We start from the raw sequence: 64,662 nt of genomic DNA on the forward strand, positions 1-64,662 counted from the left end.
CCGGGGAACATATCCTAGCTGCCTCTCCTGCCGGGATATAACATAACAAAAAGCTTGGAACTAGAGGGCAACGGGTCCCACCATCACCCCAAATCAAAATCAAAAATTTCATAAAATATGCAAAGCCCTTCCACCTGTCAAACCTCTATTAAAATGAAATGAAACCAAATATAAAAGGTTGAGAAACTAATCCTAGGAAGCTGGAAGCGTAAATCCTTAATTAATCTATCAACAGTTGTTATCAAGTAATTAATTGGAAAAGGTCAGAAAAGATGGCAGTGGGAGGTGAACCAAATCGTTGGGCGGAGCGAAGCCTAAGCCGTCCACCTCCGCCCGCCCAAGCACCGAACAAAAGTTGGAACGCGCTGCTGCCTTGTTGCTTCTTTTCCCACACTTTCATTTCCAAGGAAGCATCCACTAACTAGATTACCTCCTCTCCTCTCCTCTCCTCTCCTCTCCTCGCTCTCATTTAACTGCCTGTTAATTACTAAAACCCTCTTCTTAAACGCATTTTAAAGTGCTAAACGCATTTTAAAGTGCTGAATGGTGGAGAGAGAGAGAGAGAGAGAGAGAGAGTGTGTGTGTGTTTTGCTGTTATGGGCAACGAAGTGGTCCTATATGATATGGATGGAAAATAGCTCGAAACAGTTCGTAGCGGTAGTAGCAGTGATGCTGGTGGTTTTAAGGGTCGCATGCCACAACACTGCTGCTGCAGCACCTACAGATGCAGGAGGCGAGCAACCAGCGATGCCCGAAACCCGAAAAACGCACACCCGCCTCTTATCTTTTTTGTTTCTTTCTACATTCTTAACGTAGAGCAGCGCGGCTGAGAGAGAGAGAGAGAGATAGAGAGAGAGAGGAGACCGGCAACGGACATACGGGAGAGTTATGATAGGGATGGATCGGAGAAGGGGTCTCATTAAAGACGATCGTATGCCGACCGCGCGCTCGGTTCTAAGAAGTAAGATTTCAACGGGAAGGTCAAACCCATATAGGTAGACTTACTACTCTGCTCCATCCCATCTCTCAACAAAACCCGGCTTCCTTCCTCTATGCCCTGCTCGTCTCAGGCCTCGTCCAGGCGAAGAAGCAGTTGCAGGCGCAGCGCACTCGTCACTCCTGAAAACGGGCAGAACTTCGTGAGAGACAGAGAGAGAGAGAGAGGAAGTTGGCCGCCTACGATTCTTTCGCCTCTCGCCATCTCTTCTTTTTCTCTCTCTTGTATATACATAAAATCTAATCAAGGCCATGAGGAAATAAAGCCTACACTTGGCTAGTTGGCTGTTGCAGCTACTATTCAATGCTATTTCTCTACTGTAGGTTTCGATGGCGAAAGAAGGGCTGTACACATAAACCAACAGTTTCTCTAACTTCATCACTCGTCGCACATACATGTGAACATAAACGAAGATTTCGCGTTTCAATAACTCGATAAATCAATTGATGAAGTTAGCTCTGAAGCAAGCAAGCAACTAAATTACAAAGAAGTAATTAAAACAGGAATGCACTATTATCTGTAGATGATTGCTTTAAAATGCTCAAAGCACATAAATCAGCTAAAAATGGAATAAAAAAATGACTTGAGCAAACCAGCGAAGGAAGCTAAAGCTAGTTTAACCTAGAAATCGGAAACTGCATGAATTAAAGGAGGAGGAAAATCGGGGATATATAAACCTGAAGAAGAAGCGAAGCAAGTCCGATCATAATTTCAAATGATTATTTCACCAAAGAAATCAAATATATATATCAACGAATCAATTTATAAGAAAATGAATATAGCAGTAGACTGTCAGTGAATACCTGGAAGAATGTAACGACCGCCGGGGCGGCGTCCAGCCTTCTGCCCACCAGAGCAGCGTCCTCTGCTATGCGGCCGGCGACCGCCTCTACGAAGTGCTCAGGCCAGATCAAATCGGCAGATCGCGGCCTCGATGACGAAGGTTCCCCGGCCCGACGCCTGCTAGACTCTCCACCAACTATCTGCTCTTGCCTTCGGCCGCCGCCGTTTTCTTCTCCTGCCGGCAATGGCGGCCTCCTACGGCTACCAGACATCAACCCCAAAAGCAATGAACAGTACGTCCGAGTGAGTTCGAGAGAGAAAGCAAACTGAGAAAGAAAAAAAAAATCAGTGATCGAAAGAAGGGTCAGGGATTTGCATAAAACACGGGATTATATAGGCCTTAATCACGTGTTTTTAATACATTCTTCTTTCCCTGTAAATGAAACCAAAATTATTATTAAAAAACTAGTTTTGTATAAATAAAGCTAACTTTTAAGGTGCGCCCAAAAGGCGGCGTCGCATATGGTCCGGCTCAGCTTACCAAACGGGAGAGCGGATCAGTGGATCGCTAGCTAGTGTTAACACTTACAACTTAAAAATTAAAAATAAATGCACCGATCAATTAAGTTATTATATTTAAATAAGCACGTAATATATTATTAATAAGAAGTAGGGTTGGAAACTTGGAATTATTTATTTTTTAGTTATTTTTGTCAGTCATCGCATTCATTTTGACTAAAATCAAATTCAAATTAATTATTTTTTAAATTAAATAATTTCTATATTTTTAGCCGTTTAAGTAATTCGAATGCAGGCCCCGCTTAAGTACTGAGCCTCAGATCGGTCAGTGCTCTTAGTAAATTCAGTCGTGAATTCAATCTAAGCATTTAAATTATATTTGAAGAATTCAAAGAGACTTTGAAATATTATATACCTAAAAATTTAATAAAGGAATTGATGGGTCAATCTTGATTTTGTAAGATATATCTCATGAAATATAATGTTCAATTTTTGAAAAATATGAAAAAAATTATAGAAATATATTTTCCTACAATTTAATCTCTTTTTCAAGAGAATAAAGTTCAAATTTTAATAGATAAAAATACTAATTTATCTATCTTTTTGCAAAAAAAACAAATTATTTAAAATCCCAGTACTAATGTGAGTCTTACAAAATTCTCTAGTATAAAGAAAAGATTAATTATCATATTTATATAATAAAGATAGTTAATAATCTTATTCATTAAGCTTTGATGCGTCGTCACAAAATTATCTTGATCATGCATGAATCTCGAGGCAAAAAGCTAGTCCGAAATTTCAAAAATTAAATTCAGGAGCACCTGAACTCCGATTTCAGCTAGCTTATAGTCAAACTGAGCGTCTCGAAAATACGAACCCAACGACACCAAATTCGACCCAATCCAAGCCCAAATGAGTCCGAATCAAGGACCCGAAGCACTGTTGGAAGGTTCAAACCGCAATTTGAGTTACCAAACGGTCTCTAATTTTAACGAGCTTATACTTGAATCGAGAGGATCGACGAGACAAATCCAACGAGACCAAGATCGTCGATTTCCGACATCATTAAGGCCTTCAAATATTCAACGAACGGTGCACGATCAAAGGGTTCAATATCGGTTGTCCATTCAAACCACTCCCTATTCGCCCATGATCTCACACTTATTTACAAAGTCATGCCACTCCAGAAAAACTATAAATAGAGCTCTCATTCTTCACAAAGGGGGATTCAAGTGAAGAGAGAGAAGAAGAAGGAAAGAAGAAGAACAAGGGGAAAGGGAGAATCCTCTCCTCCTCGACCACTGCCGGAGTTCGTCGTGCCGCCCGAACATGCCGGGATTTTGCGTGATATTCGGGAGAACGCAGGAATTCTGCCCAACTTCCACGTGATGCTGAAATTCTTCCCAATTTGCAACAGAGATCCCTCCCGACGCCAAAACTCCGCCCAAGTGAAGCCGGAGTTCTCCTCTGCCACCAACAGACGTCGGACTTCTACCCGACGTCAGACCTTCACTCTTCGCCAAGTTTCTACCCGACGCCGGACTTCTACCATTTATCAGACTTCGCTAGATGGATTTCTTTCCATTGTTGGACTTCTACCTGACGCTGTCCTTCTGATCTTCGTCGTCACTATAGTCTTTCCGACCTCCGTCACCCGCCAACTACTGTCCTCCTGACTTATGTCGCCCACCGACTACAGCCTTTCCGACCCCCGTCGCCCGTCAACTACGGTCCTCCTGACTTATGTCGTCCACCGACTACAATCTTTCCGACCTCTATCGCCCGTCGACTATGGTCCTCCTGACTTAAGTCGTCCGTCGACTACAGTCCTCCGACCTCCGTCGCTCGCCGACTATGGTCCTCCTGACTTACGACGCCCACCGACTACAAGCCCTCCGACCTCTGTCGCCCGCCGACTACGGTCCTCCCGACCAAACGAACATGTCAATAATGATTCTTTGTATTAATATCATGTAAAACTCTATAAAATGTACATCAAGCTAAGGTCTTCTCCCAAGGAAGGACCTCATTTGTAATCGACTGCAATACTAGTAGATTCATTCAAACTGGGCTAGGCCCCAAGGTTTTTCCCCCTTTTTAGGGGTTTTCCACGTAAAAATCTTGGTGTCTCATAAATTCTAGGCCCTCTCTCTTATCTGATTGCGTGCCGAATTTTTGTACAATGCTAAGACGATAAACTTTATATTTCTCTACCGCCGCGAATACTCCTGGATGCAACAAGCTTTAAACTTTTTTTTTTCTGAAAAAAAAAATTCTTAGAATTTCATACAAGTATAAATTAACAATATATATATACAACTCTATGAGGTGCAGTAACCCATTTATATTGTCCATCTAGGTTTAATCATAATCATTGATTATAAATTAGATGGCTGAGATGAATTGCTGTGCATGATGTAGTTACATGGGGATTTGATCCTCTTCAATTATACGGTGTAGTTAAAAAGTCTTGTTGTTTAAAAAATAAAAAATTAAAAAAAAAAACATTAAAATTAGAAAATATTTTTTTATTTAGAAAAAAATGATTATTTTATATATTATCATTTTTTAATTGAATGACTTAATATGATAATGATTTTTTATAATGAGAAAAGAGAATAAGAGTAATTATTTTTTTATCTAAAAAATAGGAAACAAATTGGATGAGATTTTTTTTTGTAATTTTAAATAAAAATGGATTTTAATAATATTAATTTTTATTGGGGATTAATATAATTTTATTATGAACGGATTTTAATTAAATTGATTTTAAGGAAATTTTAATAATTTGAAAAATTAATCTCATCAAATTATGATTGAAATATTTCGACTTAACTTTCTTTCAAAATTCAACATCAAATTATTCCATAAAACATAAATAAAAAAAATTTTATCATTTATTTATTTTAATTTAATTTTTTTCGGTTCATCATAATTAAAGAAATATTATATTACCCCACTTAAAGCACTAAATATTTTTTTATCATTTGATAATAGTAATAATAATAATAATAATAATAATAATAATAATAATAATAATAATAATAATAATAATAATAATAATAATAATAATAATAATAATAATAATAATAATAATAATAATAATAATAATAATAATAATAATAATAATAATAATAATAAAGATATTACTAATAATAATATCATTACATAAATTTATATTAAATTTTAAATTCTTTTATCTACATACCAACAAATAATAATTTTTTTATTATAGTTATGATGATATACCATTGTTATAGGTACTTAGCTTTAAAAAATAATTATTATATATTTGATTTATCACAAAATATTAAATTTAAAATTTTTAAAATGAAAATAAGCTTTTGATAATTAAGTTTATTAGAATATAGTTATTAGAAAATTTTATTATCACATTTTTTTTATAAATAAAATTTTAACTTCGTAATTATTTATGGAGAGAAATACCTAAATTTTAAAATACGTTTAATTAAAAAATTAATATGATTTTTTTAACTATCAAATTTATGCGTTTATAAATGATTTCCTCTCTATTTTACCTAAAATAAATATGCTATTTGATTTTAAAAATTTACAGCTAGATTGCTGGGATCAAAATGCTTCAGCGTTAGGCTGTAAGCTAAGCTAAGATGGATTGCGACTCGCAGACGTCACGGCGGGTCACATGGGGCGGTCAAACTGAATCAATGTGGGTCCCGCTGCCATAGGCATCAATGTGTCCACCGGTTTACTGTTGGTTACGTCGAAAGAATTCTTGTTTTGGACAAGAGATAATATATTTTAAACAATTAAGTTTATTAGTAAATTTTCTTGAAAAAAAATTTCGCAGCACTACTGCACTATAAATAAATAAATGATAGGAAAATGAATATAAATATTATTTATTTTGCATGTCAAATTTATAAATTTTACAAAAGATTAATTGATATTTTTTAAGATTTAATATTTAAGTTAAAAATATTTAAGTTTATTTTTAAAATAAAATATATTTAGATTCATAAAAAATGATTAAATCGTTATAAATATCAAAGAACCACAATAATATCAAGGTCTAGAAATTATCAAGTAGAAGAAAGCTTAAATAAATTCCGAGTGACTATTAGAGGCAATTAAAATAGTTCTTTGGCGAAAGATAAGGGAACTAAATGACTAGTAGTTTGTACTTCTTAGGAACTACGATATATTAGGAATATCCCTATCCTAAAAAGAAAGAAGTCATAACTTAAAATTCATGGATATATGAGGGAGGTTAGAATAGTCCCTCTTTTAGGAGGATGGGGGAGTAGATAGGGAATTTTCATAATTATTCTCGCTATTGCGTCCAGGAGTATTTGTGGCGGTAAAAAAATATAAAGTTTAGCATCTTAGCGTTGGTACAAAAATCTGGCATGCAATCAAATAGGAGAGAAGGTGTAGCATTCATATGAGACACTAAAATTTTTATATGGAAAACCCCTGAAAATGGGGAAAAACCACGGGGTCTAGCCCAGTTTGAATGAATCCACTAGAATTGTAGTTGATTACAAATGAGGCCCTTCCTTGGGGGAAGGTTTTGGCTTGATGTGCATCATATGGAGTACATTACATGGTAGGAATATAAATAATCAATATTGACGTGTTTGTTTGGTCAGAAGGACCAGAGTCTGGTGATGGAGGTCAGGAGAATCGTAGTCGGCGTGCGATGAAGGTTATAAAGATTATTGTCTCACGACGGAGGTCGGAAGAACTATAGTTGGTGAGCGAAGTAAGTCAAGAGGACCATAGTCGGCTGGCGATTGAGGTCAGAAGGACTGTAGTTGGTGGGCAACGTAAGTCGGGAGGACTATAGTCGGTGGGCGACGGAGGTCGTAAAGATCATTTTTTGCCGATAGAGATCAGAAGTACAATAGTCGGTGGGCGACGTAAGTCAGGAGGATCGTAGTCAACATGTGACGGAGGTTGAAAGAACTGTAATCGGTGGGCAACGTATGTTAGTAGGACCGTAGTCGACGGGCAACGCAGGTCAAAAGTATTATAGTCGATGGGCGATGTAAGTCACAAGGATCGACCGTAGTCGGCGAGCGACGGAGGTCGGAAGGACTGTAATCGGTGGGCGGCATAAGTCATGAGGATCATAGTCAGCGGGCGACGAAGGTTCCAAGGACTGTGGTCGGTGGGCGACGTAAGTCAGGAGGACCATAGTCGACGGGTGACTGAGGTCGGAAGGACCATTATCTAACAACAGAGGTTAGAAGGACGACGTCAGATAGAAGTTCAGCAATGAATAGAAATCTAGCATCGGATAGATGTCCGACAAAAGTCTGACAAATGGTAGAAGTTCGGTGTCGAGTAGAAATCTGGCGACGAGTTGAGGTCTGGCATCAAATAGAAGTCTGACATCAGTCGATGGCCAGGGAGAACTACGACGTTACTTGGAGATTGGGAGGAGTTTCGGCGTCACTTGGAAGTCAAGCAGAATTCCGGTGTCACTTGGGCATAATTTCGGTGTCACTTGGGTACAATTCCAACGTCATTTGGGCGTCGGGAAGAATTCTTGCGTCACTTGCGTCGGATAGAACTCCGTCATCACTTGGGTGTCCGGCAGAACTCCGGCGTCACTTGGGCGTTGGACAGAACTCCGACGGTGGTCGAGGAGGAGTTTTTTTCCTCCTATCTTTCTCTTTTCTTCTTTCTTGGGGCTCCCTCTCAAGAGAAATGAGGGGCTATTTATAATTTTTTTAGGATGGCATGACGCATAAATAGTAGGAGGATCAAGGGCAAAGGTGGAGTGGAATGGATGGACGGCCGATATTGGATCACTTGATCCTGTACCGTTCATAAGGCATTTGAAGGTCTTAATGATATCATAATTTGGCGATCTTGGGCTCGTTGGATTTGTCTCATCGAGCCGCTCGATTCGACAATAAGAACGCCATGTTTCAAAACCATTTGTTAACTCAAATTATGGTTCAAACGTTCCAACAACGCTTCGAATCTTTGATTTGGACTCATTTGGGCTCAGATTGAGACGAATTTGGTGTTGTTGGGTTTGTATTTCCGAGACGCGCAGTTTGACTATAAGTTTACTGAAATCGGAGTTCAGGTGATCCTAGATTTAATTTTTGAAGTTTTCAACTTGATTTTTGCCTCGAGATTCGTGCCCGGTCAAGATAATTTTTTGATGATATATCAATCATAAAAGGAGTGGAGAGTTAAAAATATAACGTCCATAAAAAAATTGATGGTGGTTATAACTGTCCCTCTCTTAAAAAGAGAGGAATTTTATGGCTAGAATTTAAAAGTGGTTAAGGTCAGGGTTGCAAATGAGTCGAGTTGAGCTTTGAGTAAGGCCTAACTCATGCTCAACTCATAAGTCAAAACCTTATGCGGTCCGCCAGTCCTCCTTCCATGGTTGTGTGTGTAGATGAGCAGCACCTTCTGCGGTTCACATGCGCAGACATCACCCGCTCTTCGCCCCGCTTCTGCTTTCGACATCGCCTTACGCCTTTCATTGTCGGTTCGCGCATAATTAATTCTTATCGTTAATCGAGCAACTTGAGAGAAATCAAGCTAAGCATCACCCATGCTCGAACTCGAGCTCGATAATCTAACAAGCTCGAAATTTTGTTCGAGCTCGAAGCTTGGCTCACTTACACACATAGCTAAGAGCGTTAAAAGAAATCCATTTTTTTTAAAGGGGAGGGTTTTAAATAAACTAAAATTAAAGAGTGATTGGCAATAGCCAAGTAGGGGCGTCAATATTTGACACAACCTAAAAATCCGACTCGAACCCGGCCAGAAAATTTTGGGTTGAACCCGACCCGATTACAAAATGGGTCGGGTTCGGGCCTATAAACCTGACCCGTTTCAAATCCCGGATCAGGTTCGGGTCAACCCGGAAACCAAGTTTTGACCCGGATGATTATATGTAGCTTGCCTCTCAATCGCTGCCAAGATGGGGGAGACTCAAGTGCACGTGCCTCTCGATCTCTAGATTTTGGATCCAAAGTATGTGTTTGAACCCATAACCATCCACCGCATGGAGCTGCTCATCCAGACGACGTTTACATGGCGGATGCGAGCCAATTAATATACCATTCGATTTCCTTCCTTCCTTACCAGATTCCACTCTTCCCATTGACTCCGCTGCAATCTTGTCCCAGGCCACCAATTTCATTATCAGTTCCTGCCATGGTAAAATTTAAATTTTTTTTTTTTACCTTTTTTTCAATGCATTGTTAGATTTTACTACATTTCGCTCCATTTGACAGTCTTTAGATTCCTTCGAAGCAGTTGTGGATTTCTTCAGATTCCAGTCGTCCACCATAGTCGCAACGGTGGTGCTGTGTGCTTCTATGAAAATCGTCGCTCCTTCGACCTCCTATAACGCCATCTGTTTCAGCTACTTCGAATTTGCTTGAAGACGAGTGTGTGTAATACGGTTGTCGGGCGACATTGAGGTCAGACAGGCATAGGCGGCGTGGTCTGGATTTCGAAAGAAATCAAGCACATGGCTTGTCGCGAAGCTCTCCCACCTGAAGCAGCTCGTCGCCACCGATGATAGCCTGTAGATTTGGCACGTTGCCGTAAAGCTCTCTCCCTCTGTTTGCTTATTTGATCTTATATGATCTACCCCAGTGATTGCTCTTATCACTTATTGGGAAGCTTCTTCACCTCACACAACTACGCTTTCGTCGAAATCTATTATTTCTTCTAACAATCATCCGATATTCCGATGTGAGCTCCCCCTAACATGCGCCTCCTTCAGACCTAGGTTGGCGGGTCGTGTCGGGTTGATCCGAGTCATAAGTGGGTTGGATTCAGGTCGGATCAACTTGTATTGGGTCAGTTTCAGGTTGGACCCATACTAGACCCATGACCTGATTTTGACTTCCCTATAGCCAAGATAATTCCATTCCTAAAAAGAGGAGATCGGCAAATAAAACCAAAGTTAATGGACAATCATAGCCTTATTACTAATCTGCAAACACTAGAAATGACCTAGTAGAACTTCTTGTGGTAGTGTGAACTATAAAATTCTCCGCAATCTAGAAGTTCAAAAATGTCATAAAGCATGATACTGGTTGTATTTTTGTAAAGTTTAAGCGGGCTATTTCACCCCAATTTTTTTAATTATAACAAAATAGATCTTATTATTATTGAAAATAAATGAATAAGACTACAATCTCCCTCTTGTGAAAAATATCAACGTGATATCATACCTCTTAAAACTGGAACAATCGAGCATGCTAGGGCCAATGACAAATGGTGTGATGGTGACCCCCGCTAATGTAAGTCTTTGATAACCAAACAAAATAATTATTTTATAGATCTTAATTCCTTGAATATATTAGAGTTTATAGATAAAAATTTTGATGATCATGTTGATATAAACAATTCCAATAAGTTTCTCTTATCAAATTTAAGAGTAATAAAAAAAGATAACAACTTTTTGCTATTTTTTATAACAAATTGCACATATCCTTGATAGCGGTCATTCAATTATCAGCCTCAAATATGTAACAACTCAAATTCTTAACTATCGAGATATTGTCTGCTTTGACCTAAGAGCCTTGCGGTTATATCCTATTGGTGTAAGTTTCTGCTAGGTCATCCATCCCAAAATTGCTTCAGGATGAGCACGCTTAACTATGAAGTTTCTTAATGAAATTCTAATCATTATACCAAAAGGCACCTCGTTGTTTAAGAGTTTATTTTCTTTTACTTAAGAGATTTCACAATATTCCCCATTTAAGTAAATGACGTCCTCGTCAGCAACTTTATCCTAAAATTATCCACCAGGCAGATGAGTTTCTAAAGGTGTAATGCTCAGATAACATTTGTCTTATATAGGGTTCAAGAGGTGGCTCCCGTCATGTAGCACTTTGTCTTATGAGGTGGCTCCCATGACATATCACTTTATCTTATAGGGCATCCATCCTAATTTGACAGTTAGTTTCCATCTTTCAAATGGTGTAATGCTCAGATAACATTTGCAACAGCTCAAACTCTTAACTATCAAGATATTGTCCGCTTTGGTTTAAGCGTCTCACTGTTTTATCTTATTGGTGTAATTTTTTAGTAGGTCACTAATCTTAGAATTGCTCTTGGATGAGCACATTTAACTAGAGTTTTTTAGTGAAATTCCAACCATTACAACAAAAGATACCTCGATGTTTAAAGTTTCATTTCTTTTACTTAAGAGGTTTCACAAATGATCCAAGAAATATGTCTGTGGAGTTCATAAGAACTCTATTAAGGTTTATTTGAAACAGTTTTTTTATTACTTCATAAAGCAGCTTTTTAGTACAAAAATTTAAATTATTGTACTAAAAAGCTGCTTTAAGAAGCGTTAAAGAAATCATTCCAAATAAAACCTAAGTTAAATAATATTCTAATTGATTACACTTTAATATGGCCTCAAGAAAGCATATATAATAATTCTTTCTTAAAAGAAATACAGTTTTTAAATTTATTATTTTCAATGCTACTCTGAAAAGTAATTGAGAAGACAAAAATCCTTTATAGAATCCTTAACAAAATTTTGCAAGGAATGCCAAAAATAAAATGTCAATTCTTTTCTTAATTTTTTTTTAATATTTAAGAGCAATTTTTTATTTATGATTAAATTTATTTCTTTCATAAATTATAAAATATATGCTTATTATTTGGGATAATTTCCCATGCAATACCTAGATTATATGTGCATTAATAGAACTAACAATAACCTAAATTAGTCATCCCAATATAGTATTTAAAGTACTTAAATTCACAACAAAAGTATCTAATAGTTTAATTTATTAATTCCTTTTTTTCAGAAGTGATGCAATTTTTTTTAAGACAATCTTGTATTTTTTTTTTAATAAATCCTTCTATCTATATTCATAAAAATTCCTTTAGTTTGGCGGCTTATTTTCAAATTTTCGTTACTTAAAAACTACAATAAGCACTTATATACATGACTCTAAAAGGAGAGATATGTGAAAATTTTCAGAATTGAATTCAGGACCATCCAAATGCCAATTTCAGCAAATTTATAGTCAAATTAGGTGAATCCATTGACACTAATAATATCATCCAACTTTAAAGGACCCAACAAGTATTTGATGCATAATTAGAAAGTTTGCAATATTAATTCAAATACCAAAAGGATATCCTAATCTCACATGCTTATAGTCAAATTGCTTATCTCGATTAAATGAATAAATGAATTTAACGAACCAAAAATTATATAATTTGTTACAACATTAAGTCACTTAAATGCCAAAGTAAAGTCTATCATTAAGAGGGACAATATATACCATTCGATGGAATTTTCTAAATTTCAGCTATATTTATAGGATATTTCACTTAAAAAAATGTATAAATAGGCCACCAATTTCTACATGAAGGGGGTTGTGGCCCTTGGCATGAGATTCAAGAGTGCTTAAAGGCATTAAAATTTTTGGAGCTTTACTGGAGTGTAACAGCCCGAAGACATGGAAATTATTTTAAAATGAAAATAAATGATAATTTGAATTTATGTTTATAATATAGCACTTTGATGTTGTGCTTTGTAGCATTGCGGCGGTCTACTTGAAAGCACAGTGGTGCTAAAAATTAACGATGCATTGTTTGAGTCTCTATTCTACAGTTATTATGTATTCAGCATTCAGCGCTGCGATGCTAGGCCACTAATAGACTTTTTTAATATACTAAATTATAAAAAATAAAGCATTAGGCCACCTCCTCCCATCACTGTCGTGACTTGCTTAGGAAGGAAGAATGGGAAAGGGAGAGGAAGGAAGAGAGATATAGGAAAAAGAAAATATTTGAAGCATTTTCATATGTCAATTATGTTCAGAGATTTCTTCTAATCGTTTTAAGTAACCCAAATCTTATTTTATTTTTTAATAATTTTGAGTTTGATGGATTTGTTATCTCCTAATTCTACAAAAATATATTTTTCTCTTGATTTATCGATCTTTTACCATATAACTTTTCATATATGATAGAAATGTATTTTATGAATGTTTTGATTATAATATTATTGAATTTTATCAGGTAAGATGAGAGTTATGATAAATGCATTGTATAAAAATTTTCTCTACATTTATGTATTTAATATATCAGTGCATTTCATACATGATATTGGCTAACATTACAAAATTGATATATATTTGAGGTGCATGTGGTATTTATGTAATGAAAAGATTAAGACTGATGACTAATTGGTCGATATTTAGGGTCCAACTTTAGATAGATAACATACTAGATGACAGTTGGGGTTGAATTAAGATTGATGACCAACTGATCGATAGTTGGGGGCCAACTTGGCGACAATTGGGATTGAATTAACATTGATGTCTAATTGGTTGATAGGTGAAGTTAAAGTAGGATTGATGACCAACTGGACGATAATAAGGGTGAAAGGATGACCAATGACATTAAAGTTGAATGTCTTACCTTGTTGAATCATATACTGAAGCATATATATATTGTTAATATTGATAAATAGAACTGTAATATGCATATATATATTTGTTAGATAAATTATGATGGGTACAAATACCTGTATTGACTACATATATTATATATAATTGATAATACATATGATAGATAAGACTGATGATATTAACACTTATATATTTTTATTCCTTTACTGATTTAAGAATGATTATAATATGATTACTTTATGGATTTATTGATTCTTGTATCGACTATTGATTTATTGAAAGAATTTACTGCTTTCATTATTGATCATTTCAAGCCTTACGAATGATAATTGATCATTGATGAGATTGAATATATTGACTGAACTCTTCTATTAAAAGCTTTAGCGAATTTGAGTTATTGTTGGGCTTTTTAGCTCATTATGTGAATTTTAATAATCTTATTTAAGGGTAGGGATCAAGGCCATGGGAAGTGAGGTTGTCAGAGATCCTCATGTCTTTCTTTTGATTATTTTTTTCATTTTCTTTTATTCTTTTGTAGTTAGGAGTTTAGGATAGATTATGGACTGTAAGTGATCTCCTGGTTATTATAAATCAAATTTTGGAGAATGAATAGTGAAATATTTTGATGTATATAATTTTAGGTTCTTCCGCTGGAGTGATTTATATTTATAAATTTATAGAAGATCTTATTAACAATTTAAGCGATTAAAAATATGCATTTCTTCTAAATTTAATCTTGGGATGTGGCACATATTATCACTATCAAAACATTGTTAAATCGCCACCATTAGACCACCACACACACATTATCTTTGAACCATAACCTGATCGACCATCTATATGAAACCACATCCTGACCTTCACCATCAAATCACCACAGTTGTTCAACTATCACCATTTGACCATCATAGTTCGACCACCATTGCTTGACATCAGCTTTCCAACCACTATCACCTGACTACGATCCTTTGACCATTATCATCTTACTAACTCTTCTGGCCATGTTGCTCGATAATGGTTGTCTGACCACCGTAGCCCGATTATGGTCATTAGACCACTATTTTTCTAATTTAAATCATTTGACCATCATCACCTAACTACAATCTTTCAATATTTTTTCCAAATTATGATCCTCTTATTACAGTTGCCTAACTTTAGCCTTACAACCATATTTGCCCCACTACAATCCTCCAACCATATTTTCTAATTAAGTCATTCAACCACCATCGGCCAAATTATAACCCTTTTACCACTTGAAGTCTAATATGATTTTCAAACCACCATTGCTTGATTGTTATCTTTAACCATGATTCCCTAAATATAGTCCATATACTACTATCATTGCCCAATTACAGTATGTAATAACCAGTATTTTGACTCAGATAAAAAAAAATTAGGAGTCATTATAAGTCAAATTTAAAAATAATATTTTTAAATATAATAAACTTTTTATAATTTTTAGGCACTAATGCAAATCCTTAAGAAATTTATGCGTATCAGTATAAGTGAGAGTTTGGGATTGTCAGGTGTCCGTTTTACAAATTGATTTCACAAAAATTCTCTAAATAAAATGAGTTATTTTATGAATATTTTTTATAACTTTTGAAGAACCAAAAGAATTTATATGCAATTTTTATTATCAATTAATTAAATTATATAATTAAATAAAATTATAATATTATTTTATTCCTAAATATCTTAACCCATTATCTTATATAAATTAAAAATCCTTTTTTTTTCCATTCTTAATTCATTAAACAAAGAGTAGGAGTAGAAATTAGAGAGAAAATGTGAGAAGTGAGAAAAAAAAAAGATTAGATTTATAGATCGTAGAGCATTTTTTGTTCATCGATCCTATTAGGAGATTTGCTTGTCTTATTGTAAGAAATTATTATCCTATTTTTTATTTTAATAATTTAATATTTTTTTTGAAAAAAAATGAGGAAAATTTTATATTAGTAAAACTTTTATCTCATAATTTTTAGTATATAATTAATGTTGCCAATATAAGTATTTTGACTGGAATATATTGAATTTTCACTTGTTAAATTGAATGTTAAGATTTTTGAAGTATATGCATAGTTGATAATTTTGATAGATTTTTCTGCATTTTTTATTATTGCATTTCATATATGATTTTTCAATTATATAACATAGAAAATATAACATTTGCATGTAAACAAGGCTAGGTGTTGACATTATAATGAATAGGATTGGCTCTTAAAATATAATACCCTATGCAAGAAAGATGGTCGAAATGCTTTCTTTTAAATAAAAGGTTCATCTAAACCTTTATCTAACTTGGAACTGATTAACTAAATTATGCCAATGGGAAGAGAGTGATGACTCTTAAATAATTTTTGAAAGTCACCTATAAAAATAAATGATTAATAGAAATAAATGAAAGATAAGATGAGATTGATATATATATATATATATATATAACATATGAAAATAAAAATATGAAAGCTAGATGTCATGCCTTACTTTTTATAATTATATTCACGATTATATTTACTTGAGTATATTAAACTGATTAATAGATATAACTAAGTTCATATTAATATTAATTAATATTAATATTGATACAATATAGTATTTTATATTAGCATGACTTATTAGGTGATAGTTATAATAGCATGTATTTTGACCTAGTGAAATATTTTTTTATATAAGGCATTATAAGTCAAAACCATAAATTTTATTCACCATAACATAGATACTATTGTGATTTAATTATACTAACTCTTTTATATTTTCTGGTACTGGAACAAATTTTTAATAAATTGACACATATTGATATAAATGAGAATTTTATGATTGTTAGGTATTCATTTTGCAAATCAATTTCATTAAAATTTTATAAATTAAATTAGATGATTTATGAATATTTTTCTATAATTTTTTAAGACCCAAAAATACTTATGTAAATTTTATGCTAAATATTTAATAAAATTATATTATTATTATATTATAAAATATAAATCCATTATAAGCCATTTAATTAAATATGGTTTTTAATCTTTTTTTCCCAATTCATTTCGGCTAATAGAGAAGGAATTAGGAAGTTATAGAGAAATTATATGAGAGAGAAAAAAAAACTTGAGATTTGGAGGCCATAAAATAATTTTTATTAGCTAACCTTGTTGAGAGATTTGTTCATCTTGTTGTAAGAAATAATTACTCAATTATTTAATTCATGAATTTTATGTATTTAGAAATTTTTTGATCAAATTTATATTTCGTTTTAAGAAAATAAGAATAATTTTGTATTGGCAAAACATTTATTTTATAATTTTTTATATGTAATAGAGATTGTGATTATAAATATTTTGAGTATTTATTTAAGATTTTTATTGAGTAATTTTAAAAAAGAATTAATTTTACCTATTCAAAAACTTATTTTAACATATAAAAATAATATTTTAATTCAATTAAAGCTTCAGAATGTTGTTATATACGATATATGGTAATTTAGTTAATTTTTAAAAATATAAATTTATGCTTAGTAGGGTTTTTTGTTGTCTAACATTAAAATATTTTGACACTTTTTGAATTAAGCCCAATTATATTTTATATAATGCATTGGTAATGAATTTGGATAGTTTGCTATATACTATTCATGGCCTATCCCCACAACGCTCACCAAATCGACATCAAAAGTACTATACTTCAAAATTTTAATATATTTCAAATAAATTTATTTAAAATATTTAAGTGATTACAATCTCCTCATCTTCTAATATTGTATTCCTCGATATTTATATCAATCTGAGAGAGAGAGAGAGAGAGAGAGAGAGAGAGAGAGAGAGAGAGAGAGAGAGAGAGAGAGAGAGGATGCTAAAAAAATTTCAAATTCAAATCAATTAATTATAAATAAGATATCACATTTCTATTCCACTCATAAGCTATAGTTATATTTCAATTCTTCTAATAATCATTGCTCTAATATCATTTTATCACACTCTAAAATTTTATTAGAATGATTGCATTTATTTATCATTTTAGCATTTAATTAGAGCTTATCAAATTCTTATGGAAAGTGAATAAAACATGATTGCATTTTTTTTTATAATTGTAGGTAGAAAAATTATGCATGTTGTCTAGAGCCTCATATAATATGATCCTTACCCTTTCCTTAAAAATATGTAAAATTATATAATTAGCACATAATCCAGCAAGTAATTAAAATCTTACAAAAGAAATTGATATAAGATAAAAGAAAATAATATGCTATAAATCATATAAAAAATATATGCATCAATATATATATTGAATATCTGTATCAATTTATTATTATATAGTTCATCACATCTCAATCCATTACATCATCAATCATAAAATCACTAGCAGTCAATAATACTAATGTCAGTAATAATATTAGTATCATGATCATTAATATTAAATAGTGTTAATGACAATAAACAATAATGGTATTCATCACATGCAATATTAGTACAGTATTCGTAGTAGTGTCGGTATTAGTATTCAAATATTCAATGAGTGTATCTTAAGGGTATATTACTCCTGCACTTATAGCTCTCAATTAGCCACCCCTTATAACTCCTAATCAATATATATGTTCCTTATAACTCCCATTTAATCACGTGAATCAATCACCCCAATTTTTTATAACTTCCAATCTATCTTTAACTCCTTGTGACTCTCAATCAATAAATTGCATGGATCAATAGGGTATCACATGAAGTTATCATATTATGTATATGCTATCATTCAGTACTTCATTTAAATGTAATAAAATTATTTAAAATCATTCAGAATATCAGGAGATAATACACTTTTTGTAGATTAAGGGGAGATAAAATTCGTAGAAATCAAAATCATTGAAAATAGAAGTAAGAGATTAGTCACTTATGATATATATATATTGTTCATAGCCTATCCCCGTAATGATCACCAAATCAGCGCCAATGTGCTCTATTTCAAAATTTTCATATTTTTCAAATAAATTTATTTCAAATATTTGAATTATTGCATTAATAATACTTACTCTGAAGTCATTAAGGATATGTATGTTGGATTCATTACTTATGTTCAAATATAAGGTGGTTGGACCAAGCATTTTCCTATTTCAGTTGGATTACATTAAAGATCAACTTTAAGCACATATCTTTTTTGTTTGGTCATGGATGTTCTTACTAAACATTTGCAAGATGATGAGCCCTGGTGTCTGCTTTTGTTGATAAGACTAGAGAGGGAGTTGAATGTAAACTTGAATTGTGAAGGTCAACCTTAGAGCATAAAGGTTTTCGTTTAATTAGATCTAAAATTGAATATATTGAGTGTAAATTTATTAGTAATATATTTAGTGGGGGGTTATGATTTTGGGCGATCAAGTTATTAATAAGAGTACATATTTTAGATATCTTGAATTTATTGTCAAGAGTGATGGTGAAATAGATGAAGCTATTAGTAGTGGAATTCAAGTTGGATGGTTGAGCTAAAGGAATGCAACAAGCTTGTTGTGTGATAGAAAATTACCCCTCAAATTTAAGGGAAAATTATATAAGATGGTGATGAGACATTCAATGCTTCATGGCACAAAATGTTGGCCATTAAAGAGAAGCATATAATTAAGTTAAATGTTGAAGAGATGGAAAAAAAGTGTTGAAGAGATGAGGATGCTCAGGTGGATAAGTGACTTTACTCTTAGAGACAAAATGCGAAACGAGCGTATACATGAAACGGTTGGATTAGCTCTGGTGCAAATAAGATTAAAGAGAGTCGACTTAATTGGTTTGGTCACATTAAATGTCGGCCTTTTGATGACCTAGTTAAAGTAGATGTTTTATATTTGACTTATATTAAGAGAGGTAGAGGTAGAACTAAAAAAACTTGGTTAGAAATATTTGAAATTACTTTTTTATTAGATTTAAATGAGAATTTGTCTCTTAATATATGGAGAAAAAAATGATGTAGTCAATCTCACATATTAGGATAAAGACTTGTTGTTTTTAATTGAGTTACAAATTTTTTTTAATGATTCAGATGTATATAAAATTGAGCTATGCCACCCCCCCCCTCCCCCCCAACAAAAAAAGAAAAATCACATCTCTTACAAAGAATTCATACGTGTAAGAGCAACCCCTTAAAATGATGATGAATTCAAATATATAATAGAAATAAACCTTTCTCATCTTATGAAATTAAAGAGAAGAACCATACCAAAAAAATACACACCTCTAGAAGGATAAGAAAAGGACCGACGACCACTAGACCGGTCTAGTTTCCCACCCGCGTAAGCACTACCCATTTTCCACATCAAACATGCATTCTACTCCCTATAGCTAAACCCACGACCACCCCGTCCCTGTCTCGACTCTAGGCTGCAGCACATGCATGAACCGTACAGGCCAAATCTAGACTCATATGAACGAACTCAACATAAATAAAATATATTTCTTTTTAGGGGGATTTACATAAATACCATTTTATACTACTCTATTTACATATCTAACACATAAAACTTTAATATTATATGTATAACATCTTGTTTTATTTTAATATCAAATATGTCGCTCGTATTTTATTTCCACCACCTATATATTTCATTCCTACCATCCATATTAATATGATATGAAAGGAATTATGTCTGGCATGAATATAATATTAAAATTTTAGTTATTAAACATATAAATATAATAGTATATTATGATATATATATATATGTAAGCCTTTTTATTATTATTTTAACTGGGGCCCAGAAGGCCCACGGTTCATGAGGAACCACCATCCCGGCCCGTACCCGTACTGCTAACCCGCTTTACACTTTACGGCCCATTGTGTACTTAGATGTGCCCAGGGCGACGTGCATGGGGACGGCGGCCGCACCGGAGATCCGTCCCTCTCCGCTTCTTTTTTATAATTTTTCTCTTTACTGCAATTAGTACTACACCAGAAGCCCGACGTACTTAGGAAAAGAAGACCGGTTTACCGCATAGTCAAAGCGTTCCATGTGCTGTGTGATACATCTCGAAGGTCACATCACATCAGTTTTTCTTTGCGGAGAAAAATGGTTAAAAAGTGCTGGATTCATAATCACAGGCAAAAAAAGTTCTTTAGATGGAGCAAGGAGAGCTGTAAAAATGCGGTATTTAGCTGTTCAGGGCATCTCCAATACAACCACAAAGAACTTTGTCGTTCTTCCGTAGTTCCAACCGAGTGAAAATTTTGATACTATTTCATCGAGTTGCATTATTCGACCACCATTTGTTTTTTTTTATTTAATTCAAAAATTATATAAAATGAAATATGAGAATTTTTTTCATATTAAAAATAGAGTTCGGTTGGAGACAAGTTAATGTATTATGATGTATTACTGTATTTTATAGTAAAAAATGAGTTTTTCGGTTGGAGATGCATCTCTAATGGAACCGTCCGTCGCTCCAACCAAGCGGCAATTCTTACGTCTTTTCATCGCGGATGAACAGTGCGACGTCAATATTTGCGTTGCACTGTTCATCTGCGGCGCCATTTTTTGGTCTCTATCGAACTTATCGAAGAAACACGTGAAAGAAGAGAACGACCGTTACGGGGCAAAATGGAATTCGATTGGAGATGAATCACGACATTTTTTTAGTTTCATAACATTTTAGAGCGAAAAATGAGATTTTTGGTTGGAGATGCCCTAAGTCAATGAAATTCCCTGTGCATAGTAGGAAGAAGCAATTGCAATTTCTGAGGAATCTCTGTCGAAGATGCCTTTTATGCATAGATATCTATAACTAAATGGGAAATGGAGGGTTTAGAAATGACAAGTAAGAGAGGGAAAGGGGTGAGAATGTGGAGTGATGGGCTTCAGAAGTAGGCCGGCTGGGTGGGAGGCTCCTGATGGAGGTTGAGGATACAGAAGAAAAAGGTTGAGGGAAGAGAGGAACCGTGCAGGCTTTATTTGTTGTTTTTTGTCGCGTGTTCTCACTCTTATAGCTAGCTGGGCCTGCAAAGCTTTAGCTCCGCTTTTAGAGAGCTTTTAGGAAAGCCCTTCCTGCAGAAAAGAGACTGTTCATGATTAGTCCATCCCTCCTACGTCCCTAAAGGATTTTTTTTTTTTCTTTAAGAGAGAATGATTGTTCGAGGAAGCCGGCCTAGCCATCTACAAGTCTAATTAAAAATTGTCATATCTTATTGTTGCGTCCTGGACGTGGTGCGACAGAACTCTGGCGGTGGTGCGGCAGAACTCCGGAGGTGGTGCGGCAGAACTTTAACGATGGTCGAGGATGAGCTAGACGGGTGGAGCATTCTTTCAAGAGGAAATGAGATTCTCTAATAGAAATTTCATAAATATATACATTGATCTAAATCTAAATATACTTAGATCAGCCACTTATAAATATAGTTAGAAATTTCATAAATTTATTTGAGGGACAAAACATTCTCAAAATAAATGTTTCAATTAGATAAATCTAATTTGTCTATAATAGTTAAACTATAATATTATTAAGATATTAATTTTTTTAAATATATACTATTAAAGGAATTAACTCTGATAAGCCTAGAATAAAAACATACAATTCTAATGCATATTTAAATAAATCAATTGTATTAAATAAATAACATGAAAGAATATAATATCAAGATGCAACTGAATTTTAAAATATACCCTAATTAAAATAAAAATGAATAGGATAGTTGAGCTTAATTTTTTGTAAATATAACCCAAGTAAATCCTATGAGACTTTATCTTATCACTAATTATGTTATTTGATGCACTTCGATTTATTATAAGTTAATTTATGAATTATCCTTATAATGAATTATCCTCCTTGAATGACCAATAACTTGACTTAGCTCTTATCTTAACTCCACATTGTTAGGTGTGATGAACCTTTGTAAGCAGAGTCCTGCATTGGGTGCTCATACCCACACCCACCCACGCATGGGTGGGTATGGGTACGCTCATGACCTTGTGGGCGGGTATGGGTGGGCACTCAACATCAGAGGACAAATTAATTTACATTAATAATTACTCATATGCATGCAGTATATTACAGTAATCCTTACTACGCAGTGCGCAACAATGAACCGCGTCGCGACCACGATAAATTTTGATATGTGGCTTGAAAGTTTGCAGTCAGAGAAAATGGCAAAAAAACCTCAAGGACATTAATCTGTGAGATGCTGCATTCAAGAAGCGTGAAAAGTGGGTGGGTATGACATCCCGAAAGTCACCATAGGTGGGCATGGGTGGGCAAATCCCGCTAACGCAGAGCGTGGGTACCCAACCAGGACCTCGTGTATGACTCTGTTTGTAAGCCCCTTGCATTGAGAAGTGATATATATGATTTATTTTTATTTATGCCTTCAAATATAATTGATATGATACATCATTCCTTATATGTTACATTGATAGTGATTCTATTTTATCATTTATTCATTTCCCATATTTTCCAACCACAACATGTTATATATGAACTTTATTAGTTTGATTGCTTATTTTCTAGTTTTATGTCCTAATATATTTTCTACACTTACCTTTTGTTATATATATATATATATATATAAAGGATTTATAAAATATTTGGATTTATAGATTAATCCACTTTTTGGAGAAAAAGTTTCATTTTTATATGTGCCTCCACAGACAAATTTCTTAATCATATTAATCCATAGATAGTGCTCTTATAGCTATACATGCTCCACTTTAAGTAGACACTGGGATAACTAGAAAAATATGGATTAGATATCACCTCAAACTTTTGTAATTATAATCATTCTAGTAGATGATGCTCTAATAGTCATAAACACTACACTACCTCTTAGAGACACATGGATGACTCAAACAAATATAGAGCATATTTGTCACAACCCAACCCGATAAAGCTCACATACAAAACAAGTCATATTGTGTTGACTTGCGACAAGCTAGCCTAAGATCAGAGTTTTGGGAAACATTTCAAAAAAATTTATCCTCTTTAAAGTGAACTTAAAACAAACAATTAACAAACTCAATTAAAACAAATAACCAACCACAAAGCTATTAATGTCTTTAGTAGACAGAAAATAACTCATTAACAAAATTTTCTTTTATTACTCATTTAAATGTATATACAATAATTATACTACAATATATGGCTATAGAGTGAGCTGAGAACAAAATAATTTAAATAATTAGCTATGACTATGCAGAAAATAAAAAAGGGAAATATATGTACAAGCTTAAATAGATTAGATCGCGACTCAATTACTCATCCGATTCTTTAATTTCCCTTTCCAAGATCCTGAAATAGAATGTAGATAAACTGTGAGTTAAAATAGCTCAGCAGGCTGCACTTATCAATCTAAAATTTTAAATTATTTTTATTGAATTTAAAAATAATCAATAAATGCAGTTACTTTACTGAACCATATATCAAAATAATATTTGTAATTATAAAAAATGTAAATAATAATGCTAGTAAAATAAATAAAAAAGCACTTCATATATCGAAGCAAAAAATAATAAAATTTTCTAGGGCCTTATACCTCCCATCAGAATAAAATTCAGAGAATTTTGGCCCTTATGACTCTCATGCTAGCATATCAGAAGATAGACTGTTATGACCCCCAATGTCTAATACTAGGACATAATGTGTGTAATAGCCTATATTTTGACCCAAATAAATAAGTATTTTAGGAGTCATTTTAAGCCAAGTTTGAAACCCGTCTTCGCCATAAGATTGATATTATTATGCTTAATTATATTAAAAATTTTTGTAATTTTTATGCATTGGTGCAAATCCTTAAGAAATTGACACATATTGGTACAAGTGAGGATTTTGAGACCGTCACGTATCTGTTTTACAAATTATTTTTACTAGAATTTTTTTTAAATAAAATAAGTTAATTTAGAAATATTTTTTATAATTTTTAAAGCTCCAAAAGAATTTATATGAATTTTATATTAAAAAAATTGATTAAATTATATAAGTAAATAATATTATATTATTATTTTAATCCTAAATATATATCTAAAAGCATTATATAAAATTATTCAAATCTTATTTCTCCCTATTCCATCAGCAAAAAGAGATTCTCAAGTTTTTTTTAGATTTTGTTATGTATTTTCTTTTTATTATTTTGTAATCATGAGCTTGTGATTTATTAGTGATTGTGCTAATCTCTTGACTATTATATATTGATTTTGAGGGAATAAATATAGTGTAATATTTTGAGATATGTAATTGTTAATTTTGTTTGCTGGTTATTATTTATATTGATAATTTATAGAAGCTCTAGTATATTTTTAAAAAGATAAAATAGATAATTCTTACTAATTTGATTCTGAGGCATTACAAATTGGTATCAGAGTGGTTGTTGGAAGAATTAAATTATAACTAGAGTTATATGAAGTTGTTATGAGTGGGGGTAGAAGTTGGGTAGTATAGATTTGTCATCTCTGTGTTTAATTGATTGAATGTATATTGAGTTTGTGTGTTATTGATTAGGAAAGAGAATTTTATCAGTAGATCCTACTGATCAAAATTCATAAAATGGAAAGAGTTCATTAGCAACTCTAGTGAGTTCTAACAATATGATGCAGTTAACCAGTATACTTGCACAGGCTATGAGTGATGCTTAGAGTAGATATGTGGGACACAAGAAGTCGGAAGGGGGTAGGCATATACATATATTACATAAGTTGAAACTTCCATTGTTCAAGAGAGTTGTAGAGCCATAGGCAATAAAGGAGTGGTTGTTGATGATAGAGAAGATATTTGACAGTATGTAGTACCCAAATAATAAAAAAAGTACCACTTACAGTGTTCATAGTTGAAGGAGAAGCTAAGAGATGGTGGATTATACAACATAGAAAGAAATTTTAAGGAAAGATGAATGCATATATCACCTAGATAGAGTTTGTTGTTATCTTCATATACTAGTTTGTACCTCTTTCAACCTGAAAAATAGATGCATGGCGCTTTCATGAGATTAGAGTTGGGGAAAAAGATAGTGATGTAGTATGAAGTAGAGTTTACTGTCCTGGCTAGGTATGCACCTCAATTGGTCAGTACTGATGATAAAAAATGCTACATACTTTTGAGAGAATTGAATGATAAATTGAGGCATCCACTTGTGCCGTTGAGAATTCAGGAGTTTTTAGAGCTTGTTAAGAGGGCAAGACTGGTAAAGAATGACTTACCTATTCCTCTATTCAAAAAAGATATGAGTAAAAAGAGATCAAGAGATGGCATAACTAGATAAGGCTAAAGTGTGTCTGATGTGGTAAGAGATATAGTGGATCATATTTTTTGATAACTGGACAGTATTTAATACATGGGGAGTGAGGACACCGGATGGCTGATTGTCCACTACAACAACAAGGGATAGGATCCAGATTCAGAGGGGAGCAAACTAGATAAGGCTAGAGAATACTTTGAAGGGTCTATAAGCAGGACATATAAAAGAAGGATATCTTAATGTCAAAGAGGACCTACATAGTCTGTTACACCAATATTGCCACTTGTATAACCCAGAGTTTACAGTTTGACCGAGTAACAACACATGAATGCACTTAGAGGATCCACTGGTAAATTTTTAATCCTTGAATTGATTGATTAATAATTTGCATAGTATATTCTGCTTGAATGATATGTTGGAGCATGATTGTTTTTAATAAGTTCACGATTGATTGAATGCAATATTTTGGAGATTTTGAATGGATTTCAATTGATTTATTAGTTTTAATATTGGTTTTGAATCGTGGTGAATTGTTTGATGTATTTATGAATTGAATTTATCTTTATTGATATGTTTTGTTTGTGCAAATATCGAGGGCGATATTTTTCTAAGGGAGATTGTAATAACTTATATTTTGACCCAAATAATTAAATTTTGAGTATTGGTGCTAATTTTTATGAAATTAATACCTATTGATACAAGATTTTGAGACTGTTTAGGGTCTGTTTTACAAACTATTTTCACTAGTATTTAAAAAAAATTAATTTATGAATATTTATTTAAAATTTTTAAAGCCCCAAAAGAATTTATATGAATTTTATATTAAAATTTTGACCAAATAATATTATATTATTATTTTAATCCTAAATATCTAAAAAATATAGATCCTTGGGTTTTCTTTAAACTTTGTTATGCATTTTCTTTTTATTCTTTTGTAGTTAGGAGTTTGTGCTTAATTAGTGATTGTATTGATCTCCTAAGTATTATATATTAATTTTGGGAGAATGAATATAGTGTAATATTTTAAGGTATATAATTTTTAGTTGTTTTCTTTGGTTTTTATTTATATTGATGATTTATAGAAGCTCTGATATTTTTTTAAAAAGATAATATAAATAAATATTTCAAATTTAATTCTAGGGTGTTACAATGTGCATGTAGCACCAGAATATGCCTTTGGCATTAAAATGTGCATTTAACACCATAATAGAACTACCTCTACCCACATTAGATCTTCTCAAACTCATATATTTAAATCAAATAACATATAATTCTTTGCAATGCAGTAAAGGAAATATAAATAAAATCATCCCAGAATTTAACATAATGCCTTAATGGTAGGAGCAGAATGTACTACTAAGAAGAACCGTATTATTTCAAAATATAGCTAAATTACTAAAGATTGTTCATAAGAACATTTTGAATCTTCAATTGTAATCCAACATTTTATTGGGAAACATAATTTTTTTTTATTTGCAAAAAAAAACCCACATTTTCTAATTTATCTCATGAAAATGTAATAGCTCATATTTTGACCTAGTCATATAATTTTTTAGGAGCCTAAGTCCAATTTGTAAACTATCTTCACCATACTATAGATATTATTTTGCTTTAATTATAATAATTTTTTTTCTTAATTTTATGCAAAGTGTAAAAAATTGACACATCGTTATGAGTTTTCTTAGACCATTAGGTGTTCGTTTTTCAAACCGATTTCAATAGAATTTTATAGACATGCTTAGATAATTTATAAATATTTTTCTATAATTTCAGAGCCCCATATTTAAAGATATAAGAGAATTTATAATAATTTTATGCTTAAAATCTAAACAATTGACATAAGTACCTTTATATCTTTAATATATTTCTTAAAAAAATATAAGTCCACTTATCTGATCTCATCAAAAGCCATTTTATTTTTCATTTTTCACATTCCTCAAGCTAGAGAATAGAATAGGAATATTGATAAGAAAAAGAGGAGAGAAGAGCGGAAAATTTAGGTTTGGGGCTATTAGAGCTGATTTTGTCTGTCTATCCAATTATCATTATCCCACTTCCGATTTAAATGATTTTGTTTATTTAATATTTTATGAATTTTAATTTGATCAAAACTTATAAAAATTGTGATATTTTTAATTTTAGTGAACTTTCACCATATAAATTTTTGCATATGATAGATATGATCATGTCAAGCATTATGATTGTTTTGATACATTACCAAAAATTGTCTTGATCCAACATGAATCTCGAGGCATATTCAAGTTGGATACTTCCAAAATTAAATGTGGGACCACCAAAGCTCCAATTTCAACAAACCTACAGTCAAACCAAATGTTTCGAAGAGATGAACCCAACAACATTAATTATTGAAGTGTACTTAAAATGATTATATTGGCTCTTTAATGCTACAAATTATGATTGATTTAAATTCTTTTGAATATAGGATTTGTAGAGCCTCATGTATTGGAGCATAAAAAGATCAACATTATGACTTAAATATTAGACTTTGTGATCTTTGTCTGGTAGGTGGCTCTTTATTAAATAAATGATAAATATATCATTCCTTAATATAGGTGTATTCTTTGTTATTTATTTATTTTTTCATAATTATATAATAAGGAGCATACTTTATTTATTCATAATTATTCTTGCAATTATATTGATATAATGTGGTAATAGCTTTTACTTGTGTTTACTATTTTGGTTAATGAGTTATAAGTATTGCTCATGTAAAGCATGAATTATGTTGATATATAACCAAATTTGATCATTTTATATATAGATTCACTGAGAAGTGTTATTGTAATATAGAATTTAAATAACATATGCTTATGAGCATACTATATGTGCTATCGATAAAACTCTTTTGAATATTGACTAGCCAGTTGATGGATTCACATAACGAGGTGCATTACCAACTATATTGTGTGCAATGAGTTTCACCCAATGTGTTTATTTTTTATAAATTAGTCTCTATCCTTTTATATTTGTAGGTTCTCTATCATTTTATATCTTGAATTTTGCTAATAATATCCCCATCTATTTCATCATCATTCTGAACAATAGATCCAAGAAACATCTACTCTTATTAATGACTTGATCGCCCAAAATCACGATCCCCTCACTATGTCTATTACTACTAAAATTATACTACATATATTCAATTTTAGATCTACTCAAGTGAAAACCTTTAGACTCTAAGGTTGACCTCCATAATTCATGTTTACCTTCAACTCCCTCTTTGGTCTTATCAACAAGAAGAATATCATGGGTAAAAAGCATACACCAAGGTACATCCTCTTGCAAATGTTTAGTGAGAAGATCCATGATTAAAGCAAAAGGATATGGACTTTAAGGGTGATCCTTGATGTAATCCAATCGAAAATATAAAATGATAGAGACTTAGATGATTTGATCACATTAGACAGAGGGCTCCCGATGGCCCAATTAAAAAAGTTGAGGTATTAGATTTTAGTTATGTTAAGAAATGTAACAACAAACCTAAAAAAATACAGTTAAAAAATATTAGAAATAATATTTCTTTATTAGATTTAAATGAGAATTTGACTTTTAACATGACACAGATAAAAAAAAATTCATATAGCCAATCCCACGTAGTGAGACAAATGCTTGATGATGATGTTGTTGTTACTAGTTTTGCATCACTCAGATGAGATTTAATAGACTTATGCTTTATGTACAACTATAAATTGTGATTATTATTATGCCACTTAGCTTATTCAATATTAATTTATTTCTCAGATTAGTTATTGAAGCAATTGAATTCTATTTATATTTTGGCACATAACAAATATGCATTATTGAATTTAAATGCTCTCATGATCTTATTGGCGAAAAACTTGAAGTTGAAGGGAGGAAGGGAGGGAGCAACAAGGTGCAAAAGGTTTCGATTTAGTTCTACAAATCTATAAAAGGTGTACTACTCGGTTCCTAGTACAGATAGAAGGTCGAGTAGTTACAAACACACAGAAGACAATGATACTAGCAATAGCATCATCTCTTCATCCCCCCATACTCCAACCGCACGGAAAATTATTACGTGCGGCGTCTGGATTCATTCGGAGACGCGTCGCATCCAGGTGACGTGACGCATCTGGATTCGCCGTGGTAAGAGGTGGTTTGTATTCATCTCTTTTTATAATATATTTTAAAAAAACGCAGCATCATTGCACTCAGTTCTTAAAATAAATTACAGGCATCAGTTCTAAGAAATGGAGAAGCCACCAGTCGTATTTCAAGAACTTATGCAAGCTTAAATAAATGTCAAAAGTCATACATACATATACAAACACCAATAAATCATCAAACTACCTAGTTTTCAAGTACCCAAAATTCCTCTAATTGATTGCACCTTGACAATTAGGGCAGAAATAAAGAAGGGCAAATAAACCTGCGACACCACATTGCAACAAATAGAAGAATATAGTGCCCAAAAATAAACGACGAAAAAAAAAAACCTAGTATGAGGAAAGCTCGATGTAGGTCAGAACTACATCTAATTCATTCGTGAAAGATCATTTAAGATGTTTAGCAATATTTGGGTTTAGGCTTTGAACCTGCACCTTCAGCGTCTCCAAAAATGGCCGTGTTGCTTCTGCTGTTGCATCCTCCTGATAATGAGATGCAAAATCCCAAAAAAAATTCAAAAATAAGGTATCAGGTATCTGACCTTTGTAAAACAATATTAGATAATTTTCTCAGTTGGTAAAAATTTGATTGGTTGCAAATAATAATAAACTCAACAAACTCCGTAGTGTTTTCAGGGGCAGAACCCCTTTGTGGTTAGGGCCGAAATTTTTTTTTTCATTATACTCTTATTTAGGTAATTTTTAGTCTTTATTATAAAGGTTTTTAGGCAATTGCCCCCCCCCCCTCCAGAAAAAAACTAAAAATGTTAAAATACTATGGTCTTTAGGCAATTGCCCCCAATATAATTAAATATATTGTGTATATGTGTTATTGTTAGGGAATGATGAACTAAATACAAAAAGAAATAGTAAATTAAAATTTGTTCCGGGAGCGCTGCCCCTTGTTTGGTCGAATCCCGCCAGGGGGCGTTGCTGCCTCTTGGAGCCCCGACATATATGCGAACAGTTACTTATAAATTTGTCCCCCCTAAAATTTATGGCTGGTTCCGCACCTGAGTGTGATGATTTCAATTTCAATCATATAAGGTCTAAAAATGAAATCATCGCACTCTAAAGGGCCATTTAAAATTAAAGGTACGATGTGAGGCGAATAAGAAACAATGTCAGCAACCGTCCTTTACCTCTGATGCTCTTTTGAGCGCTCTATAAATTCAGCAGCTATGTCACGGCCTTGATAAGATGCAAGCACAGGCCTTATATCAGCAGGCCGGTGGAGAGCAATATCTGTAATGGAATTGAAAATAATGAATGATACATTCAAACTGTTAAATCTAGATTCACTAAGAAAAGCTCAATTTTAGTAGGTGGTTGCCATTAGGATCTGAGATAAGATCTAAAGAAAGCTCACATTCAAGAAATGGGATTAGATCCAGAAGAGCCGTATCATCATTTTCTAGTGTCCATGGCTTGATGGGCACACAGTTCTCTGGCTGAAGGCTAGATTCTAGAGCATGCCCACTCACATAAAGAATTCGTGCTGGATCTCTGTTCAACTTTGACAAGTCCTGCCAGTAAAACTAGTTCATAAGTATGCTAGAAAATCAGTCTCAACAGTTCCATGAATCTTAAAAAGAATATCCTTAGGAGAAAATAACAATAAACCAAGAAGGCAAGAAGCACACTTTCGTTGCCAAGTTTGTTGTGTTAGCTTGCTTCCACTGTACAGCGGTCATGCTGCTTTGTTTTGGTTCATAGATTATTGATCTTCATGGCTTTTTGCTTCTACGCCAATCCTTTTTTGTTTTCTGTTAGTTTTGTTGCTCAGTTTAATGTTTTACTCATTTAACAGACTCACATGTAGGGGTGTCAAAATCGGATCAAAGGTTGGGTTCGGGTTCACCCGACATCGACCCGCTAGTATTTGATCTAACCCGTTTTTGCAAACGGGGTAGAAAATGCAACCCGAACCCGACCCGCTGGGTTACGAGTTGACATGACCGACCCGATTAGCCCAGGTTAACAAACATCGCGGAATGAGTGGGTGCAGAGAGGGATCAAACAACTCAAAATGGTGTGACGTTTATGTGAGGTAGGTGCAGATCAGCAGCTGATTGGAGGGTCTTTGAATGAATCAGACCGACTGGAGTCCGATCGAGTAGAGGGAGCTTGGAGTGTGGGAGAATGGGAAGTGGTGCATCGGAAGTTTTGGCTGCTTGCGTGAGGGATTCGAACGGCTGTGTGTTGGTGTCGAGCAAGAGAGGGCAGTTCGGGATCGTGGGAAGAAGTCGGGCACGATTCGTTGGGGTAGGGATGATTCGATTGTATCGATCGGCATAATGGAGTTGTCGATCGAGTGTGTGGGAGGAAGAAAGGAGGTCGAACAGGTGCTTGGAGGTTGCAGGAAGGGGTGCGACGGGTTCGATCACGATTGGAGATCTACGTCGGGATCGGAAACTGAGTAAGATCAACAGGTAGAGGGGCTCGGAATCAACAGAACTGGGAGAGGTGAGTCGAGCTAGGCTGATCAGGTTGTTCGATCGGTTTCATCAGAGGTTTGGAGGAGATGTTCGGCTGGTGGTGACGGGAGCGAAGTTAGATCTAGAGGCTTGCGGCTTGAGAAGAGGTTTTGCAAGTCATTGTTGGATTTGTGGAGATGTTTGGCTGGCAGTGACGGGAGCGAAGTCGGATCTAGAGGCTTGCGGCTTGAGAAGAGGTTTTGTGAGTCATTGTCGGGTTCGCGGGTTAACTTGAACCCGACCCGAAATTCGAAATGGGTAAAAAATTGGGACCCGAACCCAACCCGTTCTTAAACCGGGTTGACCCTAAACAAAAAAATCCGGGTCAAGTTCGAGTCAGGTTTTCGTACCATGTCAATTTTTGAAACCCCTACTCACATGCATATTGCTGAATGCACGTCAAGGAGGCATGCGTACGAAAAAAGTCTTATATGCATCTATCTTTATTTCCTCAATACATGAAAACTAGGTATGCTATTCTTCATGCCTTATAAGAATTCATGAGCAAGCTATGCAACCTACCCTATTTTAAGAACAAAAATGATGGATCATGATCAGGTTTATATTCAAATAATACTTTATATCCAAGCCTTATCCTGCAACCTGTTTCCTCTCATTAGTTGCAGAAAAAAAATACTTCTACTGCCTACTAAGTTTTCTTACTGGAATTTATGCTTTATAATCTTAAAAGATTTAATATTTTTTTTTATTTACTCTAACTACTGTTTAATTAATTATCACCTAAATGCTTGATCTCTTGCTCTGCTTTTTTTTCATCTTATTCATGATTTAAAAGCATGAATAACTTGGCCCTAATAAAGGTTTACAGAGCGGACACAAACTAGCCAAGATGGTTAAAATTTGCTTTGGTTTCACAATAGACACTTCACATCGATTAATTGGTATTATTTGTTCTAAAATGTACACGTCCCAAGCTTTTCCATGCATCATACTCAAATTTCAATTATAGTCTGTTTACTAATATGCTTTAGCAAATTCCCCCTATCTGTCTTCAATGTCATTAAATATTGATAATTCTATTGTACAACTTTTCGTCTACTTCATTTGTTTTACATATATTCCTGTAATTCTTTCTGGTATAGAATTTATTAGTCATAATCATTAGTAGACTTAAATTCTACTGAAGATCATACTGTACAATTTCAACATCAAAAAACAACATCAAACCTTTATCCTATGACGTGGGTTCGGCTACATGAATCTTTTTTCTCCGTTGAGTCATGTCAATATTCAAATTCTCATTTAAATCTAATAAAGAAATGTCATTTCTAATATTTTCTAACCAAGTCTTTTTAGGTCTACCTCTACATTCCTTAACATGGGTCAAATCTAATACATCTACTCTCCTAACAGGGTCATCGGAAGGCCACCATTTTATATGACCAAACCATCTAAAGCGACTTTCTCTAATCTTATATCATTGGAGCTACTCCAACCTTTTCACGAATATGCTCGTTTCATATCCTATCTCTAAGAGTAAATCCACTCATCCATCTAAGCATTCTCATCTCAACAACACTTAATATTATACTTCTCCTTTAATGGCAAACATTCTGCGCCACAAAGCATTGCAGGTCTCACCACTATCATATAAAATTTTCCCTCAAGTTTGAGTGGTACTTTTCTATCACACAACAAACCCGAAGCATTCCTCCAATTCAACCATCCAACTTGAATTCTATTAATAATATCCCCATCTAGCTCACCATCACTCTAAATAATAGACCCAAGATATCGAAAACGAGTACACTCATTAATAACTTTATTGCTCAAAGTCACAAACCCCCCACTAGATCTATTACTACTAAAATTACATTCCATGTATTCGGTTTTAGATCTACTCAAATGAAAACCTTTATACTCTAACATTGACCTCCATGATTCGAGTTTACCTTCAACTCCCTCTCTAGTCTTATCAACTAGAAGAATATCATCAGTAAAAAGCATACACTAGGGTACATCCTCTTACAAATGTCTAGTAAGAACATCCATGACTAAAGCAAAAGGATAAGAGCTTAAAGATGATCCTTGATATATCCAACTGAAATAGAAAAATACTTGCTCAAACCACCTTTTGTTTGAACACAAGTAATAGATCCTGCATACATATCCCTAATGACTTGAATATAAGTATTTCCTCCTTATTCTCTCTAAACTTCTCCATCAACCCTCTCAATAAATGAATAGCTTCCATAGTGGACCTACCTGGCATGAATCTAAATTGATTTTGAGAAATATTAGTATCACGTCGTAACTTATGCTCCATAATTCTCTCCCAAAGTTTTAAAGTATGACACATCAACTTAATTTTTCTATAATTCGCACAATCTTGTGTATCACCTTTATTCTTAAATATAAGAATCAATGCAGCCATTCTCCACTCATCTGACATATTTTGAGTCTTCAAAATAATATTAATAGGTTTAGTAAGGCAAGAAATTCCTTCATCTCATAAGCATTTCTACACCTTTATTGGAATATCAGTAGGTCCAATAGTTTTTCCACGCTTCATTATCTTTAAAGCCTCTCTAACTTCAGTTTTACTAATACGCCGATAAAAATAAAAATCTTTATTTTCATTTAGAATGCTAAGGCCACTAAAGTCAATCCTATTCTCACAATCTTCATTGAAAGCTTAACAAAATATCTCATCCAACTTTGTTGAATATACACTTCTAAAAAAAGTCTTTTTTTGATCTTCATTATTAATGCACTTCACTTAAACTAAATTCTTACTATTTCTATCTCTTTGTTTGGCTAACTTATACACATATCATTCACCCTGTTTATAATCTAATTTATTATATAAATCATTAAAAGCTAAAATCTTTGTATCGCATATTACTTTCCTAGACACCTTACGAGTCTCTTTATATCTTTCCCAATTTTCAAAATTTTTTACGTCTAAACTAATTATTATAACAAAATCTCTTATTTTTGATCTTTTCTTGCACATTTTAATTCTACCACAAACTATTTTTATTATAATGAGCTTTTTCTTTTTAAAACTCTAACCACATCATTTGCAATATTCTTAATATTACTAACTAATTTTTCCCACATATCATTCGCTTCCTCATGCACAAACAAAATCTTAAGATCTCGAAACTTACTCTCAATAATAATTTTGTTATTGTTCTTCAAATGCTCCCATCTAGTCTTAGAATAACATTTTACTATATTTTTCATATGCAATCCCTTCATCTTAAAGTCCAAAACTAATATGTTATATTGAGTACATAAACTTTTATTCGGAATAACTTTACAATCTTTACAATCTAAATGATCTATTTTTCTTATAATAAAAAGAAAATAATTAATTTGAGTTTTACTATATTCATTCTTATAAGTGATGTGATTCTCATCTATTTTCTTAAATAAGATATTAGCAATTACAAAATTATAAGCTAGAGCAAAATCTAATATAGTCTTACCACCTTCATTAGTAGCTCCAAACTCATAGCCACCATGAATACTTTTAAAATCATCTACCTCTCTACCAACATGTTCATTTAATCTCCTTCAAAAAAATCTCTTTCTTCAAGAGGTATATTTTGAATCAATTCTTTTAAATCATTCCAAAATTTTAATTTTAAACATATATCCAAACCTACTTGAGGAGCAGAAACACTTATTATATTAATAAGCTTAGCATCAATAATAATCTTCAAACCTATAATTCTCTTTAATTCTATTAATTTTTATAACATTATCCTTCAAATATATATAATCACACCTACATCATTTCTAGTACAACTTCTACCAGGATACTAAAATTTAAATCCAAAACTATCGATCACTTTGGTCTTCTCTCAAACCCATTTAGTTGTCTAAATGCATAAAATGTTTATCTTCCTATGAATCATAATATCAATTAATGTCATTAATTTGACTGTAAGAGAACCTACATTCCAAGATCCTATCTGAACTCTAATTTCATGTACTAGCTTCTTTACCCACATTCATCCATGAAGTGGGAACCCTCGCCTATTTAACACTGCACCCGAGCACCGATGCAGCAACCCTTGCACACTACTCGCTGTATTCAGGTCATATAGCACATCGCTTCTAGAGAATGTCATAACATTAACATAATGTATTAAAGGATTCATGCCATAATTATTCGACAAATTTTATGCTAATTGTCGACTACCTAACGCAACCCTCCACTTTTCTCATACTGCACAATTTTAAGGAAAAAAAATTTCGTAATTGCTTTTGCCATTTATAGATAGACTTTCATCAGAGCAAATAAATTATCATCTATCACTAACATAACCGAATAAATGAGTCCATCAAATTAGTAAATTAAGGCCCTATTGGGATCCACAAATGTTGCTTTAACTAAGGAAGCTAAGCTTCGCAAAAGTGCTTATTTAAATGGGAAAAGACTACCTGTTCACAAATGCCCTGGTAGCAAGAGGAAAGTAGTTGGCTTACTTTATCCACCAAATCATCGCATAAAAGTGCTAGGGCAGTTAATTAACTATTCTGATTCTATTCAAACAGGCTATTGCACCTAAGTCAGCCCTTCTCTCGGTTAGGAGACACAAGAAGTAGGTGGCACCTAAGTCAGCCCTTCTCTCGGTTAGGAGACACAAGAAGTAGGTGTGAAGCCTTCCAAAGGCCAGAGTCTAAATATTTTCAAAAAATTTGTTGGCATTTAGAAAGCAAACGAGAACAGCCCTTGTTGCAAATGCAAGACAGTGCCCTAAAACCATTGCTATTAAAAAACTATCCCAGCGATAAAAATCCTGGCAAGAAATCAATACTAACTTTGATTGAACTAATATGCATTTTGAAGATGCTTTGTAGGTTTCATCACAAAGATAAAGAGACAAAATAAATCTTCCGTATATCCTTCAGTAGTATACAGTGCACGGAAAAAAGAAGATGAATATACAAATAAATCATTGCAGGATATAGAAGTTTTACAATTATTATACTTACTAAAATTGTAATTGTGTTATTTAATAAAAGGAGTGGGTATCAAAGCTACCCTTCATCAAAGTATTTATATAGAATTACTTGCGCCTTGTAAACAAGCATAAAAAAAATTCAATTATATAGTACATGGAATAATGTAAATGCACCTTCAGATAATTTGCAGCCTTACTGAACATAGGTCAGTTATACAAGGCAAGATATATATAATATATGTGATAACAAAAGAAAACATTAATAAAGAAAAGCCATCAAATTAGCATACCCGAAAGTGCTTTCCATCTTGGTATCTGGTTGCAGATCTAGACAATCTATAGCGAATACAACCTTTCTGGTCCAATCTTTCGATAACAGGATCAACATACTGCCAGTACGGTTGCACTGTAAAACTAACTATATTTGCCTGAAACAAAAAGAATATTTCATATTTACCATATTCAGCTGATCTGAGTACACAACGATTTCATAGAATTTGGCAAGATGTTCCAAGAAAGCATCAACACCAGGCCTTTTGAATGTTCTCCAGCCTCTTTCACGCTACAAAAAAAAATAATGAAGTCTATTCAGCTTTTCGTGATTTAATAAATAGAATAGGTATAAAGTTGTCCTTTATGCTTCAAATGAGAATGCATTCCTGTTTAAAAAGCACAAGCCAATCACATCTAATTAGGACAGAGAAGTCACGCAGTCCGAGATCAATCTTCTATTACCAGAGAAAATATATTGATTTTAAATACAACTTCAGAGTAATAGCAAAACTTTATTATCGGTTTACCTTGATCTTCAGTCATTAGAGTCTTGTCTTTACAAACACAAGAGAGTACGCAGCCAAAATGTTGCTTGACTGAGAAAAAAATTACTAAAGAATATCTTATCTTCTAGCGAGTTACAAACTAGCTCTTGGGAAAAATAATACTAACATCACCTTCCCTTAGGCTGACATTTCATCATTTGATTGGCATCATAATGAAAATGAAGAATAAACACCTTCGACCCTCTTCTCCCTATGGCTTTAAAAGAAATGTCAACTTATAATTGTTCTTCCGAAGAGTTAATTCATAAAACTTATATTAGTTGTTTGGTTGATTAAAGTGCTACCTCATCTCACACTTCACTGTATCAAGAAAATAAAGAGAGAGAGAGAGAAGACTTCTGCGCTCTAGCTTTTGCATCAGGATCATTTCTTCTTTTCACAAAATATAACAAGTCAATATAATTTTCAATGTTCGACATAATGCAAGCAAAATTAGATTAATTTATAGAAACTTAATTCGTGACTTAAACATATATTGAAAATCACTCTATTGCTCGAACCCTTAACCATTTACTGAGTAATATCGCACAACCCTTTCTACAAATACGCTCATGCTATTCATCTAACTAAATCCATCTAATTTATAGACACTTTATTCTGCAAAATATATAAGAGTTAACAAGTCTTAGACGCATTAATTAGTTAGTGTACAGAACTAACCATTGTCGATCCATATTATCATAAATGGATACATTGGTGAATATAAGCATTAATATAAATCACAAATCACAGAACAAGCAACTGCATGGACAACTAATCAATTGTAAACATAATTGTTACAAATAAGAACCACATTTAAGACAAAGATACCTTCCAATCTGAGTACACCAGAGTCTCATTGAGGTCCAGAACAAGAGTAAAGACATGCTGTTCTTGAGGATGTAAATCTGGTAGAAGCTTGTCAGATGAAGGTTCAGTGAAGCCCTGACCAGAAACAAAAAAAAATAAAGAAGAGAATCCTCTAAAAAACCAAATGAGCGCATCATACACACCAAAGTACATTACCAACCCGAACATGATCTTCAATTGACCTCCTTATATCAATGTATAGCTCAATTGTCTTGGCGGGGACTGAACCAATGAAAGCAAAGCAATACAAAAAATGAACAACCAGTTCCATAAATCACGATTACAAAAAATATATATATTCAACTGAGTTTACAAATGTGGTTCAATAAGCTGTACTGCGATATTAAATTTGAAAGAATAAATGCAAGCAAAAGTCTGTAGTGCTGAAGTTCATCTTTAGTGTCTTTCAGCGGTTACATTTGGTATTAAAGTAATCAGCATCATTTCAAATATTCAGGCTAGTTTCATATGACATCCACCAGTCATTCATTTAAACACTTGTAATTTAGCATCACCCCTTTATAATTATTCTGAGCAAGTTGGTAAAAGGATATAAGCTAGATGCTATTTCTGGCATATCCAACTAAAAAGCGTTACTGAACAGGCTCATCAATTGATGATGTATTTTTCTTTATTCTATGGCATATGTATTCCTCATTTTGTGTCATAAGCATGTTTACAAAGTACCTGGGCTATAATAGTTAAAAGGAGGCCCAAAATTCAAATCCTTCAAAAAAAAAAAAAAAAAGCTGATTAAGACTGTTGAGAATAAAAATAAATGCTCCAATCAACACTTTTTAGAAAGGCATAAATTCACAGCCCACGATATACACTTGTTGCATAACCAAAACCAAGATGGAAGGTTTGGTCCCATGGATTGATGACTTCGCCGGAAATTTTGTAGGAGGTATGATGACATGCTTTGGATTCATGACTTGGGGCCGATGGAGAGGCCAAATAAGAGAATTGTAATATTTCAAATTCATTGTAATTATTTCTTATTAGGAATTTGATGCTTCATGAAAGTAAAAACAGCAAAGTAGATAAAAGAAAATTGCAGGAATACAAATATGATGGCTGATTTTTTTATTACTTTAACAAAAAATAAAACTGATCTACTATTCGAGAGATAGATCGGCTCTCCCACAAATCCTAGTCGCCGCTAGGAAACTCACCAAACCCTAGAAAATAAACTCAACATATATATGATGATAATCCTACACAAAACTCCCCCTTAATAACCCTCACACACAATAAACATAATTGGAACCTTTCTAAACAGCATAAACATAATTAGGAAATCTTCCTAAAAAATTAAAACCTTCTTAAATAGTATAAACACAATAAACATTCATAAACAATTAAACCTTCCTAAACAGTATAAACACAATTAGGAAACCTTCCTAAACAACTCCACTTTGATTCTTCCTCCTTACATAATGAATAATAGCTCCCCTGGACCCCACAAAGGGGGCTGAAATCTCCTCCTCTGCTGCCCCTGGTTCCGCCCAACCAAAGGGCAAGTTTGGCCAAGGCTAGGCTGGCATAGACTAGTCTAGACCGGCCAAGTGGCCTCCCCTTGGCGTATCAGAATTGTATAGTTTCCTAAATTATTATATGAATCATTTGTATATAAATACCCACAGGATGAATAAAAAAAATCAAGTTTTATAGCTACTTCTCTTTTTCTATATGGTAAGGGCCAGATTAGGGGCCTTTTTCAAACCTTTATTTCTACTGGTTTTCATTCTTATTCTCCTAATCATGTCAGATTTTTTCTACTTTCCTTCCAAAGAGTCGATTATTATAAATGTTGAAAACCAAACTAATTCTATCAAAGTAGAATTGCAGGGGTTACATAATGAAGACCTTCTGAAAGAATAGAGAAAAGTCCATCATTTTGTTGATCCTCCTGTGGATCTAGAAGGACCAAAGTTTTCACTTTAAGATGAAGTAGAGAACATTATTATGTTATAGCTATAGAATACCATGTTGCCTAAAATCAGGAGACCATAAATACTCCTAATAACTGCAAAAGATGTTTAGGAAGCTGTCAAATAGACTTATGTAAGAGTTAAAGAAGCTGCTCTCATCAATGAGATAAAGAGTCAAAGACAAAGCTTTCAACAAACAAGCAAGCCAAACTCTCTATTATTAAATAGTTCAAAGCAATGAAGGCATATTGATTAGAACTAGATCACTAACAAGATCTAAAGAAGAAGTGTGGTGATGATGCTATAGTTTTAAAACAATATATAAAAAAGACTGTTTTTGAGTTTCTTGTAAGACTCAATGTTGAATTTTATCAAGTTCATATTCAAATCCTCAGAAAAAAAAAAAACCTGCAACCCCTAAATGATGTCATTTTGATTATCCAAACAGAAGAATAATGATCGTAATGCTTGACACTCACAAATTAGAAATATTGGTCATGACATTCATATAAACTCAAAGTAAAAAACTAATTGCCAATGAATCTTTTCAAAAATGACAAAAGTTAATTTGGATCCTTAAAGTTTTTTTTTTTTTTTTGGACAAAAGTAAATCCATGTCCTGAAAGAACTTATTTCATTCTCTTTTATAAATGATAACATTAAAAACTTCTATTATGAAACTCGTGAAATTACTCAACATCATAGAATTCTATTTCTAAAAATGAAACTAGTCCTCTACTCCTTTGTTGATAATTCAATCTAATATTTAAAAACCGTAAAAAATCCCAAATATTTTTTAAACTAATATAAATTTGACACATTCATTGATAATTGCACTTAGATAACATGGGTTTATCTTATCAGATAAAATTTGATGTTAGTTGTATTTACCTAATATTTATCTTTGTGATACCAAAGCAATTTGGTGTTAACATTAAAAAAAGTAGGACTGATAATGCTCAAGATTATTCTAATTAAATTTTATCTTCCTTTTCTTTATATAGAAGCTATTATTCATCAATCCTCATGACAACCCACAACAAAATGGAGTGACAAAGAAAAAATCAGCATTTCCTAAAAGTTATCAAGACTTTTCTCTTCTAAAATAAAGGACATTGCGGAGAAGCTGCATAACCTTCAAATATCTAATCAATAAAAGACTCTCAAAAGTGATAGATTTTTAGTCCCCTAAACTATCTTTCTAAATATTTTTCTATAAATAATATTTTCTAAAAACTTCCTCCAACAATTTTTGGTTTGTCAAATGTTCACATCCACAAACACCAAGGTAAGCTTGATCCTAGGGCACTAAAGTGTGCCTATTTAGAATACTCATCCACTCAAAAAATATATATAAATACTATCATCCACAAACAAATCATTATTTTAAAAGATGTCACTTTTAATGACAAATAAACTTCATCACTATAACTTGTCTTCAAAGGGGGAACTAAATGGAAGACAAGTTTGATGAACTTAACATCTTCTCATTTGATATGATGTCTACACAAACACAAAAACTACACAATACTCTTATTACTAAACCTTTGCAAGTCTACACGAGGGAAAAGTTCATCTAAAATCTCCAACAAACTCAACACTCAAAAGCATTGTAAGATAACTCTCATAATATTGATCAAATTATTACCTTACATTCTCCTTTGTACACCATAACCTAGCATCTTCTCAAAAAATTTCTCCTATACATGAATCCTTCCTTACAACTATCAACTAAAATACTATTACAATCCTCCAAAGCCTATTTGAGGCATTAGAAAACAAAAATTAGAAGAAGGATATTACATGAGTATAATCACAACATACAAAGATTGTTCCATACCAAATTATTTGACAACATGCTTGATGATTGCTATATTGACCAGAGATTTGTTACACTATGTTAGGCGTGAGGTAAGCCTTAAACATCGCAAATAAAGAGTTGTTATATTATTGTTTTTCTTTATGTCTCCATGAGGGGGCATGCATTTAATTATGGTAATTACAAGGATGTTAAAAATATGGCATTTCCAACCACATCTCTGATTTTAGGTTGATTTGTGTATCCACACAAGATGAATGCAACTCATAGAAATAAAGCTAACTTCCATCATTTCATAAGGAAATGTTCATTCCTTTAATGTTATAATACATATTTAAAACTATGGCTTCGTTTGAGACGACTTTCTTACTGCTTCTTATAGTAGCTTTCAGAAAGCTTCTTTAAGAAGCAATAAGAAAGTCATCCCAAACAAAACCTATGTCAAAAAGTCTATAATAATTTGTAAATGTTCCTATATTTTGAAATTATCTTTTTCTAATCCTTTTTTGAAAGGGATAAGAGGTAGGTGTTGGATAATAATATGCATCATAAATTGGATATCATTATATTAGACAAAATAGTCAAATGATCCATAGACTATTTATTAGATGTCATTTAATACCCAAACCATTAAAATGTCTAATTCAGTCTATTTACTCCTTAAATAGGATACAAAATATTCCGATATTTAGTTAATTTGATAGAAATTTCATGCAAAGTTGACAAATGACGTGAGAATTAAGGTATTATCAAAAAATCATGTTTTTATGTCTTGATCTGCATGAAATACCCCTCATAGCCCACCTCATTCACAAACATTGCATTAAATCTCTATCAATTTAAAAAATGATTTTAACTATAGGAATATTTTGGATTATCTTTGACAAATCAAAATACTAAATTACATGGTTTAAATAATTTAGGACTAAAATGGTCGCTCACAAATAATCCAATAGCCATTTTGATCATTTTCTTTTTTCTTACATAAAATAAGATTCATTCACCAAATTTTAAACACAAACACCAAAATATTATAGTTTTTATCAAACAACTAAAAAGTTAAATATAGAAAATGAGAACAATATGAAGAATCCTTACCTTTTATAGCTGTGGAGTATAGCATGGCCTTATATTTCTGTAGGAAAGAGAAAAGACAATCATAATCAGCATAAATTATGAGACATATAAAAGATGAGTGGAAATATTTGTTTAATGGAATGCCCTTAAAACTATGAAATTTGTTTAAAAGAAGAAAATTCACTACCAAATGTCATTTTATGGCAAAAAAATGCATTTTTTTAGTCATTTACCACAAAAAGCCACTCCACATTATTAATTAGCATCACGCATATGCAAAATATCACAACAAAAATTGTTAGACATGTCAATGTCACCATAAGGCCGTATAATAAAATATCAAAATTCCTTGTAGAATAAGAAGCAAACATGAATGCATATAATCATCATCAGTCTTACCCAATTTTAAACTTATCCCAATTAATTGGGGTTGGCATTATAAATCCTCATTTTTCATTTGTCTTTATTAAGTGTTATTTGAGGCGTTTAACATATTATTTGCAAATCATTTTAAAAAACTTCTATCCATACACTCTTAGGCATAACCATTTCCTTTGAAGTCCTTCAGACTAATTTTATACGCACATAAAATGAACACATTTTCTAACCTTCCTTGAACATATACAAAACACCTAAATCTATTTCCAATCATCTTACCTTCAATATATGTAACTCTAATTTTTACTCTAATACAATCATTTATTAATTTACAATTACTAATTTTGCAACATAAACATCATATCATTCTCATTTAATCCATAATATAAATAATTTGTTTACAACAAAATATTCATATCCATACAATTGATTGTCAAATTACAGTTTTATAAAATTTACAATTAAGCATCCATGATTCCTCTTATAATACAAAACTCTAGGTACACGCTTCATTTTAATCATCCAGTCTGAACCCCAGAAATTAAATCCTCATTTATAACTCCATTCACATGCATAACAGACCTAAGATACTTAAATTTATAATGTGGAATAAAACTGAGCATCTGAATGCTTTTTTCTGCAAAAAGAAAGACATAAAGAGAAAGAACAAACAAAGAATCTGTAAACGACCTCATGAACAGTCCTTTATCATATTTGTCTTCTCCACAATCATAGTCGATCATCTCTAAACAATAGAATAAGAGGGATCCATAGAAATTACTCCGTGAATCCACTCTTGATGTTGAATCCTTTTCATGGATAGGAGGGGTGTCAACTTTTGACCCGACCCGGACCCGAACCGGAAAAATCCGAGTTAGAGGTCAACCCGTTTGCGAAACGGGTCGGGTCCTGGTTCGGATTTTTGACCCATTTGAAAAATGGGTCGGGTTGACATCCCGCAGGTCAACCTGAATTGACCCATTTCGCAAACCCGCTGCTCAGGTCGCGTCTGCGTCATGTGGTGAAGTCACGTCCGCGTCAAGTAACGTCATCGCGCATGTCCAGCCCGGCGAACCCGCACAGCCACGGAGCGGCGGATCCCATCGCACTCGGCGCCTCGGCGGATCCCGCGTCCAGCCGGACCAGGCGACCAGCTCGCACTCGGCACCTCGGCAGATCCCGCGTTTAGCCCGCACCAGCTCCGCTCCGCAACGCGCTCGCGAGTCACAACTTGGACTCCGCCGCTGCCGCTCGTAGGAGCGCTCGCGTCGCGATCCCGCACAGCCTCACTCGCGGTTCCGCGAACTCGCACTGCTTCAGCGATTCAGCCAAATCTGCAAAATCCGGGTCGGGTCAACCAGGAAACCAGAGCGGGTAGGGTCCGGGTTGAAATGTCCGACCCGTTTGCAAAAACGGGTCGGGTTCAGGTTGACCCATTTAGATTCGGGTCAGCTCGGGTTCAACCCGAGTCCGACCCATCGACCCGAATTGACACCCCTAATGGATAGTACATTGTCATGAATTAGATCTCCAAGCATAAAGAAGTTTCTAGTCAAAATTAAAAGAACTATATTCCTAAAAATATATTTTATTTATCCATCCATCCATAATAGCCATTACAATACTATATAAAGACTCACACAAATGATCAATCAAGTCACATTAAGAGAATTCCAAAAGGTGACCAACTATTGGAAAGAGGTTTAAATTAAATATTGGCAGGGGAAAAGGTGTTACTAACCATTTGTAAGACAAAAATGATTGTTTCTAAAAAAACAGGTAGGTGAAAGTGCATGTTTTATGCATGGAAAAAGATGCATTCATGGAGGGGGGAAGGGCTTGGATTTTGAGTGATATACCTCAATTTATTAAATTATGGGGCTCTAAATGATGAAATTTGGGAAAACTTTATTCTAGAAAGTAGTAAATCATATTAAGCTACTTGGAATTAACTAATTAAATGAAAAACTTAAATATATTATGCAAAATTATGTTCAAAATACTAATACATGATTATGTAAGAAACTAGGTTGACTTTAACTTCAAGGAGAGGCATAAGTTTGGGAGATCATGAAATTTCATAGATTTGGGATGATTGGTCAACTCATGATATTATGTCTCATGCATCAATTAATACTCTTAACTTTCTAACCCTCTTAGAATAATAACATCCATAGTTCTAAATAAACTAATACGCTCACCAATTTAGGCTTAAAAAATGTTCAAGCAGCATCCTCCCCAACTTTGAAGAATTCGACGCCATAGAATAAGCTTCAAAACATAAGAAGTATACCAAACTAAACTTGACACAATAAAATGAGCACCACAAATGCAAAATCAACTTGATATGATACCAAACTAATATAAAAAAAAATGAAAGGCCCTACATTTTTTTATTAAAAAAAACACATAATGAGAAAAAGGACAAGGAATGTTTAGATCAATTTCATGAATAGTCCCTCATTATATTATTATATTCCATTAAAAGAGAAGCATAAAATTAAGTGGTGCAAAGATGAGGATGCTCGGGTAGATGAGTGGCTTCACTCTTAGAGACAGAATATGAAATGAGTATATACGTGAAAAAGTTGGAGTAACTCCAATGGCATATAAGATTAGAGAGACTCGCCTTAGATGGTTTGGTCACATAAAACGTCGGTCTTACGATGACTCAGTTAGGAGAGTAGATGTATTAGATTTGTTAATAAAAGCTTGATGTTGTTGTTGTAGTATAATATTGGTCGATCTTCTCCAAAGGTGATAGAATATAAGGAATCCATGGATAGCACTTCGCCATGAATCTGTTTTTAGTGTTGAATCTCCTTTTTCGGGGTAGTTCATCACCATGACTTAGATATCCAAGCACAAGGAAGTCCATCTCCTTGCCAAAATTTAAAAGTAATTGTATTCCAAAATATATTTCATTCAACTTTTCTTCCATTATACAAATAACAAGACTATACAAAGACTCGCATAAAATGAGAGAGAATTCCAATGGGTGACCAATTATGGGGAAAGTGTTTTGCATTAATTGTGGGAAAGGCTTGAAAAGACATTGACAATTTTTCAAGAATAAAATTATTGCTCCAAGAAGTGGAAGAAGGATGGTCATGGTTCATGCATGGGAAAAGATGCAATTATAGAGGGAAGGTAGAGTGTTGGATTGGACATTTATGGAGGTCTAGGTGACAAAATTTAGAAACTCTTTCTTATAGAAAGTTATAGATCACATCAAGCTAAAAATATGTATAAAAATTAGGTATGAAATGATAAATTTGTTATCGAAACTACAAATGTGATTATGCAGGAACTTAGGTTGGGTTTAGCTTCAAGGATATTTGAATAATATTTGGATAATCATAAATTTTGAAGAGGTTGAAAGATTGACCACCTCATGATGTTATGCCTCGGGCCACAATTCATGCACTTGAAGCTCTTATAATAATATCATCAATTCATCATCAGTTACATATAACATAAAATTCTTGCGAACTAGTCTTAAAAATGCTCTTGCATCAACCTAACACACATAGGTATCATCACCTTATCTTCTTATAATATTAATAAAAAATTTTAACTTGTCCACTAAAATGACATGTCCTATGCTTAGTTTATATTATAACAATTATAAGGCCTTTATTTTCCAAAATTTTCTTCATAGTTATGATTTTTAAATTATTTCAATGAATATCTCATTAATTATAATAATATATGCAAAAAACATATAATAAGGTAACCAATTTTGACTATCGTTTGTAGGCATCTCCATAACCAACATAAAAAGATATAAACACAAATTTCATCTTTTATATAAATCTAACTTTTTAAAGTCAAGCCAAAACTACTAATATTAAATAGTGCTCCATCATGTGGATCTTTAATGATGTCAACATACGTTGGACACAAAACCTTTTGCCTTGATGCACAATAAATCAATTTTTGTGGTACTTGATCATATGTTTTATCAAGACTAATACAAAAATATATGAAGATCTTTTCTTAGTTATATATTTTCACATTTATTGTCATAACACAAAAACAACTTCCATAATATATATTCCTGGCATTAAACTAAATTGATTCTCAGAAAATTGACGTAATTTCTCTGAGCATATATTCTATTATCTCCTCATATTTTCATTATGTGACTCATAAATTTGATTTCTTTATAGATAGCACAATCTTGACCATCGTCTTTCATCTTAAATATTGATACTAAAGCTCTTCTTCTACTACAATCATTTGATATTTTTTTTATATTTAAAATTAAAATGAAAGGATATGTAAATCAGATATATAATATCTCGTATAACTCTTCAAATTTCAATAAGTACCACATACATCTTTTTTGGAGCTAACTCCACCTCAATTATTTAGATCAATCTATAATACACACTATAGAAAAATCAGGAATTACCAGCGGTTATATAACCGCCGGAATTACTAGCGGTTAAACCGGCGGTACAACCGCCTGGTAGTAACTGGCGGTTTTTAATAATACACTGCCGGAATTAGCGACGATATAATAACCCCCGGCAAGGGCGCCGGTTTTCTGTTTTACCGGTGGCTAAGCCGCCGATTTTAAGTGATTTTTTCCGACTGTCGAAACCGCCGGAAATGGCCCTAATACTGGCCAAATTGAACCTTCATCTTCATTTCTTCTTCGCGTATCATTTCTCCAGACCCTTGCTCGTGATCGCCGCTCTGACTACCTGCGTAGGAATCCAGCCACCAACACGCTAACTCCGGCTGACGATCTCGTCCCCACTCCGGCCACCGACATGAACTTGTTGTGTGAAAGCAAGGACACGGAGGACATGTACATCTTATTGTGGATTTATATGTTATGTTTATTGTAGAACATATGCATTTATGTTTGTTTTAACATTTGGTTATGCTTATTGTGGATTTCATTTGAATGATATATATATATATATATATTTGATCTTATTTATTATATATGTTTTGAATTTTGTGCAGTTATTGTAGAAATTTGAGTAATAAAGGGGGGCTAACAATTTTTTTTTAAATAATACATATTTTCGGCGGCCAACCGGTCGGAAACATCGATATTGTACGGCTTATTATAGCCACTGGAATTTTAATATAGCCGGCGGTCACCGGCGGTCAATCAGTGGTTAACCGACGATTAAACCGCCAGCAAAACCGGCATTTTGGAAGACCGATAAGCCACCAGTGATTAACTGGCGGTAACCGGCGCTATGACCGCCGGAAAGCCGCCGGTAATATTAACCGCCGGAAATTGTTTCCTACTCGGTTTATACCGGCGGTTTACTAACCGCCGGAAAACCGCCAGCATTTTATGAAACTACCGAAAAAAATCACAAGTAATTCCTGATTTTCCTGTAGTGACATTTCATTATATTATTCACTATGCTCTCCAAAGTAGTTTAATACTTAAATCTCTAACTTAGTAATTCCTCAACAACAACAACAACATCAAGCCTTTATCCCACTATATGGGGTCGGCTACATGAATCGTTTTTTCTCCATTGTGTTTTGTTAAGAGTCAAATTCTCATTTAAATCTAATAAAGAAAAGTCATTTCTAATATTTTCTAGCCAAGTATTTTTCTCTTTTCTCAAAATAATATTTCTCCTATTTTGTTGATGTTTAGCCAAGATTCTATTATCTTCATTATTAATGTATCTAATTTGATTAAAATCATTTGATCTAACTTCGCTATTTTATATCTCCTTTTTTTCTTAACACCAAGCTAATCATATAAATCATTGATGTAGACAAAGGGGGGGGGTCAACTCATGTCAAAAATAATTAGATTTTTGGCTTCCCTTGAGTCTACTAGCTCAATCAAAATTGAGCTGAAATTTTAGCTCATTTATGAGCTGGTCTTTAGTTCACTTATTGAACTAAGGGTTAGCTCATTATTAGCTAACATTTTAGTTCATTTATTATCTTACTTTTTATGCTTTTTATGTTTTAATTATGTAGGTCTCTTGGAATTCCAAACCGGCCTTTGGAATTCCAAGATTTGTTTTTTCCCATGCGTGGCTCCTTGGCTTCCACCATGGCTTATTGTTTTTTGTGCTTTGCCTCTTGGAATTCTGGCTGGCCGCTGGTTTTCCCGTGCCTGGGCTCTTTCCCGAGGTCGTGGCCCCTTGGCTCCCCCGGTTGCCTCTTCGGTTCCTTGGCTTGGGTTGTTTTTCCGTGCAAAGCATTAGGGTTTAGTGCTTTGTATCTTGTGTTTAAATTAATGTAATGTGTCTCTTTGTATTCCCTTTCATACCTATATATATGGGGGATTGTTTATGTTTAAAATATGATGTTATAAAATGTTATTTTTGGAAAAGTTATAACCTGCGGGTTGGCTTTGGAAATCCTGCGGGCTCTTTCCACCCTTCTTTCGCATCCCCTCCGGAAATCTTGCGGGCTCTTTCCACCCTTTCTTCTCGGGCTTCTAACCTCTTCCGTCTCTCCGCAAGTGCCACTCCACTTGTATCCCTCTTCTCTAAGTGCAACAACTTTAGGGTGTCTTTGAGATCGAACGTTGTTTGTAGTCTTTTAATTTCTTCTTTTTAGTTTTATTTGAAATGTAAGAGTTTGTTATTTCATTTTCTTGTCCTTAGTCATTTTCGTCAGTAGAAGTCCGTATTTCTTTTTTGTGATAAAAAAATATAGGCTCCCTATATTTTTTGATCGCATCAATCATAAAAAAATTTAACTATTAATTTATTCATTAACCTATTTGTAAAAATTTTAGTTTTCATATAATAATTATAATCCTCGGTAGTTTTTAATGGTTGCCACTTTTTAAAGTTTGTTTCTTTTCCTTAATAACTCTTTGTGCCTCCACAACCAACCATTAAATCTCCTTATTAAGGTTATTCTATTTCTAAACTCTCCTGAAACTTCACAATAATTCTCTTAATAGAATTTAACTATCTTAATAATTTTATTATTGGCTCAACTAAACAATTCCAATATTCCTTCATTAACAATCTATATGGAAAGACAAAAAATTTCTCGCATCTCAAATCATGACACCTAATCCTAAGATATAAATTTATTTAAATTATTTATTTACACTTTAACATATATATTCATAACTACTACCCTTATATTATGTGGTCAAATTCTCTCCTCTAGTCATCTTACAATACTTGTAAAAATATTCTTTTTCTTTTAACTAAGAAGGAATATATTTGATGCCTCTATTATGTAATCATCAATACTGGAAGCCTCCTTTCCATCATCTACACTGCAACTATTTGAACCGCTTGAACCAACTAACCTTCGAACTAAAAGTAACTCCCTTATTTCAAGTCCACAAAAGTTGTTAGGAGAAGAATGTTTCATCAGGAGCTACCTTCCCAAATAAGTTTTCAAAGTTTTACCAAACCAGAAATCTTGTTCTCAGGTTACTTCACATATGGCTTATAAATGCTTTAGCTACTTTACCCCATGCTTACAAAGTAGTGCTTATTTTGATTAATAGGGACACATCAACCGATTTAAAATTGAAATAAGCAGAAAGATTAAAAATAGCTTGAAAAATTATAGTTTCATGGAAGTTATGGTATGTATTGAGACCATGAGTATTAATGCTGCTAGTTTAGACAACTTAAATGAAATGAATAAGAAGTTTTTTACAGCAGAGCATACAAGTTTCAGTTGATAACATGACTACTTGAGCTTGATAACAGAAATTAATACTAACTTCCAAAGAAGATGCGCCATCTCCTACAGAATAATTTGATAATGCTCGAAAAGTATTTGTCTTCTGGTCCACTTCATCTACAGTATATGCTGCATTAACATTAACATTTTTTAGAAATAAAAGAAAATTAATACCGCAATGTCAATATGAAGGACGGTGATATTAACAATCAAATTCAAACAAGGAACAAATTACAGATAGAATACATATAAGCTATAACTGCCAAAAAAATAATTGTTGCATAAAGAGAACTCTCCAAAATCTTTTAATCAATTTTAAATTAAATTAATAAATTCTTGATAAACAAGAGGTGACAAGAAAAACAACAAGAAACATAGTCCTAATTGATAAATCTACTCCATATGCTAACCTCGTGCTTTATATTTACATTTCAGGAAGGCAACAACGTACCTATATTCACAGTGCAGGAACAAAGATTTAAAGAGAGAGGGGTGAAAATGCTACACTAAGCTAGCTTATCAACAATCCTATATGCAACTAAAACAAATTTATTCTAATCCTAGGGGGTGTGGGCCTTCCTCAACCACCTTTTAACTGCAACTGACCTTAAACTATGTTCTCCAAAAACCAGTTAATGTTGGCATCTCACAACATTGTTTAACCCAAAAAATATGCATATGATGGAAAGAGATCACCGCAGCAGGAGAAGAAGTATAAAAGAAATCAGATAATGAAAAATGTGGTAGCATGTGTAGATGAAACTAATAAGGAGAGCGCAACGAATGTTAAAAATTCTGACTCAATAATTTTTTTGGATATGTGCATATTTAAATTAGAATGTTGTTGGGATTATAAAAATTATTATTTGTTTTAAAGATAAAATTTTGTTCGAAAATTCATTAGGATAGTTTATTATTTTGGATACTTTTGACTCAAAATATAAAAATGATTAATTTTGAAATCACCTCCATACAGTCTAGGGGTGTCAATTTTTGACACGACCCGAAATACGACCCAAACCCGACCCGGAAAAATCCGGGTTAGGGTCAACCCGAACCCGAAATGAGTCGGGTTCGGGTTCAACAAATCAACCCGTTTTAAAATCAGGTCAGGTTCAAGTTGAACCTGCAACCCAAAATTGACCCGAAAATGACCCGAAATTGACACGAAAACTCCTATTTGACCCGGAAACCCGAGATTGACCCGATTTTGACACGAAGATTGACCCGATTTTTTAACCCGAAAACTAGCAATTTTAGGTCAACTTCGGGTCATTCGTGTCAGGTCGTGTTAACCCGGACCCGAATAGGGTTGTGTTCGGGTCCAGAAACTTGACCCGTTTTTAAAAACGGGTCGGGTTCAGATTGACCCGAACAATGTCGGGTCAGTTTCAGATTCGACCCGAACCCGACCCGTTAACCCGAATTGACACCCCTAATATTACAGTCCCATAAGTAAGGAGCTGCCGAGCTAGTATGAGTGGAAGATGTGTGTTATAAGTGCATAGGTTGTGCATGCATTGGGTAGAATGTGAGATAGTTTTTGTGGAGGCGTGGAGTGTGCTGGATGGATTAAGAAAGGCAAGAAGCTTTTGAATGCAAAACAGGAAATAGCCCGGGAAAATATTTAATAAAGAGACAAGAGCAGGAGGAAAAAGAAACTATTTTCTACAACCTTGGAGTATAACCTTGATGAGCTACAAGCACTGTTTAACCAAAGATTTTGCAAAGACTCCATGGAGACGTGTGATGTACCATTATGATGACCTTTTGAAATGGGTAATTGTTGGTATTAGTCAAATTCTGTTTGCTTATTATCTTTTCTATTTCATTTTTCTAGAGAGATTTAGAACTACTTTTTTAGGGGCAAGATAGGTTGTAATTGAGTTTGATGATGTGTGTTTTCTTATGGACTTTTTATTTGTACAGCATTGCGGCTTCTCTATGGTTGATAAGATGATCTATGATTTCATAGGTTTATTTTAATTGACCCACATAAATATTCGTATCTTCTTGTTGTATTGGACCTGTTCGGTAGATGCTCCACATAAAAGTTTGGTGCTTTCCAAACAAAGTAGATATAACAAGAAAAAATCTTCATAATACAAAAAACAATAATGACTTGCTTATGATTTTCAAGAATAATGGAGCAGGAACTATTTCCTCTTAACGGCTCAAATGACTAGTTTGACTCCTATTAAACTCCAGAGGATAGCTCAAAGAGATTTAGCTTTCAGAAATTCTCATGAAAGAAAGATTTTCAATAGATAATCATAAGAACTGCAAAAAAATAGCAATCTAATAATTAATTCAGTAAAGATTTATTTCAGGTTAACCACCAGCATTGCCACACAAAATAAACCAGAAACCAAGGAAAGTAAATCTCTCATCAGCATAATACTAAACCTAACAAAGCAATAGTCTTTAGAATGTGTCGCTAGTAAATTGTATAAGTTGCAGCTTGGTTCCTCACACCATCCAGTTAAAATTTAACAAATCCATATCATCACGGTAAAAACATTTAAAATAGAATTCGATCACACTAAATTAAAAGATAAGCAAAACCCTTTACATTTGTTTATTCATAAGATGCCAAAGTGAAACAAAAACAATCATCATAACATATAAGAAATATCAAAGTTCTAAACAATTGGCCATTTCTGCAAAGAAATTTTAATATTAATGAAACTTTTTTTGCCTAATATTAATGAAAGATTGCAAGTTTAACATAATGTTTAATAGTCACGGAGTGATGCATACTCCTATTTTGTATACAAATTTACAAAGGCTTTAAATCATTTTTATGCCTGTGACTGGCTGACCTCAAGTTGAGGGATTAACTTGATATATGGCAAAAAGCATAGATCTTCAAAAGGTACACTTAAGTGAGAATGTATGAGGCAATGAATCACGAATTTATTAATGGTGCCAAATATACTTGTCATGTATGGCTTTTAAGCTTATAAATCTATGTCAAGATTGCTCAAGAGCTCCATTACAACATTATTAATTCCCTCTTAATTCGATCTAATATTAGACCCTGCTATAAAAATCCTTTGGCTTATGGAAATGTCGCACAACAATAAGCAGCAATTTGGTCACTGGCCGGTGGCCATTCATTTCATAGTCAGTATCTCATTAAAAAGGAATATATGAAAGTTATAAGAATCGTCGGAAGATATATTAGCATCCAAGGGCTTGAGACTTCTTAGGCACGATGTTGTAATTAATATATGGAAATTTTACAATAATAAATTCCACACAAGTAACTGGAAAGGCCTCAATCCTCTGTCACTCGAAGAAAAATCTGCCGAATATATATGACCCGTATTCTACAATTTTGTAGGCCTCATCTAAACTCGCCGAAGTTAAACCCTCTTAAATTTTAACAAAAAGCTAATGGAAAGGATGAGGAAGAGAGGACGAACCGTAGGTAACATAGGCAGCAGTGCCCACGGCACTGGTGATACCCGCAATAGCCCCGAACTTGAGTAGGCCCCAGGTTCTTCCGGAACCGGTCGTGCCCGTAGGAGAGGAAGGAGGAGGTGGGGTCACCGGAGGAGGATCGTTAAGAATAGCGGCCGAGGAGACCATGTGCTCCCTCGGGGGATCAGCGGAGATTGTAGAGGAGCTGAATGGCCTGGTATTCATTCTCGGGATGAAGGGAACGACGTGATTCCGAACGATTCGAGACAGAAACCTCGCCATTTGGAGAGAATTCGACAACTCTGCAAGCGTCTGCAATCGGTTTTGCGAGAGAAATCCGAATAAGAGAACGTCAGAGGAGGGTGGGAGAGGAGAATAGGGCCGACGCCGGAGGAATCAGGATGTTTCCTTCCACTTAACCGCAATTATTTGTCAGAAATACCCCGTTGTTCTTCTAAACTGACGCGGTGTAGGGTTCCAGAGCGGAAAGCTCTAAGATTCGTGGAAATTGGAGATCGAAAAATATGGGCCGTGGGATATGATGTTCAGGGCCGTAAATTTAAAGCATTGCAATTAATGATAAAATTAAATTAAATTATTAACTATTTCATAAGGCCTCAACTTCAATTTAAATAATTAAAATTAAAGTAAATTGATTTAAATTAAAATATAAATAAATTAAAATTAACATTAAAGTTTTAAGTTATATATACTTATATAACTATATATATTCATTGAATAAAACAGCTGGCATACATAATTAAATATACATAAAATTATCATAATTTTAATTTGAATTTGCAAATAAAAATAATCATATATAAAATATAATAGCTGAATATTAATAAAAATGATCATTTAAAATTGCATAATGTAAAATAATCAAATTTAAAATTCATTATATTTATTATGTGATTTTAGCTTTTAAATACATTCAATTTTAAATTCAAAATTAGGCCACATGTTAATCATATAATGTGAACTATCACTTCCTAATTCTATCTACATTAATTATATATAATAGATGGTTACTCGCTTGATCATTTGATATTATTCAAAATGTCTACTTAAATTGAACGTTTCGACAAGATGAAGCTGATGACACCAAAATCAATCTAATTCGAGTTCAAATTGACTCGAATCAAAGGATTGAAGCTTATTTGAAAGCCTAAAAGAATTGATTGGATGACAAATTTTTATTCAAATATGACATTCTTATTTTCTAATGGAGCTGCCCAATGAGACAAATCCAACAAGCCCAAGATCACCTCATCACCCTTCTGACATGATCTATGATCAAATGAATCACTATGAGCCGTCCGGTAGAATACTCCAAATTTATCCTGGTTCTTATCTAAATTTACTAAGCATGCCACATTAAAAAAAAATATAAATAGACCATCATTTTTCAACCATTTGGTAGAATACTTCATATAAGGAGGGAAAAATGAGAGAAGAAGGAAAAACTCTCTAGCATTTTCCAACCATCGTCATTGCCGACGACTACCAACTATTAATACCGACAACCACCAACTATTGCCCCCAACAAGCACTAGTTACTACCACTGATAATCACCGTCATCTCCAAAAAATATTATTAAGATTTGACCCTACTATTCGGTATATTTGTTCGCATATAAACACTTTCTAAAATTCCTCCTGGAAATATTAGGCTCTGTTGTTGTGTGTAAATATTCGATTTTTGTACCATTCCTTTTGTTCAACAGTGATGAATGGGAGAATTTGTATAACTTATTATAGTGGATTTTGTAACTGGGTTAAGCCCTGTAATTTTTCCCTTTTCGAGTTTTTCATGTAAAAAGTTCTATGGACTTATTATTTTTATATGTTATTGTTGAATCTTTGTACACCACTAAGACTTAAAAATACACTCTACTAACTCAAATTTTCTAGCACACAACAAGTTTTAATTTGAATTTGGAAAAAAAGCATATATAAAATATAATATTTGAATATTAATTAAAATGATAATTTCAAAATTAAAATTGCAAAATGTAAAATAATCAAGTTTAAAATTAATTATATTTTTATGTGATTTTAGCTTTTAAATACATTCAATTTTAAATTCAAAATTAGGCCATATGATGCTTCAATTATCGCTTCCTAGCTTCTTCTAATTAATTGTAATATGCTCACATTATGCCTAAAAAAAAAAAAATGCTCACATTATGCCCATTGAGATTATAAAATTTTATACATAATTTAGAAGAAAAAAAAATCTCTCAAGTTTATGGTTTGGTGATCGAAGTTAGGGGTTTCAATTTCGGGTCACGGGTCGGGTTCGGGTCGAACCCGAAACTGACCCGGGTTCAATCGGGTCAGAAATTTGAACCCGGACCCAACCCGGGTAGGTAAACGGGTTGGAAATCCGAACCTGGACCCGACCCTGCGGGTTGCCGGGTTGACCCGACCAGACCCGACCCTGCGGGTTGCCGGGTTGACCCGACCAGACCCGACCCTGCGGGTTGCCGGGTTGACCCGACCAGACCCGACCCTGCGGGTTGCCGGGTTGACCCGACCAGACCCGACCCTGCGGGTTGCCGGGTTGACCCGACCAGACCCGATTTCGGGCGACGGCGCGGGGCAAGGCAGTGGGCGACGGCGCGGAGCAGCGGCGGGGGCAGCATCGCGAGGCGCGCCGGGCGATTCGCGAGGCGCGTCGGGCATTGGTGCTTGACACCGGACTGAGACAACAAAGATCGTCGCGGTCTTGAACAACGAAGTGATACAATTGATAATTCAACCGTATACCTCGCTGTATCAATTCTCTGGCAGATTTGTCGCCTTCTTTAGATCAAGATTCATCTAGGAACACCACCACCTGAAAGGAACAGGGAACGGACCCAAGGCCAACACAGGGTACCGTCGCTGGAGTCTTCAGGATACAGATAAACAATGCTTAATTCACCACCTGACGATGGTCAGGATACAGAAGCATCACCAAGAAAAGGAATTATAATTCCAAAACAATCAACCTCCTTTATTAATCAATGACTACCAATATTTATACAAACGGCAGTTAAACTCAAGGCAATACAGAGGGAAAGAAACTAAAAAAAAAATATCGTAACTACTGAAGTTGTGTAGCTGAAATAAAGCCTGTGACGCGTGTATATAGCCCGGCGTCATTCTCCCGGAGTAGAAGAAACTTCAGGTTCAAAATAAGGTGATAGATCAGCTACGTTGAAGGTGGCCGATACGTTATAATCACCAGGAAGAGCAAGCTGATAGGCATTATTGTTGATTTTTTTGATGATTCTGAATGGACCATCAGCTTTCGGCTTAAGTTTACCGAAGGCACCACCGGGAAACCGCTCTTTTCGAAGTCGGATCCAGACTTGATCGCCTTCCTTGAATTGAACGTCTCGCCAAGATTTGTTGGCAGCCGTTTGACACTTCTGGTTATGCTTCTGAATGAGCTCTCGTACTTCTTAATGCAATCGTTGTATCTCTTTGGTCCTTTGAGCTCCATCAGTGCTGAATTGTTCCGGGCATACCTGGGGAATTAAATCAGTAGGAGTTAAGGGGTTATGGCCGTAAGCTACCTGAAAGGGAGTATGTCCTGTAGCCTGATTTATTGATCTATTGAAAGCAAATTCAATTTGTGGCAGAATTAGATCCCACTGTCTCAGATTTTTGCCCACAAAACACCGGAGTAGATTGCCTAAACTCCTGTTGACAGTTTCTGTTTGTCCATCCGTTTGAGGATGGGCGGTAGAACTGAATTGAAGCTTAGTACCTAATTTGCCCCACAAGGTCTTCCAAAAATGACTTAGAAATTTGACGTCGCGATCAGAGGTGATGGTCTTCGGTATACCGTGTAGGCGCACCACTTCTTTGAAATATAGATCGGCGACATGAGTTGCATCTAATGTTTTGTTACATGGTACAAAATGAACCATCTTGGAAAATCGGTCCACCATAACCATAATTGAATCCTTGTTCCTTTGTGTACGCGGTAAGCCAAGCACAAAGTCGATACTGACTTCAACCCAAGGTCCTTCAGGTACTGGTAAGGGTGTATACAACCCCAGCTTCTGTCCATGAGTCTTAGCTACTATACAAACTCGACAGCGTTTTACAAATCTGTCTACATCCCGAGCAAGGAGTGACCAAAAGAAATGCTCTTTGACTAAAGCAAGAGTTTTATCTCTCCCGAAATGACCTGCGATACCTGCTTCGTGGCTTTCGCTGATGAGAACAAGTCTTGTAGAACCTTGCGGAATACATAGTTTATTGCCATAAAAGAGTTGATCATGTTCTCTGTGATATAGCTGATATGGACCGTTCTGGCATTTGCTCCACAGGGCTCCGAAATCAGGATCTTTCGGATATAATTCACTGAGCAACTCAAACCCTGTAACTTTGGCTTGCAAAGTTTGAATCAAGGTTAGACGCCGACTAGGGGCGTCAGCAACTTGGTTGCACTTCCCTGACTTGTGCTTTAGAACGAAATGAAAAGCACTCAAGTACTCTACCCAAGCAGCATGACGACCTTTTAATTTCTTTTGGCTATTCAAGAAGAGTAAGGCCTCGTGATCGGAGAATAGAATGAACTCATGGGGTAGCAGATAATGATCCCAATGGTGCAAGGCTCGAAAAATTGCATAAAACTCTTTGTCATAAACTGGTACTTCCTCCGAGCATCACTGAATTTCTCACTAAAAAAAGCAATAGGATGGCCTCTTTGACTAAGCACTGCGCCGATTCCCAAGTTAGATGCATCACAATCTAGCTCAAATATCTCCTTGAAATCTGGTAATGCCAGAACAGGAGCTGTCGAAACAGCTTGCTTAAGCTGTTCAAAACTAGTTTCGGCAGTTGGAGTCCACTGAAATTTCTCATTTTTGAGCAACTCAGTGATGGGAGCTGCTATAGAACTAAAATTTTGAATGAACCGCCAGTAGAAGGAAGCTAAGCCATGAAACTGGCGAACTTCTGTAGCTGATTGAGGTGTTGGCTAGTGAACAATTGCATCAATCTTCACAGGATCAGCTTCCACGCCTTGGGGAGAAATAATGAATCCCAGAAATGCAACTTTATCTGTCATGTAATGACACTTCAGTGGGTTGGCAAATAATTGTTGTTCACGAAGAATGTCAAATACATTTTTCAAGTGCGAAAGGTGCTCTTCCACCGTGGAATTGTACACAAGGATGTCGTCGAAGTATACAACCACACATTTATTCAGAAGTGGTTGAAACACTTGATTCATCAGTCGCATAAAGGTACTAGGTGCGTTTGATAGACCGAATGGCATCACTGTCCATTCATATAAACCTTCTCGCGTTTTAAACGCGGTCTTCCACTCGTCTCCCGGTCGCACCCGGATTTGGTGGTATCCACTCCTCAAGTCAATTTTAGAAAAAATTACAGCTCCATGAAGTTGATCGAAGAGATCGTCTACCCTTGGAATCGGGAATCGATACTTTATAGTGATTTTATTAATAGAACGACTGTCTATACACATACGAAAAGTCCCATCTTTCTTCGGTACCAAGAGAGCGGGAACAGCACACGGACTGACACTGGGACGAATGAATCCTTTCGCAATCAATTCAGCTACTTGACGTTGCAGCTCTAAATGTTCATCGGGACGGATCCGGTATGCTGGCCGATTGGGAAGAACTGATCCAGGTATGAGCTCGATCTGATGTTGGATATCCCTCAAAGGCGGCAGTCCCGCAGGAACTTCTTGTACTAACACATCATCATACAGTTGAAGTAGTGGTTGAAGTATTTCGGGCACTATTGACTGAGGATGATTTTCTTCCATCACAAGAAGGAAAAGTCCATGTGTTGCTATCCTCATTTCTTGCATAAACAGATTTCTGTTACACATGGTTGACATGGCTGTTTCACTTACTGTTTTTACTGGGGAAGGTAATAACACTATTTTCTGCTTATTATGCAAGAATGAATACGTATTGGTAGTGCCGTTGTGGATAGTCCCTTTGTCATACTGCCAGGGTCGGCCCAATAAGAGATGACAGGCATCCATAGGCACGACGTCGCATAAGACCTTATCTTTGAAGTGCCCGATAGAAAAGCTCACCAAACATTGTTTGTCTACTTGTACCTCCGCCTGCTTCTGAATCCAAGAAAGGATGGTCTGTAGTATTTAGCTGTAATTTTTCCACCATGAGTGCGGCTACGACATTTTCGCAGCTACCGCTATCCACTATCACACTACACACTCGGTCTCGAACAGTGCACGTAGTCCGGAAAATGCTATGCCTTAACCAAGAATCCTCTTTATGGAGATTCAGCACAGATTTTAAAACAAGCAGATTTCCTTCATCACCTGGCAAATAGGTAGATTCGACAGAATTTTCTTCATCAGCTACCACATTGGCTGATTCTTCCCCATCTGGTTCCTCAATTAATGTGACCACCCGGCGATTAGGACAATTAGAGGCTATATGTCCAAAGCCTTGGCACTTAAAACACTTACGTGCCGGAAGTGTCGCAGTAGATTGATTTGTACGGAACGATCCCCTGGATGGGTGTTCTTCGACAGATTTACTTGTGCTGGCAGGAGATTTATTGATTCTGACATCTTTATCAGCCACGACCTCCAATGTTAGACTCTTATTATTGTACTTCTTGGCCCGCATTTGCTGTTTCTCTACCTTCAACCCCAAACTACTCACATCCTGAAAGGTCCAATAAGGTTGCAGTTGAGCAATGTTGGCGATAGTTGGATGCAATCCTCCCAAGAAACGTGCGATCGTATGTTCTTCAGGTTCGGTGAGATCACACATAATGGAGAGTTGTTCAAATTCAGCTATGTACTCTTCCACAGTCATTTGCTGTTGTTGAAGTTGAGTAAATTTCAGAAATAGTTCTTGCTTATACTGTTCCGGGATGTATTTTCGCTGCAATTCCCTCTTCATCTTTGGCCAAGAAATGATTTTATTCCGACCTTCACGATTTCTTGTCCTCTTCAAATTTTCCCACCAAAGCGAGGCTGCCCGTTTGAGCTTGATCGCTACTAATTTAACGATACGATCAGCAGGTATTTCTTTAAATTCAAGAACACGCTCAACGGTTTGTAACCACCCGATGAACTCATCAAGATCCATACGTCAATCGAAATCAGGAAGTTCTATTTTAATTCCACAATCATGAGCTAACCTTCTGTTAGTCCTTCCGACCGTTCTTCTGTCAACTTCCTCATCATTGGAGCTATCTTGATGAAAAGGATTCACATCATCCTCTTCGTTTGGATGCATCGATGGCTCTCTTTGTTCGACCTGAGTCAGTCGCTGTTGTAATTGGGCTATCTCTCGCTGTAAATCCTCGATCAGGACTTCTTGTACCGGTCTCTGCGCGTTTCGACGAGGCGGCATCTTGCCGGCTCTGATACCAGTTGACACCGGACTGAGACAACAAAGATCGTCGCGGTCTTGAACAACGAAGTGATACAATTGATAATTCAACCGTATACCTCGCTGTATCAATTCTCTGGCAGATTTGTCGCCTTCTTTAGATCAAGATTCATCTAGGAACACCACCACCTGAAAGGAACAGGGAACGGACCCAAGGCCAACACAGGGTACCGTCGCTGGAGTCTTCAGGATACAGATAAACAATGCTTAATTCACCACCTGACGATGGTCAGGATACAGAAGCATCACCAAGAAAAGGAATTATAATTCCAAAACAATCAACCTCCTTTATTAATCAATGACTACCAATATTTATACAAACGGCAGTTAAACTCAAGGCAATACAGAGGGAAAGAAACTAAAAAAAAAATATATCGTAACTACTGAAGTTGTGTAGCTGAAATAAAGCCTGTGACGCGTGTATATAGCCCGGCGTCAGTGCTTATTCTATCTGACACATAGGGAAGTGGACTTTTGTAGAGTTACAATGTTTTATCTATTTCTAGCAACTTACCAAAGTTCTTGGAGTGTGCAAATGACATAACCTAGTCCTGGAAAGAGAATCCCTCCTTTGCAACCAAGTTCGAATTTAGTAGAGTGTGAGTACATAAAATGACATCTCGTGTGAGAGCTGAGAGAATCGACGACTTGACTCATCTTCTAGCTAATGGAACTCAATCTAGCATGCGTTAAAATTCGCCAATCATCCAAGAGGTCCCAGCTGATTACGTGACTAACCTTTTTAGCCAATCAATTGATTATTTGAGAAGTCAGCAGAAGCAATTTCACCATTCTGCAGAAGTCATTTAATTGTCATTGAACTACTCAACAAAGGGGATTAGCCCACCATGCCTGCTGCTCTAAATTATTATTTTGAGGGCCTCAAGGTGATTTATTGATTAGCTTTATCCGGTTGATAGAAGTTCCGAATTAAGTCTATTATTACTTTAGTTTATGGAGTTCATTTTTACGTATTGATTTGTTATATTTGATCAAGTCACAACCTACTCATTTTACCCGACAAAACACATCATTCAAACATAGAATTGAAAAAGAAATTATTTCATTTTATTTAATTTGATAAAGGTACCAAAAATTATATGAAGGGTAGATAAAAGATAACTAGTTATTTTCATCATAAAAGAATAATTATCGACCACCAAGCTTCTTGACAATTGAGAAAGTTTATTATCAAAACAGAAAGACTTCTCAGTCTTCTCATGAATTAGCTCAAAACCTCTTCCATTATTTCGTTAGCAGTTATTTTATGGGATTTAAAATATTTTAAGAAAATTGAAATTCAAAAATTGACGGGAGAGAGGAGGGAAAGGCAAACGGATACAATGGTATCGTTGCGTTTGTCTCATCGAAATATTCAGTCAAAAATATCGTAGTTGGATGATGATAGTCGGAAAGATCGTAGTCGGATGATCGTAGTCGGATGATGGTAGTCGGCGGGCAGCAAATATTAGAAAGACTGTAGTTGGTGAAGATAGTCGTAGAGACCGTAGTCAACGGGAGATGTGTTAATGACAAGCGTATATTAATTAGGGGTGTCAATTTCGGGTTACGGGTCGGGTTCGGGTCGAACCCGAACTGACCCGGGTGGAAAACGGGTCGACCCTAACCCGACCCGGGTAGAGAAACGGGTCGAAAATCCGAACCCGGACCCGACCCGGCGGGTTGCCGGGTTGACACGACCCGACCCGCGAGGGCGGCAGCACGCGGAATCCGAAATCGGACCCGCTCGAGCGCGGCAGCACGCGGAATCCGCCGCTCGAGCGCGGCAGAACGCGGCAGCCCGCGAGGGTGCG

General features: G+C 34.5%; 2 protein-coding genes across 2 annotated transcripts in view; both read right to left on the reverse strand.

The window, feature by feature from the left end:
• The window catches only part of LOC110107737 (transcriptional regulator STERILE APETALA), a 40,401-nt gene extending 31,628 nt beyond the window's left edge, over window positions 1–8,773 (reverse strand). The window contains exons 1-2 of the mRNA XM_028694573.1: window positions 8,660–8,773; window positions 1,801–2,106 (exon numbers count right to left, since the gene is read on the reverse strand). Of these exons, the coding sequence (XP_028550406.1) occupies window positions 1,801–2,106; window positions 8,660–8,773 (420 nt within the window). The remainder of the gene's footprint in view (window positions 1–1,800; window positions 2,107–8,659) is intronic.
• A 21,368-nt stretch (window positions 8,774–30,141) lies between these two features.
• LOC110107759 (mitochondrial import inner membrane translocase subunit TIM50) lies at window positions 30,142–55,874 on the reverse strand. The gene is made up of 10 exons (XM_020838131.2): window positions 55,439–55,874; window positions 52,051–52,139; window positions 43,995–44,031; window positions 39,304–39,365; window positions 39,105–39,218; window positions 37,913–38,017; window positions 37,746–37,844; window positions 31,408–31,564; window positions 31,181–31,283; window positions 30,142–30,521 (listed from the first exon to the last, which is right to left on the reverse strand). The coding sequence occupies exons 1-10, from the start codon at window positions 55,716–55,718 to the stop codon at window positions 30,476–30,478; spliced, it is 1,092 nt and encodes a 363-aa protein (XP_020693790.1). The 5' UTR covers window positions 55,719–55,874; the 3' UTR covers window positions 30,142–30,475.
• Between the last annotated feature and the right edge of the window lie 8,788 nt (window positions 55,875–64,662).

The sequence above is a fragment of the Dendrobium catenatum genome, unplaced genomic scaffold (genome assembly GCF_001605985.2).
Source record: "Dendrobium catenatum unplaced genomic scaffold, ASM160598v2 fragScaff_scaffold_506, whole genome shotgun sequence".
Classification (NCBI taxonomy): domain Eukaryota; kingdom Viridiplantae; phylum Streptophyta; class Magnoliopsida; order Asparagales; family Orchidaceae; genus Dendrobium; species Dendrobium catenatum.

What these genes read in the sequence shown, in the direction of transcription:
- LOC110107759 (XM_020838131.2), bottom strand. Translation starts at nt 55,718, where the DNA reads ATGGCGAGGTTTCTGTCTCGAATCGTTCGGAATCACGTCGTTCCCTTC. An exon ending in ATGGCGCATCTTCTTTGGAA is followed by an intron (nt 44,032 to 52,050) that starts GTTAGTATTAAT and finishes TCTTTCCTACAG; the next exon opens with AAATATAAGGCCATGCTATA. An exon ending in ACTCAGATCAGCTGAATATG is followed by an intron (nt 37,845 to 37,912) that starts GTAAATATGAAA and finishes CCGTACTGGCAG; the next exon opens with TATGTTGATCCTGTTATCGA.